Source organism: Nyctereutes procyonoides, unplaced genomic scaffold, assembly GCF_905146905.1.
Source record: "Nyctereutes procyonoides isolate TBG_1078 unplaced genomic scaffold, NYPRO_anot_genome, whole genome shotgun sequence".
NCBI lineage: Eukaryota > Metazoa > Chordata > Mammalia > Carnivora > Canidae > Nyctereutes > Nyctereutes procyonoides.
The window spans coordinates 26,656,202-26,727,565 of NW_026575140.1; the positions used below are offsets into that span (position 1 = coordinate 26,656,202).

General features: G+C 45.3%; 2 protein-coding genes and 2 pseudogenes across 2 annotated transcripts in view; 3 read left to right on the top strand and 1 right to left on the bottom strand.

The window, feature by feature from the left end:
- Nucleotides 1–3,042: 3,042 nt before the first annotated feature.
- Nucleotides 3,043–28,860, bottom strand: CA6 (carbonic anhydrase 6). The gene is made up of 9 exons (XM_055306133.1): nt 28,779–28,860; nt 24,232–24,371; nt 22,205–22,384; nt 14,295–14,443; nt 13,527–13,619; nt 9,955–10,024; nt 6,463–6,620; nt 5,421–5,544; nt 3,043–3,473 (listed from the first exon to the last, which is right to left on the bottom strand). Exons 2-9 carry the CDS (start codon nt 24,308–24,310, stop codon nt 3,364–3,366), a joined length of 963 nt encoding a protein of 320 aa, XP_055162108.1. The 5' UTR covers nt 24,311–24,371; nt 28,779–28,860; the 3' UTR covers nt 3,043–3,363.
- Nucleotides 28,861–29,170: 310 nt separating this feature from the next.
- LOC129498032 (U6 spliceosomal RNA) lies at nt 29,171–29,283 on the top strand (annotated as a pseudogene).
- Nucleotides 29,284–41,720: 12,437 nt separating this feature from the next.
- LOC129496859 (60S ribosomal protein L19-like) lies at nt 41,721–42,445 on the top strand (annotated as a pseudogene).
- Nucleotides 42,446–67,274: 24,829 nt separating this feature from the next.
- Nucleotides 67,275–71,364, top strand: part of ENO1 (enolase 1) — a 13,827-nt gene continuing 9,737 nt past the window's right edge. The window contains exons 1-2 of the mRNA XM_055306444.1: nt 67,275–67,408; nt 69,615–69,708. Coding sequence (XP_055162419.1) covers nt 69,624–69,708 — 85 coding nt within the window. The 5' untranslated portion in view covers nt 67,275–67,408; nt 69,615–69,623. The remainder of the gene's footprint in view (nt 67,409–69,614; nt 69,709–71,364) is intronic.

The window sequence follows — 71,364 nt, forward strand, 5'->3', positions numbered from 1 at the left end:
GTGCAAGGGCCCTGTGGTTGGAATATATCTGATATATCTGAAGAACACTATGGTCTGAGCTCAGTGAGCAAAAGGGAGAGATGATGTACAGAAAGCAGTCAGGGGCCAAATGGTATAGACCACAATTAGGGCCTTGGTACTTTGTTGAAGTGTAATGGGAAACTGTTGGAGGGTTTTGAGTAGGAAAGTGATACGATTAGATTCATATTTTTTAAGGAATAAATACTAATTAATAAAGAGTAATGAACACCCATGTATCCACCACGCACTTTAAGCAATATATCATCACAGACACAAGTGAAGGCTGTGTCTCCCTTCCTTTCTCCCCGTAATGAACACCACCACTGTTCTGAATTTGATGTTTTTCTTATGAACCACCTTTACTGTGTATTATGCCACCTTAAGATTACATACATGTATAATTATTTTGCTATTATTCAACTTTATTTTCTTAAGATTTTATTTTTAAGTCATCTCTCCACCCAACATGGGGCTCGAACTCACGACCCCAAGATCAAGACTGAACCAGCCAGGCACCCCTGTGATTGCTCGAGTTTTTATAAATAATATTATGCTATATAGTTTTCCTGCTACTTGCTTTTGTGGCTCATTATGCTTGTGAGTCTCTACCACGTTGATTGGTGTGATTGTGGTTCATTCATTTTTACTACTACCCAGATGATTATGGTGCATTATCCTATTAACAGACATTTAGGAAATTCCCCATATGTCTCAACCACAGGTAATTCTAATGTGAGCATTTTTATTTCTCATGTACACATGCAAGCTTCTCTAGGGTAAATAACTACAAGTGGGATTTCTGGGTCATAGAATAAGCACATGTTCCAAGTTATACGTATTTCCAAACTGCTTTCGGGTGGTTGTTTCATGGACACTCCTACCAGCACAGGATGACGATCACCCCTCATCTTCAGGGTACTTGATAATTGTCACACTTTTTTAAGTTTTTGCCAGTCAGAGGGTGTCAAATGGTACCTTGCTGTGGTTTTAATTTCCATCACCTTAAAAAAATTTTTTTTCATCACCTTAGTTATTAGTGAGAGTGAGCGTGTTCATGTCTTTATTGACGCTCCCACTTCCTCCCCTGAAAACCAACTGAATGTATAATTATTCAATCATTTTACTATGTTTTTATATATATTTTTTAAAGATTTTATTTATTTATTCATGAGAGACACACACAGAGGGAGAGGCAGAGACACAGGCAGAGGGAGAAGCGGGGAGCCTGATGTGAGACTCAATCCTGAGACTCCAGGATCACGCCCTGGGCTGAAGGCGGGCACTGAGCCGCTGAGCCATCCAGGTGTCCCATGTTTTTACATTTTAAGTTAAGTTTTAGGGATTTAAAAAGATCTTTAAATTTAAATTTTGTTTTATAATGACTTAAAATGGAAGGTTCCAAAGTTAAAACTCCCGAACAGGATGCACTCAGAAAAACCCTATGTGCAGGCCTATCTCCCACTCTTCTGCCTCCCCTTTCCAGAAACCATTATAGTTAATTTTTTGTTCCTTTCCCCCTTGTTTTCAAGCACAAACAGGCGTGTGTCATCTTGTTTGTTTACGTCTTCATTTCCTTATTTATGCAAACCCCTGGGCTGTGCTGCTCAGCCTCCTCTCCAGTTCATCGCAGACCCTCCTCTCCAGTGGAAGGATGAATCTTAGCAAAACTTCACGCCATTCCCTTGCTGAACATCCTGCAGCAGCTGCCCATCACCTGCAGCAGAAAATCCAAAACCCTTTAGTGGCACAGAGGTCCTCACGTGCCTGACCTCCCGGCTCGGGCCCCTTTCCCCGCCAGCTCCCTTGAACCTGCTCCTCCGGCCACACCACACTCTCCCTCCCGTGTGTTTTCCTTTCAGCAGGATCTACTCCCCCGGCCTGCCCTAGGGTGCCCCTCACCTTCCAGCTGGGCTGACCGGGTGAACTGCTTGAACCAGGCCAAGCACCAGCCCCTCTGCGGAGGTCACAAACGGTTGCTCTCCCAGGAGAGGGTGACTGCTTCGTTAAATGCGTCCTGCTCTCTGGACTTGAGCTCCCAGTGTAGGAACTATCCCTCCCACCCCACCTCTGTGCCCCAGTCCTCGGCCCCATGCCTGGTACGTGGCAGGTGCTTTACAAAGCTTGTACACATGGAAGGGAAGCCTTACGTAGCTAACACAACATGGATAGAAAAGACCCGGATTCAGACCCTGGCTCTACGGTCTTCTACCCGGGAGATGGTGGCCAAGTCAGCTGGCTGTCCTGCATCTTGGCTTCTGATTCACTAAACTGGGGAAATGAGGCTCCAGTGAGGACAGCCCTGAGTGGTAAATGAAGTCAGAGGTGATGAAACAAAGACAGACAAAGGAACCGGGAGGAATGTTGGGGCCCGGGTCGGAGATGGGGGGGTCAAGGGACCAGCGGTAAGAAGGGGGCCTCAGTGCAGAACATGTCTCAATTTCCTCAAGCCAGGGACGCCTGGGTGGCTCAGTGGTTGAGTGGCTGCCTTAGGCCCAGGGCATGATCCTAGAGTACCAGGATCGAGTCCCGCATCGGGCTCCCTGCATGGAGCCTGCTTCTCCCTCTGCCTGTGTCTCTGCCTCTCTGTGTGTGTGTCTTTCATGGATAAATAAATAAAATCTTTAAAAAAAAATTTCCTCAAGCCACGGCCTGAAAGGTGATTATCACAGTGTGCAATCATGACACAGTAGAGGAACTGACACTTGAATGGGGCTCCAGCGACGAGTCCCAGCCACCACCTGACTTAGCAGGACAAGATCTGCAGGGCAGTCCTCTCTCCAGATCCTCTCTCCTTCCCATCTCTCCTGGCACCCTATGTTGCTGCTCTTTCATTTCCCTTTTGCTCACACAGCATGGCCGGGGCTCCAGACCTCCCCACTGACAAGCTCCCAACACAGACTCTCTTTCCTTTTTTCTGAACTGGAGCTCCTCCCACCTTGATCTCTGTCCCATCACCTGTGTCCCTGAGGACAGGGCAAAGAAGACAAATTCAAAGTGGTACAAAGGAATAGAAAAGAGAAATTTTCCAATGAAAAATTCCCAAAGATATTTTATTACACCCAAATCCCACAGTCTGGGCTGCTTTTAATTTACATAGATGAACATGCATGATTCGATAGGAAGGTAGGCAGGGCTCCATTTCCTTTAAATTTCTATTCCAATCAATTCCCATTATTGTCGTCTCACAAACCCCTTCTCATACCCTTAAACCATCTCACTTCTGCTCACGGATGATGGTCTTAATCAGAAACTAAACAGGAGCCTAGGGGAAGGCTGAGATCCTGACGTAGGATTTCTCAGAGCTGGGGGAGGGCCACCTCTTCCTCCTACACATCTCTCCCTTCAAGCTTGGTGTCTGTGCAGTTTTTTTTCCACTTTCGTCTTTCCGAGAAGTCTTCTCAAGTATTCAAGCTCATTGTTGAGCTTATTTACGTAAAACTGGAACTCAGAACCTAGATTATATGCGATAAAAAGAAGAGTTAATACAGGAAGGTCAAGACTTTGGTGGTCCTCGTGAAAACAGAATGTGGGGCAGCCAGACACTATTCCCCACACCTGTACTGGAGGGAAGGACTTCGGGTTCCTTAGGATGCCCGCATGTTCCCATCCCATTGGCTTCAAGCACCTTCACTGTGTCTGAGTTTCAGCGTGTAAGCTGCCAGAGTCCAAGGGCTGATATGTCAAAGGTGGTTTTACTCGTGGTCCTTGGTTTCTCATGTGATGCTCAGTAGCCCTTACCTTAAGAATACATAGGTGTTTTCTAATAAATGAATTGCAAGACATCTATATTTGGCCATTTTCTTGCTTTTGTAACCGATCTTCTTTGTCAGGTCATTCCTTATTGATGGGTTGGTTGATAGTATTAAGCCATTGGGGGTGGAATTCGATGGAACTCTGAGGCATCGGGTGGGTGATACAAACCAGGCTGACTGGGAACCTGTGCTGCCATGTAGAAGTCTGTGTCTGAGGGCAGGTGGGGCAAGAAGATGCCCAGTTCTATTCTCTTAACAGCAAAGAGAGGCCGTTGTTCAGGCCCCCTGGCTGGGTTGGGGGGAAAAGCCTTCTCACTATCTACTGGGAGCTGAAGTAATAATCCTAATAATCCTAAACAGTGAGTCTCAGAAGGGTGGGCGAAATGGACATATAGGCAAACTGCAGTGTGGGGCATCTTGGTCAGAGAGGCGGATATCTAAAACACCTAAGCTTTCTCCTGAGGGTGAATTGGAGCGACACTCCTGCCTTGTGGAAAGAGCATTTGGGATGCAGCATATGAGAAACTATGCAATTTCATGTGCCTACTGAACTTATTAGGGAAGATGGGGCCATGGCAAAATTAGAATATAAGGAGGCAGATCAGTGGGTCTCTGCACCCTTTGGCTTAGCCAGGTAGCATTTGGACCTGCTTAGGAGGATGTCACCCTTTGGAAAAGGAATTTGTAGTTAATATCATATGTAGTATAATATGGGGAAATGATTATTATAACTGGTGTCCTTTTTCTTCTGTTAATATTGTTGGAGAAGCAAACAAATGCAAGGGAAAACAATCGATGCACCAGGAAGGAAAGATGGGAAGAAAATCGCAAATGGGCCTTTGTTGGTGGGGAGGGGGAAGCATGCCCGGAGATTTAAAAGTTTTGAAAGATGCATATAAAGTTGGGGTGAGGGATACCTGGGTGGCTCAGCAGTTGAACCTCTGCCTTCAGGGCATGATCCCAGGTCCAGGGATCGAGTCCCACATCAAGAGCCCTGCAAGGAACCTGCTTCTCCCTCTGCCGAAGGTGGCACTAAACCGCTGAACCACCCGGGCTGCCCCAACATTTACATTCTTGCAACCACAACTATGAAGTGAGACAAGAAGCCTGACCCAGGGTATTAGAGGGCCCCAGGGAGGCTGGACGGGTCATGCGTACTTCCAGCACCCTGGTGTCTGGGGCATGATCCCCAAGAAAATGCAGTAAACAATATCCTAGTTAACCCCACCTTGAGGGAATGTGTGGGAGTTGGGGATGGGCTTGAACAGACCAACATAAAAGTGTGAGGGAAATAATCTGAGTTGTATTTAATGAGGTTACCTTGAGCCTAAACTTTTATGGGAGCATCAGGATGTTGCTGAGCATCTCTCCCTTCTCCTATTGTGTCTGGCCAAGACCAAGTAGATAATGAATCATGTAACTGTCCATCCCTATGGTCTCTGTTCTACTCACTGGCATCACTGCCTGGACTGGGAAGATGAGCCATCTCCTCTGTCCACACACTCCCTATACAGAATGGCCCATCTGGGCTCTTGTCCTTTAGATGACTCTCCCTCCCCTACTACTGCCAGAAGATATGGGTCCACCCAGAGAAGGAAGAAAACAGGACTCAAAAAATTGCAAAGGATAAACAAGAGGTGATCTTACCCTGACTAGGGAGATTCACAAAGTTGGTTTCCACCACTCTGCCATTCAGGGGCTGGATCCTGCGGTAGTCACTGTGGAGGGTCTTATTCTGGTGATCCAATATGGAATTCTCAAGCTTCCAAGTCTACAAGCCACATGAAGTAAATTATGGAGGGGAGGAGTACTGGGTGTTTTAAAGGAGTGTAATTAGCCATTGAACTAGAACTTGGGTTTATTTGTATAACCCCGATAAAGCAGGTATGAGATCTTAGTTCTGCTATGTGGCAGGCAGAGCATCCATCTATCCATCCATCCATGCATCCATCCTTTCAACCATCTCTTCTAATGGTTTTCTGTGAGTATTTGATCACCAGTAGAAAGGAGAGAAAGAAGCAAACAGATTTGTGTGTGTGTGTGTGTGCATCCTTGAATAGGAATCTTTCCACCTTTTCCTCCATTGGGGAAATGAAAAGTTTAAGAAAGATATGTTTGTTCCTGAAGAAAATCATCACCCAGAAGGAAATGCCAGCCTTGCCTCTGCAACCTCAATAACATTTGTCCTTTAATTAACCCAACAAAATGTTTATTATGCACCCTGCTATGCTGGGGAACAAAAGGTGGCTGACCCAACTCTTCTCCTCAAAGGGCTGTAGGGGTACTAGCATGGTAAAGAGCAAGGACACTGTCCTTGCATAGAGCCATTTATGAAGTTAGAATGTAAGCTCCTTGAGGACAGGGCTTCTGTCCATCAAGGGCCTAGAACAGTACCTGGTGGAAGCAATGCTCAGTAAATATTTGCCTTCATCATGCAGTCCCTCTCCTCTGACTGGGGTCAGGTCCCAGTCTTTTTGCTACATCGGCTGTGGTTCTTTGGAATCCCTGATGCCTCAATTTTGCCATAGTACTAGTATGATCGCCCATGGTGATAGAGGTGAGGCCCAGGAGCCTGTGCATGGAAGGCACCCTGGGAGCCCAGATGTTGGCATTAGGTGAGATGGAGGGGCACACTCTTGTCACCCAGGCAATCAAAAGGGGAGACTTTGGTGAGGTGATGCTGTATTACCTGTGTGCTGGAGAGCCGGACATGATGTACCAGCACAAACCAATGGACGTTCTCAGTACAGGGAGGAGTAGTGAGTGACCCACGGTAGGTATAGTAGTGGTGGGTGTTCTCAGGCAGCATGTCTTCAATGTCAAGGCCACTCAGAACTGTGCTTTGTCCTAACAGAGGTGACAAAAGACAAAGGAATGTTAGGGACCACTGCTGCTCCTTAGGACAGCTCAGGCTTAGGACAGCCGCTTCATGTTTGAATCTCCTGATTCACCAGAACATAGAAGCTGATCATTAGAAACATTTCCCCAGTTTGTTGCTTCCTAGAAGGGGTTAAGAGCAAAGACTATGGGGAGAGACCCACTCAGATACCTCCTCTTGGCTGAGTGCTCACTCCTCAAAGGCTGCTCCCTCATCTGTGAAAGGTAATGTTCAATAGGATTGCCGTGAGAATGAAGGGGGGTGTGCTTATAAAGTCTGGCCTTTGATCTCGTGTATAGGAACATATTCATGAGCAAAACTGTCATCATCACAGCTGCTGGGCAGAGGATATGCCTTATGATAAATGAAAGAAATTAATTATGACTGCCAGGGGCTTCTTTGTAAGATCTCCCAAAGAATGAACAAAATTCCTTGGTTTGGGCTCACTTAGAAATGAATGGATAGAGATTAGAAAGGCAGAATCAGAACCAAGCAGGGGTCCAGGCACCCGGTCCTGAGCTCAACCTGCCGTGACCCTGGGAACCAAGCTTAGCCAGGTGTGGGGTGTGGGGAGAGGGGCTTCTGCAGGATGTCCAGAGACTTCTGGCAGTGCATCAAGAGAATCTCTCTTCCTTTCATGTCATGACACTGAGCCCCTGAATTCAGCATGACACTATAAAAAAATACAGAGTTGAGTTGAATTTTGTTTCACTTTCCCTAAGAACTTTGCATTTTTCTAATGGCAAAGAGGTTACAGGTTTTATGTAGACATAAATAGGCTCACTAAACCAAGGCATCAGAATCTAGTAGTACATACTCCCATGAATAGGCAAAAGAATTCTAAATGTTAGTGTTATTGGAAAGACTTCAAGATACAACCTTCTGAAGGGCTCTAGTGCATAGGTTTGGTTTCATCATTGTTATATATTTAAGTGAATCAAGAATTTCCGAACCACAGTGCAGTCACTATGGGAAACCATATGGTGCTACTTTAAAAATTAAACATAGAATTACCATATGATCCAGCAATTCTACTTCTCAGCTTACACACAAGAGGATGGAAAGCAGGGAGGTAAAAACAATAAGACCTGCTGATGGTTTGGATGTGAGGGATAATGGAAAGAGGAAAATCAAGAATGATCCTGGGAGGGGCGCCTGGCTGGCTCAACTAGTAGAGCTTGAGACTCTAGATCTCAGTGTCATGAGTTCAAGCCCCATGTTGGGGGTGGATCCTACTTAAAAACAATTTTTTAAAAAAGAGTGATTCTAGGATTTGGGGCTTAAACAATGGAATACATTATGATGCCCTTTGCTGAGATGAGAAAGTCGGTTTAAGGACAAGCCTTGGGGGGATGGTGGTAGGGAGCTCAGTTATGTTTAGGCCACATTCTTATTAAGTTTTAGATCCATAGGGTGATATCAAGTAAGCAGTTGGATAAAGGAATCCAGATCTGAGAGGGAGGCCAGTGCTGTAGGCAGTAGGGATCAGAAGTGGAATTTATCGGATTGGAAAAGGAAATGTATCTGGGTTGGTTTGTAGAAACAACATCTAAAGTCAGCGCAGTCGGGGAAACGCCTCATTTATACCCCAGGCCTGTGGTTTCTCCTCCTGACCTTGTTAACCATCTGGAAAATAGCCAGCTGGTTCTTGCGTCTGCTTTGCCTCATCTGTCCTGCCTGATACTGTCCCTGCATGGAGGACCAGATACAGATTTTTGGAGTCCATGGCCCAGAGAGGGCAATCCAGGCCATGAGACTGAATGAGGTCCCCAGGGAAGGCAGAGCTGGTGCCCCCCATCATTATACCAAGAACAGAGAGAGCAGAGCTGGGGTGAGCCAGAGTGTGACCAGAACGAGAGCCAGGTGTGGTGGATGCTTGTTTCCAGGTCAATTAAGAGAAAAAGAGAAGTGGCCAGGCGATGTAACACAGGGGATCTGAAAGGTATGGTGGTGTCCTAGGGCCAGCCGAGGGTGGATGAGGAAAGAGAACAAGGACCATCATGCAACATTTTCAAGGAAGCTTCAAATGGGGTAGAAGATGGGGTGATAGCAGAGAAGTGGCTGGGTCAAAAGATACGTGTGTTGGTTTGTGTTTTGAACCAGGAGGTACTAGAGCACAGATTTGTGTGCTGAGTGGAATGATGGATGGACAGTAAGAAATCGGTGATGTGGACAGAAGAGAGGCGGGCAGGAGGAAGGGCGCTAGGAGAGAGGGGTGGTGGGTGCTAGTGTGGAGGGGTCGTCTTGGTCAGGAGCAGGGATTTTCACCCACTGTGACACAGGAGGGGACGTGGAGCTAGTCAGGTGCACATGGGTTAGGAAGATGAGCGAGCATCTGACAGCCTTCTCGGTGAAGCGGGAGCAAGGCATCCAATCTGCTCCAGGGGGGAAGCTGGGGTCAGGGCAGAGGGGCTTCCAGGGAGAGGAGAGAATGTGAAATAAAAATTCTGGAAAGGGGAAAAGCAAATGCCTGGAGGGTATTTTAGGATTTCCAGGCAGTGCTAATATGTGTTCATATTTGGAGCCGTGAATAAAAATAACAGCAGTCAGACATCTGTGTGTCTGTCCAGCTACATACAGCCATTTGGCTTCAGGCTCTGAGTAGGTGAGAATTGTCTGGAGCTTTGTCAGGTGAGCTCGTGGAGGGATGGGGGGAAGGGGATGCAGAGCGTGTCAGTAGAAGGCCCAAGGGGGAGTCTCAGCTGGGCAAAGAGAGATGGAAGCCTGGGGGCATGACCAGGGGTGAGAGCAGGAGGCCCATGGGTCAGAGGTCAAGGCACTCCCCAGAGGGGTGGGAACTGAAGTCAGGGAGCTGGAGTCTGGAGAGGTAGCCAAAGCGGATGTGGTTGTTGCCCAGGTCCCAGGTGGTAGAGGTAGGCAGCCACTCAGACAAGAATTCGGCTTCCTGGAGGCACAGAAAAGGGACAGCAGCCCTGTCCAGGCCCAGCGAGGAGGAGCTTCAGGCGTGAGGCTTTTCTCGGCCTAAAGCTAAGGAGGACATCTCCCTCTGGAGCCCACGGTCCTCACTACTTGCTGGAGCCACTGAAGTAAAGCTATCCCCAGGCGGTAGTACCCCGGCCTTCCAGAGCTTCCAATTGTGGGCATCACAGATGGTGTTTGTGAACAGGTTTCCCAGAGGGTCACAGCCTGAGCCAACAGCAGGAATTGCTAGAACAAAAGTCCTTGCCCAGGGAGTGGGGAACTCCCCTGGCAGGGCCCGTGTGCCACCTTCTCTGCCGACATCACCCTCTCGGCCCCCTGTTCCCACCCCACGCTCCTGCGGCTGCTGTGTGCTTTCCTCACCTGGATACCTGATGTTGTTCAAGTGAGAAATGAAGTTGCTGTAGTAAGTGTTCTCACCATAATCCTCGACCTGTAGGAGAAACACAGAGCAGTTAACTGAATGGAGAGGGGACCTCCATCTGGTACTGTCTCCGCTAATCCAGCTGTTTGGTGTCCCTGCTGTGCGGGGAGAGATCGCCTGGCTGTTCTTGGTCACCAACTACCTGGCCCCTCTAGTCTGTTCCAGGGAGACAAGACTGAAGCCTTTTGGCAGCTTCCAGGGAAAGCTTTCTCAGAGGTGACAGGTGAGGTCCTCAGGACATGGCCAAAAGTCACCGTTACGATAGCCCCAGGGACTGTGGACAGGGTGGACTCACTGTGATGAGGGGGCTTGGTCTCCTGCGCTTCCTTCTTTATCCTTAGGACTCGTGACTGAGCTGAGGACAGCCATCTGTCCAAGGCAAAACTGCTCCAACTCTGTCCACTGCCAGGTCCCTATTTTTTTTTTCCATATGAGCATTGACTTTTTAGAAGTCAGAAAAATTGCTTTTGGTGAAAAAGGTGAATTTTCAATGGTTCTTTCCCAACAGTGGTGGTGTGTTGATCCAATTCTTCTTTCCCTGTGTATGAATTCCAATTTCTTGGATTTATGACCACCACTCACTATTTGTTTTCTAGGTGCCTCGTGGTTTCTTGTTCCTGTTCCACCTTTTGGGTCAAACAAATACTTTTCGTGTCCCATTTAACCATTTTTAGTTATAATGGTTGCTCCAGCGATTACAGGAGTTCCCCTTATCCAAAGGGAATACATTCCAATACCCCTAATGGATGCCTGAAACCATGGGTAGCACCAAACCATAAAAACACCACATTGTTTCCTATACACACCTGTGATAAGAGTTAGTGTATGAATTGGACGCGGTAAGAGGCTAACAACAATAACTAATAATAAAATAGAACAATTATAACAAGATACTGCAATAAAAGTTATGTGAATGTGGTCTTTCTCTCTCAAAACATCTTGTACTGCATTCACCCTTCCTGTGATGATGTGTGATGATAAAATGCCTACATGACGAGATGAAGGAGGGGAAGGACATGGGTGCTAGGACCTAGTGTTAGGCTACTGGAATACATCGCTAGGAGGAACATCTGTTTCTGGACTGCACTTGACCTCAGGTGACCAAAACTTCAGAAAGTGAAACCAAGGAGAAGGGAGGGGCTACTGCACAACATACAACTTGTCACAACCCACGTCATGTTAATACTAACTTAATTCCAATAAAATAGAGCAACTTTGCTCCAAGCTAGGCTATACTTCTTTCCTGCCTTTTTTCCTACTTTTGTCATTGATATCATATCCACGTGTATTGTAAACCCAACAATAAGTGGTTTAATGATTGCTTTAAAGAACCTTATGGTTTTTTTGAAGACAAAACAAAAATATATGTATATAGTCTTCTATATTTACGATTTCCAGCATTCTTCATTTCTTTCTGTGCATTTGAGTCACTGTCTAATGTCATTTCCTTTCAGCCAGAAGGATTTGCTGTAATATTTCTTGTAAGACCGATCTGTTAGCAATTATCTCAGTTTTTCTTTATCTGGGAATGCCTTTATTTCACCTCATCATTGAAGGGTGTTTAGTCGGATAAAGGATCCCTGATGGACAGTCATTCCACAGTCTGATGACTTGTATCTAATGAGAAGTTGGTCCCTACGTATAAAAAAATCCTTTTTCTCTTGTTGATGTCAACAGTTTTACTTTGACTCTGATCAGACATGTGCTTTGTTCAGTTTCGTGTGTTAGTAAATTATTTTTTGCATCAAATTTGGGAAATCTGGGGCCATTGATTCTTCAGTATTTTTTCTATCACTTTCTCTTTCTCCTCTCCAAGACTCCCATTACGCTTATGTTGGGCTGTGTGATCTTATTCCCATGTGTCTCTGAGTCTTTGTTCATTTTTCTTCAATCCTTTATTTCTTTGTTACTCAGATTGAATAGTTGCTTTGATCTGTCTCCAAATATACTGACTCATTTTTCTGCTGCCTTGTATCTACTTTGAGACCATGTTTGAAGTTTTCATTTTATTTGTTAAACTTTTCAACTTTAGACTTTCCATTTGGTGTATTTTTATAATTTCTGTTTCTCTATTGAGATTTCCTTTTTTTGAGTCATTGTCATTATATTTTCCTTTAATTCTTTGAACAATAGTTTCTTTTCAATTCCTTGAACATTAATTATCATATATCATAAACTCTCATGTTTATGATAGTTGTTTGAAAGCTCTGTCTGCTAAATCACAGAGTCCACTCAGAGTCATTATCTGTTGACTGTATTTTTTTTTCTCCTAAAGATGGATCACATTTTTCTATTTCTTTGCATGCCCAACTTTTTTTGAAAAGTGGACATCTTAGATAATATACGTTAGTAAATATGAGTTCTGACTTTTTGAAAATTGTCCTGAGAGTTTTGTTTGTTTGTTTGTGTATCTGTTTAGTAATTTGCCTCTCTTTCACCTGCAAGATGTGTTCCCCCAGCCATGTACACAAGCTGATGTTTCTACTCGATTCCGAGGGGATTCTAGGAACCATGTAGGGCAGCATAGCTTTGTGATCAGTCAATGATTTCAGGAGAGGTTGTGCTCAAACCCCAGGAGTCTATAAGATTTGCACCCTCCGCTGATGGGTCTGTATGAGTTGAGAAGCACATTCAGAGTCCGGCCAGTTACCAGGTCAGCCACAGCTTTTCCTTTCCATCAGGCCATCTTGGGAAGCTTACACAGCCCTTCTGCAGGTCTCTCATTTGCAGGATCTCTCATTAAATTTCTGATTGGTCTGCCACTTAACAGTCTCCTCAGCTAGGATTGCAGCCTCAGATTATCAGAGCTGTAAATTTTCCCTCTGTTTTCAGCCTTTTGTGTCAAGCTTGCCACTTGTACTGATAGTGCCTGGGGTACTGGTTTTCAACTCACACTCCAGATCAAGTGCACCCCCCACCCCCAGGCAGTGAAGCTACTGGTTTTCCTGCCCAGCCTGCCCTAGTAAAACTACCTTGCTGACCAAACTAGAGGGTGGGGATAGGAACAGCCCCATTGTTCTTACTCAAAATTCTAGCCACCTTTCACAAATAAAAGCCTCCATTTGTCTGCCTTTGTTCCATTTCCAGAGCAGGGATATGGTTGTTTTTGGCAATTTTATCCAACTTAACACTTGTTTGAAGGAAATTGAATTCGCTGACCACGTCTTGCCACCTTGCCGCAACTTCTATCCTCCAGACTCTCTGAGAAAAGCAGAGGTGTTGCCTTCATCTGGCAGGTTGCTGACTTCCCCCACCCCTCAGACTGGTTTATGTTTGGTCAACCATGCTGTGATCCTAGCTCTTTTAAGTTGATTGTCCAACATATCCAAGGTCCCCAAGATTGGTATCACAGAAGGAACACAGTGACTATGAGCAAGGGTTTCACCGAGTCAGTGTTTTCAAGAATGGTGAGCTCAGAAACAGATGAGGGAGGAGAGGAAGGAAGACCCTTTGTCTACATTTAATACCTCAGACACCAGTCTGTGACTTCACATGTATAGTTTAAGCCTACCTTAACAAGGGCTGCCAGCACAGCCAAACCATCTGGTTCATGTTGGGCTATATCATAGCTCTTGTATTTAGAATTGTAGTGAACGATGTGAATCTGTGGGAGCAAGAAAGATAAAACAATAGCAGTACATTTGGACTTCAAAAGCTTTGGATTTTCAGGGAAGAGGGAAGAGAAATATGCTCCACCCAAGGCCTCAGCCTATCCCTCCTAAACAACTCTGACTGCCTTCCATCTGGGTATGAGATCTATCAAGACCAGAAAGTTCTCCCAAGAATGGAAAGAGCATGAGTGGGATTCTGGGATGGTAATTTAAGTGCTTTTCCCTGACCCCACCTCCCTCTAGGTAGACAAGCTGGCAATGTCTGCAGGGCTCATCATATGAGGACACTGGGTTCTCCTGAGGTCTCACAGGTGTGGCATGAGTCACGTTGTCCTGGAGGACACTGTAAACTGTGGCCACCCTAAGGATAGACCTCTGCAGGAGAGAACCCTGCAAATCTAACATATAGAAATTCAGCTTAAACCAGAGAGGGCTTTCCCCATTCTATGGGCTGTAAAAGTCCTGGTTGCTGTGCGTTCTGTGAGAGGGGAGACCCTGCTTGAACCCCCATCACATAGCAGGGACCAATACATAGTTGTGAATGAATGAAAAAAAATCAACCTTGGGGTGACTTGACTGTCACCATGGCAGTCTTTTTGGCTGTTTTGATAAGGAAAGTGACTGTAGGGTTTGAAGAAAAGAGGACCTGGCCGGGGTCCTCAAAGTACCTCAGCCACAAATCTGATCCCATCGATGGTGTGCTCCGAGCCGCTGATCTCTGAGGACGCGCCACCCCAGTGGAAGTGCATCTGTTGAGCTATGTACTCGGTGCCATCAGAGGCCGTCATGCGCATGGTCGGGGGCAGGCTGATCTGCACTGGAGGAGAAGACGAGCAAGGACTGCAAGCACTGCAGATGCATATGGATGGCTTAGGTCCACTGACCAGACAGCTCCCCTGGCTGCCTGCCCACTAATGGGGCCAGCCAGGACTACACTGGCTTAGAACTCCATAAGCAGGGGTGCCCACGGGGAGGAGGTGACTGGCACACAGGGCAGGATGGGAGATCAGGCCGTGGGTGAGCTGGGCTGGGCAGGCACCCCTTGCAGGGCACACACCTTCCTACCCAGAATGGTAGGTCATGGGCAAGACCACGAGTGGCAGGGCCAGCTTGCCAGCCCTAGGGAAGGAGGATGCCCTAACAGATTTGGCCAGTGAGTGTGGACAACAGAATTCTACTCTCCACTTCTGGCCAATTTCATAATTTGCCCACAGTGTAGGGAACAGGAAGGAGGCCCTCTTGGGACTAGTTTGATGACTTTTACTCCAGGTTACTGCTTATGAGACCAAGATAAAGTGTTTAACACAGTCATCCTGGATAGCCTTTTAGAAATAGCCCAACTGATAACCTACCCACTCCATAGAAGGGAGCATCCCTGTAGGGCTTCAGCACTTCTATTTTATGGACAAGGAAGTCAGCCTGGGGAGGTGGAAAGGAAAGACTTGCTCATAGGCACACAGGTCACGGGAGGGGAGAGGGCAGGTGAGGCCAAGAATGGGGTGTGGCAGGGGTAGGATGCCACCATTACAGGCCTCCACTTGTCTTCAAAAGACAAGAGACCAAATTCTGCCACATTCAGGAAACACATGAACTCTTGGCCTGGGGTTTAACATGATCTGGTTATCAATGAATGCATTCAAGTGTTGGGTTCTTGCCAACGGGACAACAGGCCATTCTCCCCACTTCCTCCTGCCCCATGCCCTACAGACTTCCCCAGGGAGGTCACTCTGGTCACCTAGCTGCTGTTGTTCACTTCACTGGCTCAGGCCTTGGAGACACCTCTGCATTTTGCAATGAGCCAGACAAAAGAGAGACACAGGACAGTGACAGTAGAGAGTGACTAAGGAAAATATCTAGGAGGAGATACATAATTTAGGACTCAGACAGGAACAGGTAGCATTTATTCTGCTAGCCAGGTCATTCTACTCAAAGTCATCAAAGATGGTTATAAACAAGCGGGTTTTCTTTTTTTTTTTTTAAGATATTATTTATTTATTCATGAGAGACACAGAGAGAGGCAGAGACACAGGCAGAGGGAGAAGCAGGCTCCCTGCAGGGAGCCTGATATGGGACTCAATCCCAGGACCCCAGGATCATGACCTGAGCTGAAGGCAGACGCTCAACCACTGAGCCACCCAGGGGCCCAACAAGTAGATTTTCTTAAGGAGTAAGTATTAGGTATTCGATATCTATCAATAATGTCCCTTTCTTCCCTTCCATTGTGTCGAAAGCATCAGGGAGCTGTGATTAAGTTCATGCTGTAAAGCAGGAATCTGGCCCCAAAGATTTTAACATGCTTTTTAGCAGAGCAGGAGCTTTGTATTTAGTGTTTAAAATGCATCCAGCCTCCAAATCAATGCTCACATGAAAAAAAACAAACAAACAAACAAACAAAGGAAAAGCCTTTAAAAGGAGATGTGCCGAGTCATCTGTGCCAAGAGAGTGGAAAGTGGAGCACCAGGCCAGAGACTCTTGGTTGGACAGCTAGCTCCACACGAGCAATGACAAAACTCCTGACAGTATGTTTCCCCAAAACACAATTTCCTGCAGACCAAGTGTTTTGCTCAAGTTTTATCGACAGGATGGCACAGGCTGGATTGAAAAGTGGCAGCGCTTCAAGGCATGTTGTTGTGCTTTTGAAAATGTGAGGCCAAATACTTGTCCCCCAAAATGAACTTGCTTAACCTCCCAGATTCTGAAACTTGATTTAACTTTCAGCAGAAGTTGCTCCTCTTTGTTTGAAACTAATTTAGCCATGTTCTTATCAGGCCAGGAAATCCACGGGATCTGAGCATATTCTGTGCTCAAGACATGACAGCAAGGTTGTGAAGGTCAAGGAAACACTGAGGAACTGACTCCAGTTGGAGGAGACTAAGGAGAAGGAGAGCCACATGGATTGTGGGGTCCTGGATTAGGTCTCAGACCAGAGAGAGGACATCTATGGGAACATCTATGGGTCCATGAAGTAATTGATCATGTTGTATCAAGGTAGTAAGGTTAGGATGTTAATACTAGGGGAAGTAAGAGAAGGGTAGATGGGAATTCTGTACTATTTTTGTAATTTTTCTAGTCTAAAACTATTTCAGAATGAAAAGGGCTTTGGGTGTTTGTTTGCTCGTTTTATTTATTTTATTTTATTTTATTTTATTTTATTTTATTTTATTTATTCATGAGGCAGAGACATAGGCAGAAGGCTCCCACAGGGAGCGTGATGCAGGATTTGATTCCAGGATCCCGGATCGTGGCCTGAGCCAAAGGCTCAACCGCTGAAACACCAGGCACCCCTGTTTGTTTTAAAGACAAAACTAGCCTTGCTCCTGTAGCCGCCAGAGATCAAAACCTGCTGAGAACCCTACATCATTCATGGGCACCTACTTGTGGGATTTATCCTCTCCCATGTAAGTCTTTTCCCCTCAAGTGCATCTGATCTGTGTCAGGCTCTGTGCCAGGCACTGAGATAGAAGGATGAATGAGAGATCGTCTGTCCTTTCAAGGAGCCTAACAAACAGAGTGGCTGATAGTACCTATTAAGAGCAGTGCTGTTTCTCCCACTGGACACTGGAGGCCCAATGTCTCAGGTCTCTAAACTCTTTGAGAGTCTATGAATATATATTTTGGGTGGATAAAAAAATAAATATATATTTTTCAATGAGTACTGGTCCACCAACTGTTACAAGTCCACAACTAAATAGGGAAATTGAGAATAAGCTTTAGAAACTTCTGTAACAATTTAAGTTTGACTCAATATCCAAATGTGCTTTCGATTTCTTTTTACTGAAATATAATTTTATACCAGTTGACTCTAAGAATAAAAAATGGGCCACATAAAAGTGTAAATATAAAGTAGAATTCGAAATTAAAAGCACAATACCATTTATATCAGCACTCCCCCAAATTAAATGTTTATGTACAAATGTAACAAAGTGTGTACAAGATCAACATGAAGAAAGTTCAAAATTCTGATGAAAGAAATCAATGAATAAATAAGTGGAGAGATATTCTGTGCTCCTGGGTAGAAAGAGTTGATACTGTAAAGGTGTCAGATCTTCTCAACTTGATGTGTAGATTCAATGCAATCAAAATTCTGGCAAGTTATTTTGTGGATATCAACAAACTGATTCTAAAGCTTACATGGAGAAGCAAAAGACCCAGAGTAGCCAATGAAATAATGACAAAGAACAGGCTGGAGGATTCGTACTGCTTGGCTTGAAGACTTATTATTGAGTGACAATGATCAATACAATGTAGTTTCAGCAAAAGAATAGACAAATAGATCGATGGAACAGAATAGAGTGGCCAGAAATAGACCTACATGAATATACTCAACTGATTTCTGGCAGAGGAGCAAAGACAATAATACAATGGAGTCTTTCAACAAATGGTGCTAAACAACTGGACGTCCACATGCAGAGAAATGAATCTAGACACAGAACTTATACTTGTCCTGAAAATTAACTCAAAGTGGGCCTCAGACCTCAATGTAAGATACAAAGCTATAAAATTCCTAGAATATAACATAAGAGAAAACCTAGATGACCATGGGTGGGGTGATGCCTTTTTTTAGACACAACACCAAAGACGGGATTCATGAGATAAATAACTGATGAGCTAGATTCCATTACAATGAAAAGTTCTATTCTGTGAAAGACACTATTAGGAGACTTAGAAGATAAGCCTCAGACTAGGAGAAAATATTTGCAAAAGACACATCTGATAAAGGACTCCAACCCAAAATATAGAAAGAAACCTTAACACTCAACAATAAGAAAACAGTCAATTGATTAAAAAATGGACCAGAGGGCAGCCCCAGTAGCGCAGCAGTTTAGCGCCCCCTGCTGCCCGGGGTGTGATCCTGGAGACCCAGGAACGAATCCCGTGTCAGGCTCCCTGCATGGAGCCTGCTTCTCCCTCTGCCTCTGTCTCTGCCTCTCTCTCTCTTTCTGAATAAATAAATAAAATCTTTAAAAAAAATAATAAAATAAAATAAAATAAAATAAAATAAAATAAAATAAAATAAAATAAAATAAAATAAAATAAAAAATGGACCAGAGGCCTTAGCAGACACCTCACCAAAGATATACAGATGGCAAATAAGCATCTGAAAAGAGAGATCACATTGTATGTCGCCAGAGAAATACAAATTAACAACAATAAGATACTACAGCAAACCTGTCAGAACGGCCAAAATCCAGGACACTGACAACACCAAATTGGGGAACAGCAGGAACACACTCACTGCTGGTGGGAACACAACATGGTATGGCCCCTTTGGAAGACAAAACTGAACATATTCTTACCATACAACTCAGTAATCATGCTCCTTGGTCTTTACCCAGTGGAGCTGAAAACAGGTCCACACAAAAATCTGCACATAGATGTTTATGACAGCTTTATTTATACTTGCTCAGTTATGAACTGAATGACAGCCAAGATGTCGTTCAGTAGGTGAGTGTATAAACTGTGGTCTATCCAAACAACGGAATATTATTCAATGCTAAAAAGAAATGAGCTATCAAGCCGCGAAAAGACATGGAGGAAACTTAAATGTGTTACCAAATGAATGAAGCCAATCTGAAAAGGCTGCATACTCTTCGATTCCAACCCTGTGACATTCTGGAAAAGTCAAAACCACAGAGACAGCAAAAGGATCGGTGGCTGCCAGGGCGGCATCAGGGGAAGAGATGAAATGCCAGAGCACAGAGGAAAATTAGGACCGTGAAAATACTCTGAATGATGCTGTACTGATAATACGTCATTCTACATTTGCTCAAACCCGTAGAATGTCTAACACCAAGAGTGACGCCTAAGGCAAATTGTGGACTTTTAGTGATTATGTTGCGTTAAGGTAGGTTCATCCTCCGTAAAAAAAAAAAAAAAAAAAAGTACTATTCCGGGGGCGCCTGGGTGGCTCAGTCAGTTAAGCAACCAGCTCTTATTTTTGGCTCAGGTCATGATGTCAGGGTTGTTTGATAGAGCTCTGTGTTGGGCTCTGTGCTTAGCACAGAGTCCGCTTGAAATTCTTTCTCCAGGGGGGATCCCTGGGTGGCTGAGTGGTTTAGTGCCTGCCTTTGACCCAGGGCATGATCCCAGAGTCCCGGGATCAAGTCCCACGCTGGGCTCCTTGCATGCAGCCTGCTTCTCCCTCTGCCTCTGTCTCTGTCTCTCTCTGTGTGTCTCATGAATAAATAAAATCTTAAAAAAAAAAGAAAGAAATTATTTTTCCCTCGCTCTCTGCCCCTCCCCCTGCTCACTCTTTAAATAAATAAATAAAATATTTAAAAAATATATACCATTCTGTTGAGTGATATTGATAATGGGGGGACAATGTAAGTGGGAGCAGAAGGTGTATGAGAAATCTCTGCACTTTCTATTTATTTTTGCTATGAACCTAAAACCGCCCTAAAAAATGAAGTCTATTAAAAATATGTATATAAGTCTATTAAAATATGTATATGTATATAAAATATATATATATATGTAAATATATATATATCTTAGGTTCCAAGATCTAAAAAGAACCCTGCAAAATCAAGATTAATTAGTGTTTAATTACATCACATCAATTTCATTGTTGAGCTTACTCATCAAATGTTATTAATTTGAAAACTTGTTGGTTAGGATGGGTTTTTTTTTTTCCCTCAGTAGAACGCTTGAAGCTCAGAGCTTGCTAACAATGAAAAGCCAAATGTAAAGAGTTCTAAAGACCTTTCAAGGATCCCTGGGTGGCGCAGCGGTTTAGCGCCTGTCTTTGGCCCAGGGCATGATCCTGGAGACCCGGGATCGAATCCTACATCGGGCTCCCGGTGCATGGAGCCTGCTTCTCCCTCTGCCTATGTCTCTGCCTCTCTCTCTCTCTCTCTCTCTCTCTCTCTCACTGTGTGCCTATCATAAATAAATAAAATTAAAAAAAAAAAGACCTTTCAAAACACTTTACATCAAAAAACATAAGTAATGAGGGCTGTGAGTGCTTTCCAATACATTGGATATGGTGTGGGGTATATTGGGGATCCTACAGTCTTCCAGTATCCAGATAGCCCAGTATAGCCAGCCCATAGGAGGAAGGTCCAGGGTCCTCTCCAAACTGGGAAGAAGGAGCTGCTGCAAACCCGCCCCCCCGCCCCCGGGAAGTTGGGATCTTCCTAACACCACCAGGGACCTCAGCATGAAGCCCTACAAGCAGGCACAGCAACAGAAACAGCCCCTGTTACCAGTGGGGGTTTTCAATCCTTTGCTGCTTCAGGCTGACTGTCCTGGGGGGTCAACCACACTTCTTCCCTGCCTTCAACTGCCACCCTTGGCCTCTCTTCATCAAAGGCAAGCAGAACAGGGGGAGCTCCAACCTGCCAACCGGCTGGAAGCTTCAAAGAGTAACTTTGGAAATTGGAGCTTGCCATTAATGATAAAATGAGGCTTTCATGAATTATTTGTGGAGTTCAATGATCCAGACCACATGTGCCTGAGGCCTTTTACAGATCTCTTCCCTCCTGTGCCTGCCAGCCCCACCAAGGGCAACTGGTTTTATCTTCTCACTTGTACAAATAGGAGAACTAAGTTCTGTGACCCCCATGCACCCATGGGGGTAGGAGGTGAGTTGGTCCAGCCCAGGTGGAAGTGGGATGGGGAGGGGTCCCAGGAGAACACGGTCGAAGAATCAGACATCCGGGGCCTAGGTCTGGCTCAGTCACTAGAGACCTCGTGACCTTAAGTTCTTTGGCCTCCAGGGCCCCTGGCTCCCCCGCAAACAATGCTTTCTGCCAGGAGCAGGGGATATCATGGGGCTCAGAAGGAATAGGCCCACTTGGAAAATCAAAAGTATGCTCAATAACCAGAAAGCACTGATTTTACAGTTGTTCCAGTCCAGGCTTCCTGAAGCAGGAGTCCCCAAGACCCAGGCCAGCCTTTTCCTGTCCAACCTCCCAAAGAGAACTCAATTCAAGATCTCAAGAGCTTCATTTTAAAACCTTTGAGAAAAAAATAAAAAATAAAAAAAAAATAAAACCTTTGAGAAAGGGGTACTTGTATGGCTCAGTGGTTGAGCGTCTGCCTTCAGCTCAAGTTGTGATCCCAGGGTCCCGGGATGGAGTCCCACATCCGGCTCCCCGCAGGGAATCTGCTTCTCCCTCTGCCTATGTCTCTGCTTCTTTCTCTGTGTCTCTCATGAATAAATAAATAAAATCTTAAAAAACAAAAATCACCTTCGAGAAATAGGGGGACTGCTTAATAGGCGTTTGGAGCCAATCAGACTTAGTACAGAAAATAGGGAAAATCAGCCCAGGGCATTGATCCACAGAACACGCAGGCAGGTCAGTGGTTTTGGCAGCACTGCCTCTGCAGCTGGATTTCCCAGTGACTGGGTCAGAGTGAGCCTGGGGAGAGGTTAACTCGGAAGGATGGAGCCAGCTGGGAATTGAGGCCAAAGACAGAGGCCCTGCCTGCAGCTTGGGACAGGGGGTGTGACCTCCAACCTGGGCCTCTACCTCCCAGTCTACACTCTACATGTCTGGTGTGCTACCCTGGCATCTGGCACCCGTCCCTGCTGCTGAGCACCCCTGGACAGCAGCCTGCCGCCTGCCCTTACCTGTGTGGCCGTTGTTGATCATGGGGAACTCGCCCACCTGGATCCTGTAGCCAGTCAGCTTCAGAGCCTTCAGGGAGGGGTTGTACTGAACCTTTCTCCTCTGCAGGTCGATGGGTGACTGTCTTATCCCCCCGCAGGTGGGGTACTCCCTTGGCCAGTGCACTTGGTCCAGTGCCCCCTCTGCGACAGGAGAGAGCCAAGGGGTCAGAGTTCAGAGCTCAGCTCATGGCAGAAGGGGTGGGTGGGTGTCGAAGTCAGTTCCGTGGAACTTAGCATCTCAGGGACTTTGATCTGGATTCCCATCTCCCCTGTTGCTGTCACTGGCCCCTGAGAGGAGAGTCAGTGTTTGGAAACAAGATCTTTAATATATAGCTTTAGTTTTCCCCTGGAATGGAAAATATGCTGATAAATGCACAGGAAGGCACCCACAGTTTGGTATTGCTGTGTTATCCTCAGGGGTCCTGTACCCATTTCCTCCTAATGGGACCATTTACCTTACCCTCCCCCAACAACAATGCAGTCCCCTCCACCAATACAGGACTGTCCCCCTATCTCCTTGCTCCAACCCCTTTCGTTGGGTCCAAGGATGGTCAAGACCACCTAGGTGCCTACGCCTATGGATTCAGGACAAAAGGGAAAGATGACCAAAGTGATTAGTTGAAAAAAAAAAATCAAAGTGAGGAAATGTATTTCTTTAAGGTGGGTAACACTTCTAGGGAGGGAAGGAGGAAAGCTAGCCATTGTAATGGGCTGTAGGTCCTGCTCACACCCACCCATTCACAGTTGGGGATCTAAGCTCACCCCTCCTTTAGGGGGCAGCTGTGTGGCCACCCCAGGGCTTATTTTAAGGGAGGTATTTGTATTGGGGCCCCTCGCAGCTGCTCGGTTTGGCACTTAACATAGAAGTCCATTTCTTATTTCTCTGCTCTTCTTTGATGCTACACACCAATATTTAAACAATTCTTTCCTGGAGGTGGGATGCCAGGATCAAGGCCAGAGGCCGCAAGCACATGCCCCATATGGATCAAAAAGGCTTTGGCCTGTGTCCCTGGCGGTGTTGCGGGTTTCTTGAGTATTCCTGAAAGGCATTTGAAGTAGCCGCCCCGAGTGTTCCCAGGCCCTTGATGACTCTTCAGAGGGCCCACGGTCTCAGGGGCTGGGCCGAGCCTGGGCAGGGCAAGACCTGCCTGTTGGAATTCCCTCTCTTGCTCACCCTACCGAAGCACCCCTGGTACCAATGAGCCACAGGAAGCAGAAGCCGTGGGCCTCCATGCACTGGCCATGTGTGGGCCCCTCTGCTCCAGAGTGGAGAGGTTGGTCAGAGTTGGTCGTCCTGCCCTCTGCATCTGGCCTTTCTGAGCCTCCCAGCATGTCCCTAATTCTGTTGCCCTTGACTTCACAGGACAGACATCCACCCTGAATGTCCGCTTTGTCTTGTGTCCGAAGCTGGGGGGGGGGGGGGTGGCGCCATGGGGACAGTGAGTCCTCCAGCAGCCCTGAGTGTCCCGCAGAGCCCCATCCCTTGGTGCAGCGCAGCAAAAGAGGGCCAGGGGCAGGAGCTCTCTTCACTGCCCTGTGGGAGGGGTGCCCCGTGTCCAGGTGTGCAGATTTGGGTCTCCCCAGGACCGTGACTACAGGGCGGGTGCAGGGGAAGCCATGCAAAGATGCTGGGTTCTTGGCAGGTCGGGATGCTCTGGGTAAAACTCCCACTCCAAGAAGAGAGCTCTCACAAGCCCGCCCAGCCTCTGTGAGGTCGCAGGCGCCCTCTGACCACCTCCTTCTCCGCGTGCAGAGCCCGAGAAAGCAGAGGGCTTCGCGGTCAGAAGAGGCGGGTGGGCTCTGCAACCAGCACTGTGGCCAGGAAAGGTTCTAAAGCAAAACAAAACAAAACCCTGCAGGCGAAGCGGGGGGGTCTGGGAACTCCTCCTGTCCTGATCAGGGTTCGGTGCTTTCGGCAGCCGCCGCGGAGAGCAGCGCCAGCAGGGGTGAGGGCGACGAGGAAGCTCGCAGCCCTGGGCCGGGCTTACCTGAGTAGGTCCACAGGGAACCGTGCTGGGCCCGGGCCCCCAGGAGGGGCAGAGCCAGCAGCAGCGCCAGAGCCCTCATGGTGCCGCGGGTCTGCAATCAGGCTGATGCTGGGGCCGCTCTTCTTTTAAAAGCTCAGAAACTGTAAATAACAATTTACCAAGTCTCGCTGACAGACCCACCCTCAGCTGCACCCACTAAAACAATAACACCTTCCCACAATGGTCCTTGTGACTGGGGTGACAGGGCCAGGTGGCGCGCACTTGCCCGATCCCCGCTGGCGTCATCGCCGTGTCTGGTAAGCCCACGGTTTGGGCTGATCCACGTGCCAGCTTATGAAAACTCACTGCAAGGGCCACACACTGCGCCCTTTGTGCCCGAGTGGCCCCAGGAGAGGGAAAAGGCCCGAGGCAGAGAGGAGCAGGATGGGGAGGATTTCCCGGGACAATGACACTCCCTATGCCCTCGCTCCTGGCAGTGGGGCTCGGGGCATAAGTGAGGGCCATCCCGGGGCCCGGAAACCCTCGCCAGATCCTTCGTGGTATTTCCTGCCCGTGTGAGCAACCCGTGCAGGCTGCCACTGCACACCTGGGCTGCCTCGGGAATGGCCTGGCCACCCCCTCACCGTGTTTGCACATGGACCAGAGGGTCCCATCTGGAGACCCTTGTACCCTTTTTTCTTTTTAATATTTATTTATTCATGAGAGACATGGATAGAGAGAGAGAGGCAGAGACCTAGGCAGAGGGAGAAGCAGGCTCCCTATGGGGAACCCAGTGCAGGACTCGATCCCAGGACCCGGGGGTCATGCCCTGAGCCAAAGGCAGACGCTCAACCATTGAGCCACCCAGGTAGGTGCCCTGGCCCTTGTGCTCTCATCCTCACTCTTGAATCAACCGAAGGCCCTGGAGGCCCAGCTTGAGAACCACATCCCAGTGCATGGCTCGGGGCCATGGAGCTAGTGCAGGCATCCTGTGTCCCCACAGGATGCATTCGTTGTGACAGCTGCAGTGCGCTTGGTCACACCCAGACGGGTTGCAGCAGGGCAGTGCTTAATCCTCCCCTGTCTACTTGGGTAAACAGTCCTTGAAGCTAGCCGAGGGAGAAACTTTTGAGTTTATACCTGCTGACAGGCCAGCGTTTCCCATGCCCTTCAGAGAGGGCAAAGGCACCGGGCAGGCCGTGTCCCCGCAGGGCGCTTGCAGCACTGGCCAGACACAGAGGACTGTTCTGGAAAGCAGCATTAACCCCTGCTATCGAGCTCGTCGTGCCCTTCTCCCAGCATCAGTCCGGGGATACTGGAGTCCTGGTGAAGCAGGGTTCTGAAGCCAGACTGCCGGGGTTCAGGTCCCTGCCCTACACTGACGAGCTGTGTGTGATCCCGAGCAAGTTACTCACACACTCTATTCTCTGCCTCAGTGTCCCCACCTTGAGTAGGCTTTCACAACAGTACCTCTCTCCTGGGGATCCCACCATACACATGTGTGCAGTACTCAGAACTTGTGCAAATGGCAGTATTGCCCATTCAGATCCCTCCCTTTGTAAAGAAAAGCCATGTTCAGCCTGTTCCAGAAGGAGCCAGAGGTAAAAACGAAGGACTCGTTCTCTTCCTCCTGGAACGTTCCTCCACATTTTCAGAAATCAGAAGCCCACTCTCTGGTCTCTGCCAAGTGAGTCCTGCCCTGCCTGCTGGGCCCTGGCCCTGCGAGAGGGCCCCCTCCTAGATCCCCTGAGACCCCTCCTCTGCTGAGGACAGCAAGGACGGCCAGGGACCTTCCAACAGACCGGGCTGGGGACCCCCAACATCCAGCAGGCAGGGAAACACAAACCGAGGCGTCTGAGCGTTTTTTCTTGGGAATCTGAAGTGGTATTCAGGGAAGGAGGCGTGCAGAGGGAGCCTGGTGTCATGGCCTGATGGCAACTGGGGGCCCAGAGCTGAGCAGGGGAACAGGAGAAGGGGGTGCTGAGTGAGGGGTAGAGGGGGCCTGCAGGGAGAGGGAGGGAGGAGGGGGCCGGGGCAGTGTGAGGAGACAGGACCCACGCTCAGAGAAAGGAGGGCTCCAGGAGCAGGCGTCCCTGGCCGCTGCTCGGGGAATTGGAGAGCGTCTGCTACTACCCATGGCCCCATTTCCCACAGGTTCCCCTGTCCTGCGCTGAGGCTTGGGGAAGCCCAGAGGGCTGTGGCACTTTCAATGTCCCATGGAGTCCTCACAGTAAGCACATGGTCACTTCCGTGAGTCTGCAATTTTAGCCCCCTCACCATGGAGCCATTCCGCAGCACATTATCCATCAATCTGCCTTGCTCTGGTTTCTCAGAATCCTTGGCTCAGGTGAGTACCGGGCTGGGAATCTGTGCAGCTGGGTAATGTGGTCAACAGGCGGTTAAGTGAGAAACTGAGTTAACCAAGTGATTGGACCAGCCAGGACCCACCTGCTCATGAGGGCGCCTTACTAGAGAAAGAGGGTCCTTCCCTCTCCTACGTGGCAGGCTCCAGTCACATAAAGGACAGAGTCAGGCAGGGTCCCTTTCGTTGACTACTTTCTAACTCACCATCTTCTTCAACCATAAAATTTTCCATTAACTTTGAACATGAGTTTCCTCCTTCTTGTATTTGTGAAGCACGTTGCTTGTTTTGGTTCGGTTTTTGTTTCATTTTACTTTGTTAGTGTGTTACATTTGACCCTGAACTCATTTCTGCTATCATCCAACCACATCTCCGGCTCATCAAGGCTGTGTCATATTCTAAACTCCTGTTTTTCTAGGCCTATGGCTTGAGTGACTGTCTGAGATGAGCTGACAAGTATGCCATTTTAATCATAACATCATGTCAAAAATGAGAAGGGAGCTTTGTTCTTCCTCAGTGTCACCACAGCTCCGTGATGGAGACCCACCAAGGCAAAGAAAAGGAAGAGGCAAGGATGTGCGGTCAGCCCAGGTAAACAGGGAAGCACCATCAACCCAGGTGAGCAGGGAGGGGTGGGTGGTCAGCCCAGGTGAGCAGGGAGGGGTGGTCAGCCCGGTGAGCCAATGCTCAGGTTTGCATAAGACTAACATAGAAGAATGGATCTGGCTACGCAAGAATATACACATTCTGGTTGCAGTAATACAGACAGGGCCATCATTTTGTTTCATTCAGGAGCACTAGATCTGGAATCCTGAAGAATGAGTCATTCTGGACAAGTGAACTTTCTAGATGGTTAAGGGCTCAATTCTATAGAAGTACCAACACACCGTCTATTTTGGATTCATACTTCTAAAATGTATCACACTCATGCCTATTCTCTTAAATACATTAAGCTAAATGTAATTCAGCTTTTCTTAATGACTGAGGCTCACTGATAGGAAAATCAACTATCCTGCACTGTCATCTATGAATGCCCACTGCACCCACAACTACATAAGACTGTTCTCCCTACATGAAACAATCCCTAGCTATCATGTTTTTTTATTTCTTAGATATTGAGGGGGGTGGAAATTAGCTAGCTTAATTATTAAAGCAATATACACTGTTGTTCCTGAGTGATATTCTAATTATTAACATCCATAAGGCCAGGGCATGACCAATCAGGACAGAAATGAGATTGGTGCTGTAGCAAGGTCTGGAAGCCCCTTTGCTTTGCCAGGGTTTAACCCTTTAGCTGGTGGACTGTATGCTGATTGTGAGGCTGGAGCAGGGGTGGCAGCAAGAGCATCTGGAAGTAACAGTGTATATATGTTTATTTTTGACAGTTAGCATTGCTCACACAGTCTGCTCACTGTTTCCTCTTGGGGTTGTCTGTTTGCCTGCCCTCATCTCCTGGCCTCTTAATTACTTTTTTGTTTTTTTTTTTTAATCTGTTTGGCCAGAAATCAGATGACTACACATCTTAGAATTAGATGCACTAGAAGAATGGATAGAGTTGAACTTAGGGCCCTCAGGCAGTACTAAAACCAAAATAGGTGAACCCTGAAACTTCTTTTTTTTAATATTTTATTTTATTTTATTTTATTTTATTTTATTTTATTATTTTTTAAGTAAGCTCTACACCTAACATGGCACTTGAACTCACAACCCCAGGTCAAGAGTTGTACGCTCCAACTGAGCCATCCAGGCACCCTTGAAATATCTTTTTTGACTACCCTAAAATTTTTTATTTCTTTTCTGACTTTCAGCTATGTCCATATAAGGGAATCATTAACATAACTAAATTGTCATATTAAATACTCTGCTTGCAGAATATCCTGCCACGTCCACCTGCAATCAGTGCGGATGCCGATTTTTTCTCTCACCAGCCTCCCTGGGAAGATACTCAGCCTTGTGGGGTATCTCCAGTCTCACCCATTTACCTAGAATTCAGCATTTAGAGTGTCCACCAGCAGGCAAGTTCCTCCATCATATCTACCCTTCTTCTAGTAACCCACATCAAAAAAACACCCACACCAAAACTCTTGTGGAAATTCTCTTCTCTGTTATTAGTTTAGGTATTAGCAAAACCAGAACCAAATTCCTAACAACATTTATAGCCCAGTCTAGCATCAACATTCTGAGCCCCTCATCTGTGAAAACTCACCATAGGACCTGCTGTTGGAATTGGTTGTCCTATTTGCCCCTGCTGGCTGGAACTTCTACTTCTTAGAGCAGGCCACAGTCTTGCTTATATCTCTTTTATGTCCTCCACCCCAACTTACTTCTGTAGGACAGGTACGTGTCTTTCAGCTCCACCCTGAAACCAGTCAGGAAGCAATTACAAGTCTATACTGAGTCCTGACTTCCCTTACCCAAGCGGATGGTTATGTAAGTAGATTGTATCAGTTTCCTATTGCTGCTGTAACAAACTGCCATAAACTTGGTGCTGATAACAACATAAACTTATTCTCCTACAGATCTGGAGGTGAGAAATCCAAAATCTGGGCTACAGTCAGGGTGTTGCCAGGGCTGGTTCTTTCTGGAGGCTCTGAGGGAGTGCTCACTTCGGCAGCACATATACTAAAATTGGACCGATACAGAGAAGATTAGCATGGCCCCTGAGCAAGGATCACATGCAAATTCGTGAAGGCTCTGAGGAGAAAATCCATTCCCTCGCCTTTTCGAGCTTCTGTAGCCACTGGCCTCCCTCCTAAAATCCTTTCAATCTCATTTCAACCATCACACCTCTTATTTCCTCCTTGGATCTACTTGTTTCCCGCTTATGAGGATTCTTAAGATTGCATTTAGGACCCACCTCAAAAACCTAGGATAGTCTCCGCATCTCAAGATCCTTAATAATGCTTGCAAGTCTCTTGTGACATTTACAGGTTCCAGGGAATAGGACATGGACATTTGGGGCAGGGGGCAATATTCAGTCTATGACAAGGAAGGATGTAGGGACCCACCAAGCTAAATTAAACTTTGAGCCATTGAAAAGTGGATTTAGACTCTAAAGAATGGAGTAATAGGGCACCTGGGTGGCTCAGCGTCGGCCTTTGGCTCAGGTTGTGATCCTGGGGTCCTGGGATTGAGTCCTGCATCGGGCTCCCTTCGAGAAGCCTGCTTTTCCCTCTGCCTATGTCTCTGCCTCTGTGTGTGTGTCTCTGATCAATCAATAAATAAAATCTTAAAAGAAAGAAAGAAAGAAAGAAAGAAAGAAAGAAAGAAAGAAAGAAAGAAAGAAAAGAGTAATAAATCAGCAATGTCATGAAACACACCAGGAATGGAAGAGGCTGTAGAGGAATAAGATGGACGAGAGTTGATCCAGGGAGGGAATCCCTATGGCTGGGCACTTCTCTAAGCTCTTAATAGTCACAATGGAATGACCAGGGTCAGCTGGTTGGGCTGGCACAGCAACTCAGTAGTCTGAAAGAAATGTCAGTTATACTTTAGGAGAAGGCATCAAAGACCCAGTATGGTCAATATTCCAGGAGCAGGCAGGACCAGCACCCCTTGGTGCATCAGTGGGGACGGAAGAGTCACCTTTTGGCCTGAGTCACAGTCTGGCATGGAGAGGGAGCCTCTGCATTGGAAAGATACAGCCCTCTGCCCTGTGCCCATATGAACCTCAGCAATATTGATCTAAGAGTAGAAAGCAGAATGTAACAGGTACACTGAAATCTAAAATCTTTTAAGATTTCTCCACTTCAGCAAAGGGAGCCTGACTTATTTTTTTTTTACCAATACTTCAACCAAGAAAATTAGAAATGCTGAACCAATTGGTTGGTTTTTTTTTTAAGATTTTATCTTTAAGTAATTTCCCAGTGAGGGCCTGAGACTCACAACCTTGAGATCGAGAGTCTCACATTGCTCCTACTGAGAAAGCCAGGTGCCCCAGACAAATTAGTTTTTTGAAAAATCTCTTGGAAAGCAACAGAGATCACCAAGGCAGGGATATATAAATAGGATAATTTGTCACCAGAGGTTGGGACTGTCCCAGGAATGCAAGGTTAGTTTAACCTCTGAAAATCAATGAAACAAAAAATAGGAGAAAAAAGATATTAAAAGCATTTCAACATATGCAGCAAAAATATCAATCAGTAAAATTCACCATCCAAAAGAGAAAATCAAAATCCATTTATGACTTTAAAAAAAAGAAAAGTGGGCAGCCTGGGTGGCTCAGTGGTTTAGCGCTGCCTTCAGCCCAGGGCCTGTTCCTGGAGACCCGGGATCAAGTCCCACATCGGGCTCCCTGCATGGAGTCTGCTTCTCCCTCTGCCTGTGTCTCTACCTCTCTCTCTCTCTCTCTCTCTCTCTCTCTCTGTCTCTCTGTCTCTCATGAATAAATAAATAAAATCTATTTAAAAAAAATTTTTAAAGAAAAAAAGAAAAGCTTCTTAGGAAACTAGGAGAAAAAGAAGGACTTTCTCAATCTGATAGAAAATATGTATGAAAACTTCTATAGCAAGCATCATACATATTGGAAGTTCTCCTCTGAAATTAAGAAAGAAACTAGGATATTTGCTACCCCAACTTAAAATTTAAAATTTACCTGGAAGTCCAGGCCAGTGCAATAAAGAAGGGCAAAGTTTTGAGATTAAAAAGGCAGAAATACAACTGTCTTGTTCACAGATGACATAACTAGGTAGGTAGAAAATCCAAAAGTATCAGCACATATATTATTACAGTTAATAAGTTAGTATACAAAGTTGATGTATACAAGGATAGTATACAGAATGCAATTGTATTTCTATATAATAGCAACAGACAGAAAATGAAACCTAAAAATTTTTTAACTAAACTCTATACCTCACATGAGGCTCAAACTCACAACCCTGAGATCAAGATGCCACGCTCCACTGACTAAGCCAGCCAGGTGCCCCAGTGGTGGGGGTATATACAAATATTAATATACCATCAGTGGTGTATTTATACAGTGGAATGAATTAACTACTGCTACAGGCAACTACATAGAGGAATCTCACAATATGTTAAATGAAAGAAGGCAATCACAGAAGAATAAACAAAAAATGATTCTATTTATATAAAGCTCCAAAGCAAGCACAACTAATCTCTTGTGTTGGAGGTGACCAGAAAGGAACACAGGGGTCTTCTGGAGAGCCAGTAAGGATTCTGGCCTGGGTGTAGATTTGAGATGATTGTGTACATGTATGATTCATGTAATCACCAATGTGTAAAACTTCTATTAAAAAGTTAATAATGGGGGCACCTGGGTGGCTCAGTGATTGAGCATCTGTGTTTGGCTCAGGTAATGATCCCAGGGTCCTAGGATCAAGTCCTGCATTGGGCTCCCCGAGTGGGGAACCTGCTCCTCCCTCTGCCCATGTCTCTGTCTCTCTCTGTGTCTCTCATGAATAAATAAAAAAAATTTTAAGTTAATAATGATATAAATATTTTACTACAATTAAATTTTAAAAAAATTTTCATGGCTAGAATGGTAAATTTTACTCTATAGAAAGTAGCAAAATATAGTAAAATTTACATACATAGGGACACCTGGGTGGCTCAGCAGTTGAGCACCTGCCCCTGGCTCAGGGCGTGATCCACGGTCCCAGGATCAAGTCCCACCTCAGGCTCCCTCTGCCTACGTCTCTGCCTTTCTCTCTGTGTGTCTTTCATGAATAAATAAATAAAATCTTTTTTAAAAAATTACATACATAATATATATTTGTAACCACAATTTAACAAGTTAATTATGAACAATTCTTTGTCCATTGATGTGAAAACATAGATCAAATGGACAGCTTTCTACAAGAATATAATGTAATGTCTCTTAGAAAGAGACAAGCAGAATTATCCTATAATTTTTAAAGAAATTGAATCAACAGTTCCAAAACATCTTCGCAAATCAAAAGCAAGCCCATGAGGTATTACAAGAGTGTTTTCTCAAACATTTAAGTCACAAATGACTCTAAACTTACACAAAACATAGCCTAGAACAGGGATAAACCACAGTTTGTGGGCTGAATCTGGCCATGTCTGTTCTACCCATGGTCTGTGGCCACTCTCATATGCTAACTAGCATGCTGAGTAGTTGCGGCAGAGACCAAAAACCTGCAAAGCCAGTTATCTAATCCTCTACAGAAAACATTTGCCAGGGATGCCTGGGAGGCTCAGGCAGTTAAGTGTCTGCCTTTGGCTCAGGTCCTGATCCCAGGGTCCTGTGGTTGAGTCCTAATCGGGCTCCCTGCTGAGTGGGAAGCCTGCTCCCCCGCCCCCCACTCATTCTCTCTCTCTCAAATGAATAAATAAAATCTTTTTAAGGAAAAGAAAACATTTGTCAATAAAAGAGAACTCTCTCCAACTCATTTTATAAGGTTAGTATATCCTTGGCACCAAAATCTAACAAGGACTGCATAGTAAAGAAAAATTTTAATATCACTCATGAATTTAGATATAAAAATCCTAAACAGAACAGGAATGAATGAGTGAATGAATGAATGAATGAATGAACAAACGAACAGGTGAACAATCTTCCTAAGACTTCCTGAACTTTCAGTCTGTATTCCCTGGGCCTGTTTGGGTGCTTAAGTGAGTGTCATCTTGTTATTGATCAATCCCTTTCAGTTCATTTTTCCTCGACTGTGGAAGACACCATTGCTGACTAAGCATCCCTTTTCCTTCGCCTACTTCTCAGACTTTCTTATGGCTAATAGTAGCCACATCACTCACTTTTAGCCAATGAAACTTAAAGGGAAATCAGCTGGGGGCACTTCTGGGAAAACTCTTGCTTTCTTACAAAAATAGTCCAAGAGGAGAGGAGAGCTTGCCAACACTGTTTCCTCCTCCTCTTTTTTTAGCACTAAAATCAAGTCTGATGCCTGGAGCTGTGGCAGCTATCTTGTGACCATGAAGATAAAAAGCCAGTATGTTAATGATGGCGAAGCAGAAGGAGAGGAAGAATTTGAGTCCTCAATGGCTTCATAGAGCAGCTGACACACTGCCAGCAGCTGCCTCTAAACTTCCTGTTATCCAAGGAAATAATCCCTTTTGTATGAGTCTCTGATAATTGGGAGTTCTCTCACTTGCATGTGAAAGTTTCCCTAAGACATCCACAAATACACAGTATTTCTGTCACTTTTCTAAGCTATGCTTTAACAGAGCTTTTATTTTGGTCAGAGGAAATAAGTATTAAAAGTAAATGAAAGGGGCAGCCCCTGTGGCACAGCGGTTTAGCACCGCCTGCAGCCTGGGGTGTGATCCTGGACACCCAGGATCGAGTCCCATGTCAGGCTCCCTGCATGGAGCCTGCTTCTCCCTCGGCCTGTGTCTCTGCGCCTCTCTCTCTGTGTCTCTATGAATAAATAAATAAAATATTTTTTAAATGTTAAAAAAAGAAAAAAAGTAAATGAAAGAGACACCCTGGTGGCTCAGTGGTTTAGCACTTGCCTTTGGCCCAGGGTGTGATCCTGGAGTCTGGGGTTGAGTCCCACATGGCTCCTTGCATGAAGCCTGCTTCTCCCTCTGCCTGTGTCTCTGCCTCCCTCTCTGTGTGTCTCAAATAAATTAAAATATATATATTTTTAAAACAAAATAAAAGTAAATTAAATAAACATACATAGATACATACATAAAATGGAGGCACCTGGCTGCTCAGTTGGTGGAACATTTGACTCTTGATCTCAGCATTGTGGGTTCAAGCCCCACATTGGGTGTAGAGATTACTTAAAAATAAAATTTTAGGGTCACCTGGGTGGCTCAGTTGGTTGAATGTCCTGGCTCTTGATCTCAGCTCAGGTCTTGATCTCAGGGTCATGAGTTCAAGCCCCACGTTGGGTTCCATGCTGGGTATGGTAAGTTTTCTTAACTTTAAAAAATTTATTTCAAATAAGGATAAATGTATTAAGACACAGCAGCATAATGGCATACAGAATGAGGGAAAGGAAAAAGCAGGACATCAGACAGGGTGGTCAGGGAAGGCCTCTCTGAGGTGACATTTTAACTGAGGCCTGACAAGAAGAAAGAGCCAGGTAAAGATCTGAGGAGGAGTGTTCCTGGCAGAGCAATCAGCAAAAACCCAAAGGCAAGAAGAAACATAAGTGTGAGGGTCCTCCCCCACACCCAATCCATTAACAGACCCTGTCAAGTCTACTTTCAATATATTTCTGACCATCTTTTTTTCCCTGGACATTGCTACCAGTCTGGTCTAAGCCACCAGCCCCCTTGCTTGGACACCTGTAGTGGCTACTACCTGGTCTTCTGCTTCTACTCTGGTCCTTCATTATAGTCTATTCTCTAAGCAGCCATAGAGAACCTTCTAAAACATGAACCAGCTCATGGCAACCCTTGCTCAAAGCCATCCAACAGCTTGGTTTCACTCAGGGTAGTACCATCTCCTACCACTCTGCCCTCTTTTCCTGTTCTTCTCCCATCAAATGTGCTCTCACCACAAGGCCTTTGCACCCACTGTTTCTCTGCCTGGAGGCTCTTCCCCCAGATATTCCATGACTCTTCCCTCATCCCATTCAGGTTACTGGTAGAGGGACATCTCTTAAGAGAAGGTCACTCTGGCCACTCATCCTAAAACACCCACCTGTCACTCCCAGTCCTTCCTATTTCTTCTTGCACTGTCATTCTAAAGAATGATCAAATTTTCCTTTTAAGTTCTGAATCTGATCTTTATTCCATACTAGAAGTTGTTGGCATTAAGGATGCAGAAAGTTTGAGCACATTCTTAAAATATAAACATTCCCTTTCTTCACTCCTGGATTTGCTCAGGTACTGGACTGCTTCTTTACATCACCTATTGTTGAATACTCATAGAAATGAAAATGTAAGGGCACCTCGGTGGCTCAATCAGTTAAGCATCTGACTCGTGGTTTTGGCTCAGGTCATGATCTCATGGGTCATAGGATCAAGCCCGTCTTTGAGCTCCACATTCAACCAAGAATCTGCTTGGGATTCTCTTTCTCTCTATATGCCCACACACACACACTTGTGCATGCTTTCTGTCTCTCCCTCAAGTAATCTGAAAGAAGAAAGAAAGAAAGAAAGAAAGAAAGAAAGAAAGAAAGAAAGAAAGAAAGAAAGAAAGAAAGAAAGAAAGATTTTTTTAGTTATCTAAATTTGTGGATATATTCCTTTTTTTCCAACTCCCTAGTTTCAGTTCTCTAAGCCCAGATTTCAACACTTCCATCTTCATGAACCCGAAGAGGCTTTTAATAAACCATTCAAATCCTTATAACTTGCAGACAGCCCCACCTACGGGGGGTAGGGGACCTGGTGTCCTTGGAAGTATTAGACTTAAACTGTCAAGAGCCCAAATTTACTTCCTACTTAATTCATTGATCCTCCTCCCTAATTTAAAAAAAGAAAATGTTAGCAATGTCATTGACACAGATGATTTCCAAGAGGAATAATTAGAGCTGCTGGTTGGCACACTCAGGCCTCCTTAACTACCCCAGCTTAGAGAGGACCAAGAATACTTTCATAAATGAGGAAGCACTGATGCCAAAACTGAGTATATCTGAAAATTCCATGGTTGTACAATTCTGAAGGGGGATCAACTGCATTCAGAATGATTTACATAGAAGTTACTACCTAGAAGAATTAAGGACTATTCAATGAGAGGGGCACCTGGCTGGCTCAGTCAGTAGAGCATGCCACTCTTGATTTTAGAGTTGTGCGTTTGAACCCTGTGGTAGGCATTGAACCTACCCAAAAATAATAAATAAATTTAACGAAATTTTAAGGACCATTCAATGGGAAATAAGATAGTGACAACAAGCATCTACTTGTCCTTACTTTAATTTGTGAAATGAGTGAAGCTCTGTACCGCCTAAGGCCAAAAGGTACCAAGTCATTCACTTTTCTTGGTCAGAATGTTTGAGAAGTGGCCCCAAGAACACTTTATGTTAGATTCTGACTGTTCGCCCATAACTGGAAATCCATTGAAGTACTCTGGAAAGCACAAAGAAGCCAGTGCTATGTTTTTGCTCATCTTCCTTTGCCTCTCAACGTCACGCTAGCACAAACAAAACCTTTCAATGGCTCATCACTTGCCTCATGCCCTCTATGCAGACATACAGAGGACTGTCGCCATATTGAATGCAACTGAGCTCCTCCAAGTGTGTAGTTTCTCTAGCTGGAGTATATACTGTACGCTCATGACATCCAGTGGCCAGAAAAACACTGTGCAGAGTATTTATTTATTTATTTATTTATTTATTTATTTATTTATTTATTTATTTATTTTTCGTTTCATACACGATCCACAGTGCTATTGCAAACAGCTGGTCTGTAGAGGCATAAAGGATCCACAGTGAAACAGGAATGAGTTTGGTGTCTCCCTACTGTAATGTCAGCAAGAGTCCAGGCTGATCTGAGAAACCTTTTTTTTTTTTAGGATTTTATCTATTTATTTGAGAGAGAGAGGGAGAAAGCATACACAAGCAGGGGGAGCAGCAGAGGGAGAGGGAGAAGCAGGCTCCCCTGCTGAGCAGGGATTCTGATGTGGGGCTCGATCCCAGGACCTCAGGATCATGACCTGAGCCAAAGGCAGACACTGAACTGACTGAGCTACCCAAGCACCACCCCACCCCCGCCCCAGAAACCTATTTGATAGGTGCCCATAAAAGGTCATTTGGCTATTTAGAAAATCCCACTCCCCACACAATCAAATATGTGGTTACAGAAAGAATGATCAATTTTTAAAAATTGAGGTGAAATTTACATAACCTAAAATTAGCCTTTTTGAAGAATACAATCAGTGGCATTTAGTACATTCATAATGTTGTATAACTACCATCTCTGCTAGTTCCAAAACATTTTCATCACCCCCAAGAAAATCCTATGCCCATTAAGCGGTCGTTCCCCATTCCCTCCTTCCTTCAGTCCTTGACAACCACCTGTCTGCTTTCTTCTCTAGGGATTTACCCATTCTGGTTATTTCATATAAATGGAATCATCCTATATGTGACTTTTGTGTCTGGTTCCTATAACTTATAATTTGGGGAGGGGGGGTTCATTCACTTATATCATTGCATTAGCATTTCATTCCTTGTTATGCCTGAGTAATATTCTATTATTTAAATACCACATTTGAAAGCTCCTGGGTGACTCAGTCAATTAAGCATCTGCCTTCGGCTCAGGTCATGATATCAGGGTCCTGGGATCAAGCTTCACGTGGGGCTCCCTGCTCAGTGGGAAGTCTGCTTCTCTCTCTCCCACTTGTGCTCTCTCAGTCACTCACTCTCTCTCAAATAAATAAATAAAATATTTTGTAAATAAATAAATAACATTTGACATATTTATCAAATCATCTGTTGATGGACATTTCAGCTGTTCCCACCATTTGGCTACTGCTGATAGTGCTGTTATGAATATTTGTATACAAGTATTTATTTCGTGCTCGCTTCAGCAGCACATGTACAAGTATTTGTTTCAATACCTGGTTTCAGTTCTCTAGGGTATATATCTAGAAGTGGAATCCCTAGGTCCCATGGTCATCCTACTTAACTCTTTGAAGAAAAAATTGTTAGACTTCTTGAAATCAATAGAAGAAATTGAAATAGTTTTTTAGACTTCTTGAAATTGATAGAGGAAGAATTTTATTTAGACCAGGACCAACTTTTCCCAAACGACCCATTGATTTTTTTTCTCTTTCTTTCTTTCTTTCTTTCTTTCTTTCTTTCTTTCTTTCTTTCTTTCTTTCTTTTTAAGTTTCCATCATTCAGTTAGGCCCGCCTGAAAGTACTGATGGGAATGAATGCAAATGGACAAGATAAAAGAGCCCATTCAGGGGAAAGTTAATTTGCCTAAGGATACTCTGTTGACATTTGTTTAGCTTGAGATGACAGTTCAGCAAACGGAAATCCTTTGCCCCAAATCTTTGGTATGAGCTGTGTCATAACATTTTGTTTGAAAATAGCCTGCAGACCTAAAATGAATTTGGACAGCCAAAGTGAATTAATTAAGCTGAAAATAACTCTCAAAACAATGATTTCCCTGTGTGTGTTTTATTCAAATCTTCCGGGTCACTAATTTGTCATGTTTTCTTTAAGAGGAGAAAACAATGAGGAGGTGTATTTGGCGCCCTCTATGGTAAAATATTCTTGATTTGACTACAGTAAAGAAAGAGCTGCTTGTTCTAAATGAAGGTTCCCATAAACCCTCATTATAAATATGTTCACCATTTTGGATGAAATGTTTTCTGAAACAGCACTAGATTTCCCGTCTCCTAAGAAGATTCTGAACGTGATTATGAACATATTTGTCAGGCCCAGTTTGAGCTACACAACACAGTGGCCTTCTCAAGACCAAAGGGCTTGGAAAGGGTATTAGAGTGCCTGCAATTTACTCTAAAATTCTTCAGTGTGGTCTGTACGTGTGACTGAGTCTCAGTCCACTTCCCAGGAACAGCCAGGTCTGCTCAATTGGAAATACAAAACTCCAGAGGTAGTTAGAACTTACATTTAAAAGACTCATCGAAAGCCCACTTTGGCTCTCTTTGTCTTCAATCAACACCCGATAATTTGCTAATTAGCATAAAGGGTGCTAAGAATAATTTTTCATTGATGAAATGATGGAATAGCCAAGAATATTGTCTAGAATCTAGACTCAAGACACTTTTGCCCATGTATGAGCAGTGTGTATACATCTGATGAGCCCTTTGTTTAATTTTAATTTTCTAGTAGCCACGTTGAAAAAGTGAAAAGAAACAGGTGAAATTAATTTGAATAATACATTTTATTGAATCCAATATAACCAAGACATCATTTCCGCATGTAATTGATATTTAAAATATCTTTGAGATATTTTACATTATTTTTCTTGTCCTACGTCTCAGAAATCCAATGTGTATTTTACATATTACTAGCCATACCAGTACTGTGCTAGAACCTTTATGTGTATTTTATATCTCTAATCCTTAAAGCAACCCTGAAAAGCTCAGGTATTTTGGACTCATTTTACAGAGAAGCAAACTGAGGCATGGAAATATGAAGTAACTTTCTCAGGTGACATGCAGTTGTCAGGGGGCAGCCAGAGGTAGTAGGCTATAGAGTCACATTTAGGCCCCCTCTTTGTGGCAGGCACCCATCCTCCACCTGCTGATGCAGGGATACAAAGGCCCAGAACTCCAGTCTCAATTTCAGCTTTCTTACAGAACAGCCCTCAGTTACAGCCACACTGGGCTCACTTTCTCCCCATGGAGAAGGTGCTGGATCCTGCCCTCCTCACAGCCACAGGGCACCTGTCCCCAGAGACCTTCCCAGGCAACCTCTGCAGTGTTTCAAAGGGACCTAGTCTAAGACACCAGGATTTGACTCAATTTCCAAAGCCCTTGCTTAGATGTTTCCTTCTCTTGGGGCACCCAGCTGGCTCAGTAGGTAGAGCATGTAGGGGTTGATCTACGGGTTGTAAGTTTGAGCCCTACATTGGGTGTAGAGATTACTTGAAAAATAAAATCTTAAAAAAAAAGAAGAAGAAGAAGAAATGTCTTCCTCTTCATGGGCTAACTGTAAAGAGGGTGTGGTGCCCTGCATTGCTGACCCTTCGGTCTTTAAGAGCTAGGCAATTAAAAAAAAAAAAAAAGAGCTAGGCAATAGAGCTCATTAGGAAAGCAAGCTGAGAAGTAAGCTATCTGCATTTTTAGAGCACACAGACATAGAAGCAGACACAAATCAACAAGAATGACATCGGCTTGGTTTCCAAGGAGTGCCCTCAACTAATAAAACATATCTTTATATCTTATTGAAAATGGCAAGACTCTTCAAGAGACTTTAGTCTCTGTGGATCTTTGTGTTGTTTTCTTTTCTTTCTTTTTTTTTTTTTTCCAGATTTTATTTATTTATTTGACAGAGCACTAGCAGGAAGAGTGGCAAAAGGAGAGGGAGAAGCAGACTCCCCGCTGAGCAGGGAGTCTGACGTGGATTCTGGGATCATGACCTGAGCAGATGTTTAACCAACAGAGCCACCCAGGCACCCTCTTTGTGTCAACTTTCATTCAGCCCCACCTCAAAAATTCTAACAGCAAACTTCTTAAGTTCGACAGCCAGCAGGCCAGTGGGCACCGGGGAGTCAGCCCTGACCCAATCGCCTGGCCACTTGGTCCCCTGGGTTGGCACTGCCAGCCCCCTAGTGCGTAGACTCACCTAAGACCTGAGGGGCCCTCTAGGATGTGTCTTTAGAAATCCCTCACCGGGAGATCCAGGCAGTTAATAAATCAAAACAGCCCTGCTCACTACATTTGAACTTTCTGGTCAATGTATCCTGTGACAACTATGCATTTGATTCCTGGGGTCCCTCTAGTTAAATTATGTAGGACTTTTTCTAAATAATTAAAGGGACTTTTGGAAACAGACCCTGGCCTATCTTTAACACTGTACCAGGGAAGACAAAGCAAAAAGAGAATGAAGAAAATGGATAGGTTTTATTTACCTTTGGAGCCCAGGGGCAGCTCTACACAGCAAGAAAATTAATCTTCAAACAAGTCCTTCCCCACAGAAAAGGAAATGGTCTAGGGCCACAGTGGAGCTTGGGGGCCGGGGGTGCCCACCAAGGGGATCTATCCAGCTTGTCCCTTGGGATTCCAGGGACCAGGAAGTGAAGAGAAAAACCCAGCTGGATCTAGCCACTGGCTGCTTTGCCCCATCCTCCCTCTCCCTGGCCATTCCCTCCTTCAGTGGGCCCCAAAGACACACAGGATGTCACCCCATCTTTCCCCGGCCACCCCTTATTATACCTGATCTGAGTCCCAGCCAGAAGCAAACATGTGTGGGCTCCCATTACACCACAAGTAGTAATGCTTGTTGTAAACAAAACAAAATGAAAAGAAATGAAATAAATAAAATAAAGCAATAAATAAATTATCCCAGCAGTGTACAGAGGAGTAAAACTAAATCCATTTTCTTCCTCCCCAGTGCCACTCCCCAGAGGTAGCCACTGTGAGCCATATGGTGTGTGTCCTTCCAGATATTCCCAGATGCACACACACAGTTAAGTTCATGTGACATGTGTGGCCTGAAGGTCTGATTTTTTTTCCCTATCACTTCACTGTAGACACACACCTTCCCACAGCATACATACACTGTAGATCATTCTGTTCATGCTGGAGGCCCACTCCACTTCATGGATGCCCCATAACATGGTGCAGAGGAGGAAAGCACACATTTCCTTTCTTCTGCTTCCCCTTGCAGCGTCGGCAGGTCCTCTCCTCAAGCTTAGCCAGCTAGGCTACTTGAAATACCCTCTCTCCTTTCCTTTTACCACTGTGACCACAGCCACTAGGAAGCTCAGGCTTCAGAAGAGGCTTGCGTCCAGTGTCCTCCACTGTGGCAAAAGGAAGATCTGGTTGGAACCCAGTGAAACTAGTGAAATTGCCAACACTAACTCCCGTCCACAGATCTAGAAACTGATCCAAGATGGGCTGATCATCTGGAAGTCTGTGACTGTCCATTCCCAGGTTGGGGGCCTGACAAACACACTGACCCATCGGAAGGGCAGGTATGTGGACACTGGTAAGAGAAAAGGTACTGCCGACGCTTGAATGTCCAAGAAGGTGACCTGGGTGAGAGCGATGAGAATTCTGTGCTGGCTGCTCAAAAGATGCCGTGAGTCTCAGATTGACTGCCACATGTGTCACAGCTGTCCCTGAAGGTGAAGGGCAACATGTTCAAAAACAAGCAGATTTGCATGGAACACGTCCACAAGGTATAGGCAGACAAGGCTCCCCAGAAGCTTCTGGCTGACGAGGCTGAGGCCCACAGATCTAAGGCCAAGGCAGCATGCAAGCACCACAAAGATCAGCATCAGGCCAAGGAGAAGGAAATCACTGAGGCTCTGTCCAAGGAGGAAGAGACCAAGAAATAAAACTCTCCTTCTTTTGTCTGTACATACTAGCCTCAGCAATTACACAGTTATTCAATAAAACAAACTTTTATCTGCAAGAAAGAAAGGAAAGGAAAGGAAGGAAGGAAGGAAGGAAGGAAGGAAGGAAGGAAGGAAGGAAATATTGTCTCTCAGATTTCTGTCTCCCTGTTCAAGACTTGTAATTCTAACACCTTTTTGGCATCTCCACCTGGATGTCTCATGGGCGTCTCCAAACTGTGCCTCCCCAGTGCTCCAAGTTCACCCCCTCTGAGCCTCCTCCATCTCAGCAATGTTTCCACCACCCTCCTGGAGCTCACACAGGTCATCCAATCTATCAGGAAGCCCTGTTGGCTCTACCTTCAAAAACATCCTGAACCTAACCACTGTGCACTGCTTCCTCTGCTACCGTCTTAGTCCCAGCAGGATCTTTCTTGTCTTTTTTTTTTAAGATTTATATATTTGAGAGAGAGAGAGAGAGAGAACATGAGTGGAAGAAATAGAGGGAGAGGGAGAGGGAGAGGGAATCTCAAGCAGACTGCACTGAGCGTGGAGCCTGAAACGGGGCTCAATCCCATGACCCTGAGATCACTACCTGCCTAAACCCAAATGAAGATTCAGATTCCTAACAGACTGTGCCACCCAAGCAGAATCTTTCTGCTGAACAGTCACAACCAGACTTCTTGGCTCTGTCCCATTCCCCATACTCCAGGGAAATCCTTCTAAAGGCAAATCTCATTGCACTTCCCTCCCTTAAACCATGCAATGGCTTCCCATTAGACCCAGAACGAAATTCAAACTTTCCTGTTTGATGATCATTTCTATGATCCAATCCCTACCTACCACTCCTACCCAGGTGGTTGAGTCAGTTGAGTCCTCCAGGAAGTGAACGCTGGGATGGAATTAAGAATGCAAGAGATGCATTGGGTGGTGGGGGGTGGGGCAGTGAAAGAGAAAAGAGGAACGGAGCAGGCACCCTTAATGTCCTTAACTTAATCACATTGGCAAAGTCCCTTTTGGCAAATAAAATCACATATTCCAGATTCTGGATTAGGACATGGGCATATTTTTGGGGGCCACTGTTCAGCTTAGCAGAACCACCATGCCATAATCATAATTAACAAAATTCACAGCAATGCCTTAATATCATCTAATACCCAGCCCATATTTAAGTTTCTTGGATTTTTTTTCAAAAGCATTTTTTACATTTATTGTGTTTGGATCTAGATCCAAACAGGTCCACACTGTGTTAGGCTGTTAGGTCCCTTGTGTCTCCATTTTCCCATACCAGTCACTCTTTCCTTCTTATTTATCTTTTTACAACTATAATTTGGGATAAACTGGGTTTTTGTCCTCTGGAGGGTGCGGATGGCTCCCTTGTGGTGTGATTTACCTTGTTCTTCAATCTCCTGTATTTACTATGAAAGGGAGGATCTGGATCCAGTTTCAGGTTTGTTTGTTTGTTTTTCTTTAAGTAGGCTCTATCTGAGTGTGGAACCCAATGTAGGGCTTTAACTCACAACCCTGAGCTCAATATCTGAGCTGAGATCTGAGATCAAGAGTCAAATGCTTAACTGACAGAGCCACCCAGACACCCCATCAGTTTGTTTTTTGAAGCATGAATCAGAGATTGATCCCCAATACTTCCTATCACATCAGGTCATGAGGACTTACATGTCTGCTGATCTCAGTGCTGTAATGTGGAAATGGATCACAAGGTGAAGATTCTCAAGGCTGATTCCTCACCCAGAGCCAGAAAGTGGTCTGCAAAGGACGGAACTTTGACATCATGCAACCACACACATCACTCCCAAACCCCTGCCTCACTGCTTTAGTACACATTGATAATTGTTAATATATCAAGGACACAAAATGTTTCTTTTCTAATTCTATCATTCATTCTACATTCATTAGCTGGTATTCTTGTGTAACTAGAGCTTTCTGTCATCAATTGAGGCTACTTGGTTACTACAGAATATAGAGTATAATCTATAAGGATAAATACTAATTCTTTTCCTTCAAGTACCAGTTCTCAGGGAAGGGAGGGTGCATAATAGTCACTTTCAATGGTAACAAATGAAATGGTTCTGTTGTTGTTTGTTTGTTTTTAGCTTTTCCTTCTTGGGTTTAATTGACTTGTGGATTGTCATACATTTACTATGTCAGAATTAACTACAGTCATCTTCTACTATTCTTCCTGTACCTATTAGAATTCATCAGAATGACCAGGAATTCACTATGGAAGAAAGGATTCTTCGGTGGATTTGACCCTGGGTAACTGTGGGAGCTGGTTACATAGTTCTTCTGTGGCTGTGCTTCTGTGTAGGCAAGCAGTTGGACAGGAAAGATGGATGTAAAATGGGGAAAGTTAGTGTAACTGGAACCCACAAGGACAAGCCAGACCCACATTGGTCTGTCACCGCCTCAGTCTCCAATTTCAACAATGTGGGTGACCTGCAAGAGAAGTCAGCCCCTTCCCCCCCAGAGCCACACACACAAGCCTGGCTGGAGAGATCTGGCAGGAGCGGGTGTTGCCTTGGCTTGCCTGTGGCCCCACTCCAAAGAGGTTAGCCAGCAGTCAGCAAAATGTGTGAGTTGACATAACACAGACCTTACCAGCAGAAACACATCTGCCGCTTCACTTTTTTGTTTTGTTTTGGTGGGGGGGGGGGTTAGAGAGAGAGAGTGTAGGGGGTGGTGATAGGAGGGAAGGGCAAAAGGAGAGGGAGAGAATCTCGAGGCTGGTGCTGGGCTCAATCTCATGACCCTGAGATCACAATCTGATCTGAAATCAAGAGTTGATCTGAATCAACCAACTGAGCCACCCAGGTGCCCTTCTGCTTCACTTCTAAAGCACTTTCTTACTGAAGAAAGAGCTACACGTGGTTACTGAGTGCCAGAAATGTGGATAAAGTGAGATGTGCCATATGCTTAAGATATACACTGAATTTCAAAGACTTGGTCCAAGGAAAGGAATGAAAATATCTGATTAATAAGTTTTTATATTGATTACATATTGAAATGACATTTTGGATTTACTGTGTTAAATAAAAATACAGTACTAAAATTAATTTCAGGGGTGCCTGGGTGGCTCAGTGGTTGAGTGTCTGCCTTTGGCTCAGGCCATCATCTTGGGGTCCTGGGATTGAGTCCTGCATAGGGTTCCCCACAGGGAGCCTGCTTCTCTCTCTGCCTATGTCTCTGCCTCTCTCTCTGTGTCTCTCATGAATAAATAAATAAAATCTTTAAAAATAATAAGTTAAGGCAGCCTGGGTGGCTCAGCTGTTTAGTGCTGCTTTCAGTCTAGGGAGTGATCCTGGAGACCCGGGATCGAGTCCCACATCGGGCTCCCTGTATGGAGCCTGCTTCTCCCTCTGCCTCTATCTCTGCCTCTCTCTCTCTCTCTCTGTCTCTCATGAATAAATAAACAAAATATTAAATAATAATAGTAATAAATTAAATAAATTAATTTTACCTGCTTCTTTTTACTTTGCTTAATGTGCCTACTAAAAATTCTTAATGGTATATGTGGCTCATGGTATATTTCCATTGGACAGCAAGGATATAGACAGTCATACCATCTTTAAATGATGACAGTGGGTTTCTAATTTTATATTTTATTTATTTTTCTTACTGCATTAACCAAGATCTCCTATCTCATATTAAATAGAATCAGTAATGGTGAGGGTCCTTGTTATGTTTCTGAATCAAAAGGATGGTTTCTCAGATTAAGGAATTTCCTAGTTTATGTTATGGCTAAATATTCCCTCCTCCATTCATATGTTGAGGTCCTAACCCTGAGGATAGGGTCTTCAGAGAGATAATTCAATTAAAATGAGGTCATTGGTTGGGGGGTACGGTTAGCAGGCTCAGTCAGTAGAGCATGTGACTCTTGATCTCAGGGTCATGAATTCAAGACCCATAATGGAGGTAGAGATTACTTAAAAGTTTTTTAAATAAGGTCATTGGGGTGAGCCTTAATCCAATATGACTGGTGTCCTTATAAAAAGGGGAAAGGTAGCCACATAGAAGGAATATGATGAGAAAAGGCATGGGAGAAGATGGTCGTCTACAAGTCAAAGAGAGAGGCTTGGAGCAGATTCTCCCTCACAGTCTCAAAAGGATCCAACCCTGCTGACACCTTATCTCAAATTTCTAGACTCCAGAATCGGAAAGATGTCTTTTTCTGTTGTGTGAGTTACCTAGTCTGTGGTACTGTATGATCGCAGCCCTAGCAGTCCTGATACACTCAGATTAAGGAATTTCTCTTCTAAACCTACCTTGGCAAGCATTCTTACCATAAATTATTGTTGCCTTTTCTCAAACGCCTTTTCCATGTATACTGAGATCATCATATGGACTTTTTCCTTCAACCTATATATCAATGGTCCGGTCACTTTCACGACTGAGCCAGCCAGGTGCCCCTATCTGGTCATTTTTGGAATTCTCTTCTGATTGTTCAATTTTTAACTCCCTTTTCTTTTTGTCATATATTGGTATTTAATTATCTGTATCTGATCACTCCAACATCTGAAATCTTTCGCTGGCCTAAGTCTGTTGTTTGTAGTTTCTGCTGACTCTCACTCATGATGGCTTGTTTCCTTATGTGTTTGCAAATCATGTCTCCTGAGCTTGTCCTCAGTTGAACTTGGTACAATCCTGAAGGCTAAGTTAAGGGTGCTTTCCTCCAGAGAGGAGTGACATGCAGCCCAGTCAGCCACAAAGTGGAAAAGCAGTGAAAGAATATAATAAAATGCCACACGGTCTGACATTGTGGAATCAATAAGTGTCCCAGAAAATGAGAAGGGAAATAGATCTGGAATGGGTGTTAAAGGTAGTGAGAGAAACGGGTTATGTCATGAAGTCACATGATATCTACAGTCATACAGAATGCTATCAAATATAATCACTTTGGAATCCTTCCTAAGTTAACTGGACAAAATTCGCAAGGAAAAAAAAAGAAAGAAAGAAAGAAAGAAAAGAAAAAAACTTAGATATAGAGATCACTGATAGAAGGTGAGCAGTAGCCCCAGGATTTTGGTACAATACAGCAACTGGACTGGAAGAGAGAGCTAGCAGCCTTGTCTCAAAACAACACATGTGACTGATTTTACCTAAATTGTATTTGGGGAGTTGTCTTGGGGGACATGCCGATGGAGATTATAGGGAAGATAAAGGCAGTCCACTAACGCCCTCAGTGAAGTTCTGTCCATAAGGTGCAGAGAAATCAGTATCCATCTCCTCTCTCTTAGGGAGATGCTGAGCCCCACTTGAAGCTGATGTTTTCTACCCTGCTCCACCTCTCCCTCTGACACAGTGTTTGGAGCTTGAGTGCCTTATAAATTGCTGATTACAGGGGGGGATATTATCTGAACAACAGATTAGTGCCAAAACCTGCATATCACAGATGCCAGGCTCAATGGCGTCTTGAGCAGCTCGCTGAGTTTTTAACTGGGTTCATCCCACTGGTCTCGGGAAGCTGGGGAGTTTTCTAGCTGGTAATCCTTATGGCTGCCAGAGGCCAGGGAGATCCTGCGCGAGCCACCGGAAGAGGCAGGTGTCTTCTGTGATTCCCCACAGCCAGTCTCCACTGGGAAGGGGGATTTGGATGCCTGAGAACGGCTGGGTCTGTTTCTCCTTTAGAATCTCATGCATGCGGGTGGATTCCTGAAGGCTGCCACCAAATCTCAGCATGGACAGACAAGGACAATGAGAGGAATCTGATACTCAAGACGGTCAGTTTGAGGAAGCTGGGTATTGGAATCCAACATCCACTGTGGAGAAGCTCTTCATCCATCCAACTAGATGTATTAAGCTCTTGCTTTAGGTTGGACCTGTGGATACAGCAGTGACTCTGAGGAGTCTCAACCTGGACTTCCTAGACTGATGGAAGAGACAGCCTGGAGAGCAGGCAGTCAGAGGGTGTGGGAGAGACAGCCCAGAGTTCAGAGCAGGGAGCACCAGTCCACAGGCTGGGAGCCAGGAGGAGTGTGGGGATGGAATGCTAAGGAAGAGGTAGTTGGTTTCTAGCGTCCTCTGTACTGTCACCATATAAAGTGTCATAAGGGATGTTGTTATTTTGTCGTTTTGGTCACCCAGTCAAAGAGGAGGGTCAGCATCCTAGGTGAAAGGAGCCCCACATTCAGAAACATGAGTTGTTACAGACCCTCCACATGTCCCCCAACCCCACTAATCAGCAGGAGGACTCACAGGGCACAGGTGTTGGAAACAATGTGCTTCCTTATCCTTTGGCCTCAGGGTCCCTGGCCTAGGTTCTAGGGTCATCCCATTCTACACCTAGCTATCAATGCTTTCTAGAAAGCTAAGGATATGTTCATTAATATCACCAATTCCTAGACTTTGTATGGAGCTTTCTACCTTTCAGTCCATGCTTTGGTTTTGAGAACACAAACCATCTCTGCTGGAATTAGCTGGCCACTGAGAACCAGAACCATACCTGACTGAGGCTGCTGCCCTTACTCTGTCCTTCTTTGCATGTCTTTATGCTTCCATGAGTCTCTTGCCCAGGAAAATGGCTTTGACTATTACTATTACAAGAACTTCCTGAAAGACCCATCAACTCTTCAGTGGAAGCCACAGACAGCTTGTGCCCTAAGATTCTTTGAATCCCTTAAAATACTGGCTAATCTCAAAATCCCCATCTCCCTCTTCCCACCAATCCTGGACTGTTGTATAACTCTTAGCCTATCAAGTCACCAGATTGACAGATCCACTTTAAACCACACTTCCTATTCCCAAGAGGCACCAGGTGGCTTTGTTGGAGGAGCGTCCAACTCTTGATTTCACAGCTCAGGTCACGATCTCAGGGTTGTGAGAGCAATCCCCGCATAGGCTCCATGCTCAGTGGGGAGTCAGCTTAAGAATCTCTCTCTCTCCCTCTCCCTCTACCCCTCCTCACTTCTCTAAAATAAATAAATAAAACTTCTTTAAAAAATAATAAATAAGTCACACTTCCAATTCCCAATAAATGCTGTCCTAACCTTGCCCCCTTGGAGGCCCTGCTGAAACTTTGCAAAGGCGTATTCCCTCTTACTGTGGTAGCAGTAAATCCTGCTCTGTTTCACCAGCAGATTGTGTTGGTGGTAAGTGGGGAGCCAACTTCTGGCTGTTTCTTTTTGTGATAGCCTTCTGAGTTAGGCAGGACAGGTGTTTCTCCCCCATCTAACAGAGAACCTGAAGCATGGAAAGTTGTAAGTTGTGTCCTGGGTAGGACCAGGATGGAAGCCCCAGTTTCAGGGGTTTACCCTCTGATAGCAAGCATCAGCTAGTCTTCAGAAGGAAAACCAAGCCCCTAAGCCAGGGTTGTGTTTTCCCAGGTGGGGAAAGACGAGCTAGACCTCTGTAGAAACCAGACACGCAGTGAAGGCATGAGGAAAACTCCAGTGGATTTGGTCACCATCTGCTATGACACGTCGGTGCAGGTGAGCAAGACTATGTGCTGAGGGACATAATGGGAGGGTTGCCATCCAGAGAAACCCAGGGACAAGCTCGTGGACCAGACCCATTTATTACCGCTCTTGATTAACATCAAGAAGCAGGACCCAGAAGATGCCTCAGTGGCATTCTAGAATGTAAGACTGGAGGATTCCTATAACAGACACTGTTGTGTTGTCTGCAGTTAGAACCTCAAGAACAGAATGTCAGAGTGAGGGGAGCAGGGCAGGAATGGGCTGATAGAAATACAGAGTACAATTCCATGTCTGCAAAGGTCAAAGTTGTGTAAACTATACAATCTAGAATGGAAAGTACACATATTTATAAGACAACTTTCAAGGAAGGCAAAGGGAAGGTTAAAGACAGCTCAGGATCCCGGGATCCTGGAAGGAGACAAAGAGTGGGTGGAATGGTGGTGGAGGGGACTCAGGGGTCCTCACCAAGAATCACTCCATGCTTTCTCTCCTGCCAGGTGGTCCTCCCAGCATTCAATATATCACAATCATCTCTGACCTTTAAAATATCATTTTTGTTTCTAATCAAAATTTACTCAAAACAATGAAAAATAAGACACATGTGCCTGGGTCTCTGCAAACAACTTTCCCCACCTCTTTCCATCCCTTGTCTCTGCCTACCCACTTGGGACAGGATCAAACCAGCTGGTATGGAAGCAGGAGTCTCTTGCATTATCCTCCAATAGAATGTGTTTATTTTTAATTATTTTAATCACAGAACTTCATTTTAGGTAACTTTTTTTTTTAGATTTCATTAATTTATTTGAGAGAGAGAGAGAGCACAAGAGGGGGGAAGGACAGAGAGATAAGCAGACTCCCAGCTGAGCCCAACGCAAGGCTCGATCCCAGAATTCTGGGATCATGACCCGAACTAAAGGCAGACACTCAAGCACTGAGCTACCCAGGTGCCCCGTGGTACTTTTTACGTACTTGGTGTTAGACTTTTTCATACTCAAAGTGACCATGTTTACAAATGGAATTGAGAAATCCCTATAATCTTTCTCGGGAAGTCTGCGCTGTTGCCAGTTGAGGTGTTCCTGCCACAGGCAGGGGATCAGAGGTCACACAGGAGTAAGGACAGCGTGAAGCCCCACAGTGGCCCCTCACTAGCTACACACTTAACCTCTTCCTGCAGTGCCTCTGTTGGGTAGGACATCCTGGGGCTGAAGGTATTTAAGTGGAAGTAAGTAGCCTGAACTCCCAACAAAAAGGAATCCTTGTTATCCCTTATTGTTAGACTAATATTTATTTTATTTTTTTTTTAATTTTTATTTATTTATGATAGTCACACAGAGAGAGAGGGAGAGAGAGGCAGAGACACAGGCAGAGGGAGAAGCAGGCTCCATGCACCGGGAGCCCGACGTGGGATTCGATCCCGGGTCTCCAGGATCGCGCCCTGGGCCAAAGGCAGGCGCTAAACCGCTGCGCCACCCAGGGATCCCATGTTAGACTAATATTTAAATGTTGTGCACTGCTTCACGTACACAGGCTGCTGTGTGTTGACTTTATTGTTAAAATAATACTAGAACCTTACAGATAGTTTGGAGTTGGTGCACCTGCAGAACTGCCCTCAAGTCCACCCCCTAAATATCATTTTCCAGACGTAGGCTGTATTTTGTCCAAAACACTAATTCATTTTTCAGATTATAGGTTAGAAATGCTTAGTGATATGAAAAGATGTCTCAGAGTATGTTTTTAAGAGGGAGGGAAAAAAAACAAGCTATTTAACAGTATGTTCAAAATTAGTCCATTTGTTGGGGAGGAGGGCCCTCTATCAATACATAAGCAAACAAAAAAAGACAAATGTGATCCAAGAATTCCACCTCTAGCATTAAATGCAAGAGAAATGATAACATATATCCACACACAAACACGCACATAAACAGTCATAGAAGTATTATTCATAACAGCCAAAAGGTAGAAACAACCCAAATGTCCACCAACTGTTGAATGGATTAAAAATGTGGTATATCTGGGGCGCCTGGGTGTCTCAGTTGTGTCCAACTCTTGATCTCAGTCCAGATCTTGCTTGGGGTCATGAGTGCAGGCTCCGTGTTGGGCACCTACTTAAAAAAATGTGGTAGGGATCCCTGGGTGGCGCAGCGGTTTGGCGCCTGCCTTTGGCCCAGGGCGCGATCCTGGAGAACCGGGATTGAATCCCACATCGGGCTCCTGATGCATGGAGCCTGTTTCTCCCTCTGCCTGTGTCTCTGCCTCTCTCTCTCTCTCTCTGTGACTATCATAAATAAATAAATAAATAAATAAATAAATAAATAAATAAATAAATAATAAATTTTTAAAAATGTGGTATATCTAGGGTGCTTGGCTGGCTCAGTCGGTGGAGCATGACACTTGATCTGGGCATTGTGGGTTCAAGCCCCACAATGGGGGTAGATATTACTTAAAATAAATAAATAAAATGTGGTTTATCTGCACAATAAAATATTATTCAGCAAAAACAAGAAGTGAAGTATTGACACATATTACAACAATCCTTGGAAAGATTATGGTAAGTGAAAGGAGCCAAACACAAAACATCACATGTTGTTTAAGGCTATTTTTATGAAATATCCAGAACAGGCAAATTTTGTCAGAGACAGAAATAAATTAGTGGATGCTTAGGGTGGGGAGAGCAGGAGTTATCTGCTAAGGGAGGGTAAAATGCCCTATAATTAGACGGTGATGGTGGCACAATGCAGTGAACATACTAAAACATTTTTGAATTGTATAGGTTATTTTTTACAGATTTTATTTATTAAAAAAAAGATTTTAGGGATCCCTGGGTGGCACAGCAGTTTAGTGCCTGCCTTTGGCCCAGGGCGCGATCCTGGAGACCCGGGAACGAATCCCACTTCGGGCTCCCAGTGCATGGAGCCTGCTTCTCCCTCTGCCTATGTCTCTGCCTCTCTCTCTCTCTCTCTGTGTGACTATCATGAATAAATAAAAATTAAAAAAAAGATTTTATTTATTTATTCATGAGAGGCACAGAGAGAGGCAGAGACACAGGCAGAGGGAGAAGCAGGCTCCAGCAGGGAGCCTGATGTGGGACTCGATCCCGGGATTCCAGGATCACACCCTAGGCCAAAGGCAGGTGCTCAACCACTGAGCCACCCAGGGATCCCTGAATTGTATAGTTTAAATGAATGGGTTTTATATTATGTGAAATTTATCCCAATAAAGCTATGAAGGAAAGAAAAATCAAATTCCAAGTTGTTTATAGGCTCATTTATGAGTGGATATATGTATGGGTTTTATTTGCTTCTTTTCATTTTTCTGTGCTTTCTTTTTTTTTTAAAGGCATTTTATTTATTTATTTTAAAGACTTTATCCGTTCATAAGAGACACAGAGGGAGAGAGAGAGAGAGAGAGAGAGAGAGAGAGAGAGAGAGAGAGAAGCAGGCTCCACGCAGGGAGCCCAACGTGGGACTCGATCCCAGGTCTCCCGGACTGACGAGGCCCTGGGCTGAAGTTGGCACTAAACCGCTGAGCCACCCGGGCTGCCCTGTCTGTACTTTCTAAATTTAACTACTTTTATAAAACTAGAAGGACTATTTTTAAAAGATTATGTTTTCCAGGGACTGTGTATACTAATATTTCAACTTTGTTCCTGTCATTCTGACCTTGGTTTGCTAACTTCAGACTGCTTTCAGAAAACAAGGGAATTTTTTTTTCACTTAATACCAGTTAACAAACACTTATCTAGGTCCTACTGGGTCTTACTATACACTCTATTTGCCACAAAATCTCGTTTCTACTTGTCCTAAAGTTCACCGGGGACATAGGTCTCCACTTCTATCTTGGAGCTAACTTTAGAGATTTGAGCTTAAGACTTGAATAGATGTCTTGATAGTATTTTTTTTTTTAGTTTGAAATTTATGTAACATTATTCTAGCTAATTCTAAAAAAATGCATGCAGGTTTAATAGTGCCAACTAATGGTGATCTTGTGATTTGTGGCCCTTATTTTTTTTGGGGGGGGGATTTGTTTTTGTTTACACTTTTGTTTGGTTAAGATGATAAATTTTATGTCATGTGTTTTGCCCACAGTTAAGAATAAAATATAATAATTAAAGTTGATAATAGAGGTATAAGAGTTTGTAAAAATTACCTTCAATTCAAAAAAAGTGTTTCTCTCACACAGAAAATATAAATTTATCAATAAATAGATGATGAAATTAATTCTATTTTTATGACAACTCACCTAGACAGGATAACACAATCATTGATAACATTAACCAACAAAACAAACGAGCAAGGTAAGTCATGAACAAAGCATGGGTAACATTTATATAGATAAATATATATATAACTTTACTGAAAATAGACATACGGCTGATTCATACTTGAATTAAACCCCATTTTGTCTTAAAATGCATTGAGTTGAAAAATGTCATCAAAAAACAAAGTACATAGGTAAAAGACAAAACCACAATTAACCAATGTTGTGGAAGCTACTATTAAAAGACAAGTATATTGTTATGGAATTGCAAAACAAGAATAAGGGAAAATTTAACCCCCAAAATTCTAAATAAAACATAGATGTATCAAGTATCAAAGAGATCCTATAAAACTACTATTTTAAATTATGACTGTGTGCCCATGAAAAGCAAGTGTTTTGAATCATTGGCATGTGTTTATATGGCAGTAAAACTGGGCAGAAAATTCATTACACTCAATCATAAAAGCTCTAATGAAGTTTAATGAATAAGCATTTAAATTACATTAGAGAAATTTATTATGTTATTAATATAATATTGCTCCTACTCTTACACAGAATGTAAAGACTGTAATCCATCCCTTAGATGCAAAAAATAAAAAAGAGAAGAAAGAAGAAGAAAGAAAGAAAGAAAGAAAGAAAGAGAGACTAAACAAAAAACCTCTTCATTCTGAATAAAGGAATACCATGAAAGTTGTAAAATATGCTGAGAATCACTGATACATAAACATTTGAGATTAAGTTACACCACGGTTCAGATACATTTCAAAGAAAGTGGATGATAATTCCAATAATTACTTTTTGTCTGAAGTAAACCTATATTTATGAACCAAACATTTTAATAAATATGAAGTGCCTACTAAGTACCCTGGCTCACTTATAAAAATGTGTACATTCCAGCACATTCTATCAGAACTTTTGGATCTAAAATCATAGATGAATTTCACGTAAGTTCAATCAGAAAGTGAAAACATATAGGACATAATCCCAGGAAGCTTCATACTAAAGATGAAATTATAAAATGATAGTTATTAAAAAATAAGGTGATGAGGCACTTGGGTGGCTCATTTTAGGGAGATGTTCTGTACTCTGATGAAATCGTGGACTCTGAATTTTGCACAGTGATGTCTGAAGCCCCCATTAGATTGGAGATAATAAAACAGAAAACATGTGGCATCTGTCTCCAGTGTTCCTGAGATTTCTGAACCAAATCCCAGTATTGTCACACTCCTCAGAGACTTCAGACATGAAGCCAAACCAGAATTTAAATGGCTTTAACACAGAGGTCCTCAGCAATGGGCACAGATTCTTCCAGATGCCCAGAAGGAAGCGGTGGGAAAACATTCAGTTCCCGCAGGCCTGGCGGTGACCATGATGGAAAATACAAGAACCAAGGAGAATCCTCAGAGGACCGACAGGCAGGACTGTGTTGGACAAGTGTCTTTCTGGGTGGACAGCCACTGTCTCTTTCACTTCACATCCCTAGGCTCATGCTTTAGCTCCACAAAGGTGCCCAGGTCTGGCTTAGGTACAGTGAGACCACATGGATCTGAATTCATCATGCAAAGAAGCTGCCAGGAGACTTTCTTCAAAGGAAAGAAATAGGCCCTGCGTGCAGTTTGGGAATCCCGAAAGGAAGTTATCCTCATGTAAGGAGGGGAGGTTCCTGTGGTTCTCTAACACCTCATCCCTGGATAATTCCTGCTGAGTGTAGGATGCCCAGCCCTCCTGAGGGAATTCTGCGGCCACGTCCCTGAGTGGTTGGCAGGCCCCAAGAATCTGCTGTTTCTTTCTCTTCCTCCTCTTGCTCCACGTTTCTTTCTCAGAAGATCTGATGTGGAGAAATAACATCTGCATCTGGAGAATATACTGAGTTTGTTTAGATTTTGAAGCTCATCTCCATGAACACAAGCCTGTGAAAGGGGAGGCTGCCCTGGAGACTGAACTCCTGGCTTAGGTGAAGCCAACAGAAGAGCAAGTCTCAAATTTCTTTGACCATCTCCCCAGCTTTCTCTGCTCAGAGGACAGGAGGGCTGAAGGAATAGAGAGGAAAAGAAGCTCACGTTAGCCAAGACTCATAAAAATGCAAATTAAAGCAAGTTAATGCGTTTAACCTCAGACTAGCAACAATTAAAATATGGTGTTATTGAATGTTGGGAAAGGTGCAGAGACAAAAGTTCTCTTCTGCTGACAGGATAGCAATGTATAGTATTGGTATGGCCACTTTAGCAATATCTATGAAAATGGTATATATACATGCCATTTGTTCAAATTCTAGAAATTCCAATTCTTTTTCAGTTCAAATTGTAGAAATCTGGCCCCACAGGGGTGCCTGAGGAGCTCAGTCCTTTAAGCATCTAACTTGACCTCAGCTCAGGACTTGATCTCAGGGTTACAAGTTTAGCCCCATGTTGGGCTCCACGTTGGTTGTGGAGCTTACTTAAAGGAAAAAGAAAAAACCACTTACACACTCAGGATATTTGTTGCATCCCTACACATAAGAGTGAAAATGTGGAGGGGCATCTGGATGGCTCAGTCGGTTAGGCAACTGCTCTTGATTTTGGCTCAGGTCGTGATCTCAGGGTCGTGAGATCAAGTCCCAGGTTAGGCTCCATGCTGGGTGTGGAGTTTGCTTAAGATTCTCTCTCTCCCTCTCTCTCTTCCCCTCCTCTGTCTTAAAAAAAAAAAAGTGAAAATTTGGAGGCAACCTAAAACTTCCACCAGCAGGACACTATTTAAATCACAGGTCATATTTAAACTATGATGTTCAATGTTGCCTTAAGAAGAGCAAGGATAGATGAACTGAGAAATATACACACGATATAATGGGGTGGAGAGGAAAGCAAATTGTCAAGGTATATATCTAGTATTATTTTATTTTAGTCTTTTTAAAAAGTATCCATCTCTATATGAACATGAACATGTTTCTTGGAACGTGCACAGAAAACACCTGGAGGGTCACATACCAGATTGTTAAGAGTGCAAGTGAAATAAAGATGGGAAATGAATATGTTTCTGGGGTGCTTGAATTATTTAATTAATTATTATAGAGTACTTCTGGAATTTTTTTAAAAGATTTTATTCATTTATTCATGAGAGATACAGAGAGAGAGAGAGAGAGAGAGAGAGAGAGAGAGAGGCACAGACACAGGCAGAGGGAGAAGCAGGCTCCATGCAGGGAGCCTGACGTGGGACTTGATCCCGGGTCTCCAGGATCACGCCCTGGACTGAAGGCGGCACTAAACTTCTGAGCCACTGGGGCTGCCCACTTTTGGAATTTTAAAAGGAAGTAGTGAAAAGCTCAACTGCCTATTTTTCTGCCCTTGTTTTAAGAACTGGAAGTCTCTAAAGATACGAACTGCTAGAATTTTGTATTAATACATTGATTTATATGGATCACATAGCACACTGATCATACATGCCCCACCTGTGCTCCCTTCCCCCTGAGACTTGCTTGAAAGATCTTCATACCCTTTACCACCAAGTAACCATCTTCATCTTACTTGCGTATGGCTTGTTGCCTGCATCAAGGTACAAGTCCCGTGAGAACAAGAACTTTACCTTGCTCTCTATTCCATAGCTAGCTCCTAAAACAGTCCCTACCCATATAGTAGACCCTCAATAAATATTTGTTGAATGAACCTCAACCAGCAGAGGAACAGCAAGGTAACTTTAGGGTGCATAATCTGAATCATGTTTCAATACAAATCAGAAACCAGAGGAGTTGCAGCCTGAGGCATGATGTTGTTAGAAAAAACTGTTCTTCCACTCTGTTGTGTTTAGTCATTGGGGGGTCTGCAAATTAAACTGACAGAAGAGGGATCAGCAAGAGAAAAGACAAATTTTGTAACATATGTAAGTTTAATCATCATGTTATACACCTGAAACTAAAAAAAAAAAAAAGACCAATTTACCAATTTTCATTCATGTATGTAGGGGAGTTCACAGAAAAACATGACTCAGAAATCAGAAATTTGACAGGGGAAGGAAGGGGGTGAAGGGCCCTTAGGAGAATAGATGGGAATTTTGTGACAGTGTCAACCGATAAGTGCCCATCTTCCCTGGTTGCTCCTAGGAAAGAGATTTATGACAATTTGAGTTCCTTTAGGAGGTTCTGCTTTTAGACAAAGGAGAGAGAATAACAAAACATTCCATTCTTCAATGCCTTCAGCTCAAAATAATTCTCGTGCCATGGTCCACATCAAGGACCCCTTCAACGTTTAATTTTGCATCATAGCTGTGTATGCTCTCTCCACCCAGCCCCCAGCTGCCTTAGGGGCAGGAACTGCATCGGACTCACCTTGGAATCCCCAGCACCGAGGTGGTGGCTGGAAGCCATTTAATAAACATCACTACATGTAGAACTTTTCAAAATAGCTCACACAGAAGGCAAACAAAAAGTTAGTTCTCTCTCCTCATCCAAGTCAAAGAACATACAAAACTGAATCAACACATAAATGCACAGTTTTTTATTGAGAAGAACTTCAAATTCCAAAAGGGTATGTAACCCTCTCTAAAAGGTAAAAAAATGACCAATCTGGGTGGTAGAAATTGATGCCTCCCCCCGCCCCATCTTTCTGATTCTCTTCTCCTGGCAGAGTTATCATAGATTCTGGCCCCAAGCATTGTTCCCAGAGGGGGTAATGGTGCCTACTAATGTGGGTGCCTCTTCCCTGCCTCTGCCCCGCAAGGCTCCTGACTTTGTACTTCAGGTAAATTGCCAGAATCAAAAAGTATAGGAGAGGCCCATGTTCCTTCAACTTCCAGATCCCCCAGTACTCTGTACGTACCCTATGCTCAGTACATAGGGAACAAGCATTTGCCTGGCACTGCTTCAGAAAGATCTTCACAAGGAAAGGCTGGGAGCCAGGACGACCTACGTGAGGGGTCTCTTGACTGACTGTTCCCAAAGATATTTTCCTGGGAAGCTGGGAAGAAGGAGGAGATACTGATCCAGCACCTTTGGTGAGTGCTGAGAGCTTTGTAGTTCACAAAACAGAGTTCCTGAGCTTCAAGTCAATAGCTAGATGATCTAGTTGAGAAAACACAGGGACAGTTTACACAGAATTTGTAGAAGTCAACTCACTTCCTCAAGTGATTCAGATGAACAAAGACAAAATTCTTCAGGGCACTCTGGATCAATGGTTTTTAATCTTTCTGGGCCACAGACCCTTCAGGAATTTCAAGTAGAATCCTCCCCATCAGAAAATGTGCACAGACGCACCACATCTGCATGCAGTTTCAGGCACTCCTCGAGCCTCTGATGGCTTTTTCATGGGACTCCTGCCCAGATTAAGAAACTGCGCTTCGCCGTAAATGAGACATAGTATATATATTGACTCTTCGGGTGAATGAAAATAAATTAAACTCAGAGTACAAAAAGCACTGCCAAGTTGTAGGCTCCTGCCTGGGGAGCTGGTATCTGTGGATCTGGCAGTAGGAGTAAAAGCTTCTGTCCAGAGTAAGCCCAAGAACACCATTAGGATGGAACCAGAAGAGGGACCTTGGCACCACCAGCAGTGGCCCTTCTGCTGCCAGGAGTCTGTGAACAAGCACCGCATTAGCGAGGCCTGGGATGGCATCCAAATGGACACTTTAATTGCAGTTACAGAAGCATCTTTGTCTTTGCTGAAGCATCTCTGTCTTTCCTGGATCCCAAAATCCATTTGTTATGAATGGAATCTGTGGTGGGTGTTCATTCTCAGCCTTGGGGGTTTTGTTTGTTTTCTTCTTCTTTTTGTCTTAATCCCAAGTGTTCATAAATCATCTTAAACATATTCTAAATATCTCAAAAGAAGTGGCAGTAAGCTAATTTTAATTCTTCTTAAATATGTATACATACATGCCTTCCAGCACCAAGAGAGCCACTGCAGCCCCCAGACTCTCCCCACACAGTGCACTTCAGTGGCGGAACCAAGACTCATCTGGAAATGCTTCCTCCTATTTTCCTCCTACATCCAGCTGCTCCCAGCCTCCCTGAGACTCTCTTTAAGCTCTCAAGTCCCCCAAAGTCTGCTCTGCTCCTGGAGGTGGGTGAGGGTGGACCTGCCTTCCCCCCATACTGCCTCCCTAGCAGGGTCCTCTGTGGGCTGGACAAGAATCTTCAATGTACACTGCTTTAGCATTAGCTACCACATCTGCCTCCAACTTTCACAGATTCATGTTACTGAAGCCTTATTACCTGCCAGGTGTAACCCATTTTCCTGTCAACAGGACCGTGAACAGGTTCCATGTGATCATCTGAAAAGCTCTGTGCAATAAAACCAATATGCACTAAATCAAGACTAGAAAGATAAGTACCAAGCAGTCAAGAGAACTGGCAAACAGCCACAGGGGAGGGAAAAGTTTGGCAGCAAGAGCTGCCTTGGCCCAGAGGACACTTGTTCCTTGAGACATTTTGCTTCCATCTCAGGAATCAATAGAATTATAATAAATATGCAAAATTTCAAAACAAGTAAGATGGCCATGATGGAAATGGTGTCCCTTTAGAGGCAGCACCCTTGGGTGGTGCGTACTCTGACCACACATGTGCAGTGGTCCTGCTTGGGGACTTAGTGCACCGAGAGCTCTGGGGGCATCATGGGCCACCATAATACTGAATATTTCACAGAAGATTTTGAAAAGACTCACTGATGAGTTTGCCTCTGCTAAAGCTGGGGAGGTAAGATGATAATTGAGGTCCCTGGACCTCCTAACTGGAATTCCCCAGCCAGCCTCCTGGCTTCTGCTTATGGCCTGCCCTGTGTGTTTCTACCGTCAGATCATTCTCTTTGTATATCCTGAATTCAAACTTGGCTGGCCAGTCACCCCCAGGCCATCATGACATGCTCCTTCCTGGCAGAGTTCTCAGGCCAGGCCATCTCACTGGCCACTTCTGGGACTGATCCTTGATCCAGCTAGCTCCATGCAGTTGGTAACGACCTGCCCTATCTGAGAAATCCTTCCACGGGCACTGTGGGCATGGAAGGCACTCAGAAGCTCCTCAGGAGGGGGCAGTTCATTACCCCTGCTTCTTGGCTTGCCTGTCTGGGGCAAACCCTGAGTCAGCCATTCACCAGCACAGCTGTCCCACCCAGCTCTGATGACCTGTGACTTTTTAGCTGCATGTCCTCGCTAACCTCATCAAGAAGAGAGCCTTCAGTTTGGGATAAGCCTCTTAGGAGATCCAGTCAGCCAGTTACAAACCTACCCAGTCTGCTCTGCCCTACTAGCTACAAGAATATCCTTACAGGCTCTGACAAATCTGCGCTGAAATTCATTCTGTCCTCAGCACTTTCCTGACCATCATGAAGCAATCAAATAAACGAGTAAAAGAGTAGCCAGGGAATTCCAGTGTAGGAGGTCCAGGGATCTCGATTCAAGGGGACTGTAAAGGGTTTGTGGAAAATCAGAGACAGTTTCTATCTTTTTGTTTAGGAAATGCCAGCAAATGCCACCATGAGTATGGGGTTGGGGACATTCTGTAATTGGAACTCATCTGCAACATAGTGTAACAGCTGCTCTGATTCTGCGAGATGCTTTCTCCTTCCAACTCCAGACTCTTTCTGGAGAGAATTTTTTTTTTCCTTAAGATTTTATTTATCCATTCATGAGAGACACAGAGAGAGGAGAGGCAGAGACATAGGCAGAGGGAGAAGCAGGCTCCTCACAGGGAGCCTGACGTAAGACTCGATTCCTGAACTGAGATCACGCCCTGAGTCAAAGGCAAACACTCAACCGCTGAGCCACCCAGGCATCCCTCTGGAGAGAATTAAAGGATCCAACAGACAATGAAGGCTTCATGAGTCTTATGTCTCAATCTGAAGCTGTTACGGTTAAATTCTGTGAGGGAGTTGGGTAGATACACTAGTTACAAGAAGGCTCCTTGGACTAAGTTTAGTGTGTGGCCATTCACTGAAACCCAAGGACACTGTGGACTTCCTCTTGGAGGAGCTGGATGCCAAGTGGTTGGGGGAAGTGTTGGTCTCCTGGTGCCTCTACTCACTGGCTATGAGCTTGCGCAAGTCAGCCAGCCTCTCCTCACTTTGAGAATAGAGATGATCATATGGAGCCTGTTCATGCTCCTGGTGACAGGTAAATGGGTTACACCTGGCAGGTAATGAGGCCTCGTAACATGGATCTGTGAAACCTAGAGGAAGAATTTCTCATTATCCCCGTGAAGGCCCTGTAGAAACCCTACTCTCAGGGAATCACAAGCTCAATCCCTTCTGAAGGAAGAACTCAGCTCCTGCTTTCCATCAGGAACTCTCATGCTGCAACCTCTGCCCTCTCTCCTTCCTTTGCAGTGACTAGCAGTTTGGCAGTGGGGCCATCTGAGGGTCCTGAACTCCTTGCCTCTAGAAATGCCACCCACCCGGCTGACAGGCAGGAGCCTGTGCTGGCCACACAAAGAGGGTTTTTTGGCTACCAGGGCTACAGCTGCCTGGGCCTTCCAGTGACAACCCAGGGGAAAAACAAAAAGTGCCCCAGGGACCTGTCACAGTTTCTCCTAGAGATACGGGCTGCTGAAGCTTGCAGGTCTTCACCCTAGCTCTGAGAAATGATTCCTGCACTGATAAAGAGCTACCTGGGGTTGTTACAGTTCGAGGCTGCCTCCTGAGGTGGATATTATCATACCTATTTCAAAGATAAAGGAGTTGAGGCACAGAGGATCCACTCAGAGCTCTATCACACCAAGCCTGCAGTCCCTACTTGCTCTCCTTCATGAGCTCCTCCAAGGGGAACTCTGCTTACGGGTGCCTGCTCCTTGCTGCCCCGACTTCCCTGGGTTCTTTAAACTTTAGTCCCCCTTATTCTTACTCTTCTCATCTGGGAACTCCTAGATAAATACTCTCCTAGCAGTGACTTTGTTTAAAAACCATACCGTGCTCTATCTTCCTAAATCCATGTCTTGCCTAATGCCTACTTCCTCCAGCTGACTTTGTGAAGTCACCTCTGAGGAAAGCCAAGGAGGGGGGTGTTGACAGCAGAAAGCCCTAGGATGTGCCCTCACAGCCACCATAAGGGTAGAGAGAGACATGTGGGTTTCTTTAAGTGAAGGACCTGAAAAGGGTGGTAAGTTGAGAATCAAATTGCTAGCAAAAATTGCAAAGGAAGAATGGAATTTTCTTTTTTTTTTAATTTTTTTATTTTTTTAAACATTTTTTAATTTATTTATGATAGTCACAGAGAGAGAGAGAGAGAGAGAGAGAGAGAGAGAGGCAGAGACATAGGCAGAGGGAGAAGCAGGCTCCGTGCCCCGGGAGCCTGATGTGGGATTCGATCCCGGGTCTCCAGGATCGCGCCCTGGGCCAAAGGCAGGCGCCAAACCGCTGCGCCACCCAGGGATCCCCTGGAATTTTCTTTTCATACTGGGTCAGAACTCATATATGGGGATCCCTGGGTGGCGCAGCGGTTTGGCGCCTGCCTTTGGCCCAGGGCGCGATCCTGGAGACCCGGGATCGAATCCCACATCAGGCTCCCGGGGCACGGAGCCTGCTTCTCCCTCTGCCTATGTCTCTGCCTCTCTCTCTGTGTGTGTGTGACTATCATAAATAAATAAAAAACAAAAAAATTAGAACTCATATATGTTGCCAGTGGAAGTGAATTGAGGTGGGGCACATGGGTAGCTCAACTGGTTAAGTGCCTGCCTTTGGCTCATGATCCCTAGGTCCTGGGACCCGAGTCAGACTCCCTGCTCAGCAAAAAGTCTGCTTCTCCCTTTCTCTCTTAAATAAATAAAATCCTTAAAAAAAGAAAGAAAGAAAGAAAGAAAGAAAGAAAGAAAGAAAGAAAGAAAGAAAGAGCATGGATGTACAAATACTTTAGAAAACAAAGTTGAGGATGCTTACACCCAGGACCCACATCTAGGTATATGTCCAAGGTATGCATCCTAGAGAAACCCCTGCACCTGTGCTCAAGAGACATTTGCAACAGGATTCATAGCAGCACTACTGGTACTAGTAAAAAAAAATAACCGGGAAACCACCCAAAGGTACATCGATTTTAAAAAGTGTGATATTCACATAATGGAATATTACACAGCCCTGAAAATGAAGAATTTATGATGGTGCTTACAAGCATTTAGTTGAGTCAAAAAGAATTGTACCAAAAGGCTATAAGCAGTATGATGCCATGCCATGCGTATATTAAGTTTGAAAAAATATTTAATAACTATAAAGAGAACCAAGGAAATGATAAGCACAAGGATAGCCGACAATGGGTAAGATAGTGGGGCCAGAGAAGATTACATGGGGATGTTAACTGCACTGCTAATGTCCCATGTCTTAAGCTGGAGGTGGATACACAGATATTATTATTCTTTACATCAGATACACTTTATGTAGTTTTTGGTATATGCAATTTTTTAAAAGATTTTATTTATTTATTCATGAGAGACAGAGAGAGAGAGAGAGAGAGAGAGAGAGAGAGAGGCAGAGACACAGGCAGAGGGAGAAGCAGGCTCCATGCAGGGTGCCTGACATGGGACTCAATCCCGGGTCTCCAGAACCATGTTCTGGACTGAAGGCAGCACTAAACCGCTGAGCCACCGAGGCTGCCCATATATGAAATATTTTGTAATAAATACAAAAGCCTCAGAATGCCGGGGTCAGTTAAGCATCTGCCTGCGGCTCAGGTTGTGATCCCAGGTTCCTAGGATCGAGTACTGCATCGGGCTCCCTGCTCCTCAGAGAGCCTGCTTCTCCTTCTGCCTCTCTCTCTCTCTCTCTCTCTCCCTCATGAGTAAATAAAATCTTAAAAAAAAACAAACAAACAGAAAACCTTCCCAGTTTGTTACAAAGAGAGGCCATTCACTTAGAGCCCCCGCTGGCCTCTGTTCTCTGATCTCTTACCAGTCTTAGGCTGGTAGTCTCCTATCAGGCTAGAGACTCGCCTTCTGAAAGAGGTTTTTCACTTTTTCAGCCCTGAGGCAGTTTTCATCCAGGGTGCATATATGTGCCACAGACAGAATCAGTAACCCAGGATGGTCATAGGCTGCTGCAGATTCACCTTCCCTCAACCCTGGTATCAGCAAATGTCTTTCAAGAGCTATATGCAGTGCTTCACAGTGTGGTCTTCTGATAATAGCACTGGATACTCATACCCCTCACCCCTGCCCACCAGGAAGGTGACTGCTTTTGCAATGCCATGGCAAAAATTGCTCCACAAGCATCCTGTTAAAATCCATGTAACAAGATAAATGCCCCTGCACTGGACAGCAGGCAAATGTGAGCTCCAGGGCCTGCTAACAAAGACTCAGGCGCAGGGAGGTCATTTGGCAGCCTGTGGATATGAGGAAAGATTTGAGGGCATCTCTACCAATCATTAACATTTGAGCTACAATTTGAGGTCCAAATGCTGGCTCAGGATGCTATGCTGTGGCCTCCAAAAATGTTGCAACAGCAGCTGAGACCAGGTTCTGCATTTGATTTCCTGCTAAATTCACTGGGTCTGGCCAGAGAGACTCCTCTTTTATCACTTGGACCATGTTAATGTAAAATAAAAGATTGTTTTGGAGCACTTTCAGGGCCACACCTTAAAACTGCTCTGAACATGAGCTCTAAGTGTCTGATTTCCTTAGAGTTATAAGGCTTAGAAGCTGATTTAGCTGCTGAGTCATGGGGCTGGGATCTTGGCTTTAAGCAGTCTGAAACATCAGAGCATGGCTGGCAAAATCACAAACTGTGCTTGCAAAATTCACATAATTCTTTAGGAAACATTTTACAATTTCCTTGTTGCTTTAATATAATCCGAAAGTTCTTGCTTCTTGGCCAAGAGGAAACAAAATACCCCCTTTACCAAGTGCCTTGGAAACCTAAGCCAGTAGCTCAGGAGATAAAAATGTTAGCAGTGAAGGAAGAAAAGCGGTTTTTGCAGCTGACCAGGAGAAATAATAACTAAATTCAAATATACATTTGAATCTCTCTCTCTCTCTCTCTCCCTCTCTCTCTGCAAAACAATGCAGAAAATACGGAGATATAGGACATCATTTTAGCTTCCGGATTTCCAGACCAAGGAGAATGCTGACAAATACAAATCTAACGATTACAGAAAACGAAGTAATCGCCTCAGCCCTTTCTTGGAGAGCAGAATGTGCTGCAGAACTGATTTTAAATGCAGTTTAAAATGCATTTTAGCATTAAATGGCGTTTTCTCCACCAGCAAGGTGAATGAAATCACTGCACCGTTTCTCCTGTTTCTCCCTTGCCAGACTACCGTGGAATACTACCCGCTTTGAACTCTGAGAAATGCCTCGGGTCTGTGGGAAATTCCAGCCCCAAATCAGCGTAGGCATGGCTCAAGGGATGGGGGGAGGGACGGAGGCACACGAAGTCTGCCTTCCAGATGCAACGTTAACCCTGGGACGCACGTGGAGAAGTGCCTGGCACGTCGGAAGGGCTCAAAAAGCACCAGCTCTAACTGCACGGAAGTAAACTTCCTTTTTGCCACCTCGGGCCCAACCCCATACCCGTTGTCTGGCCCACGCTCAGACACAAAGACTCGCTCGCCCGGCCGGCGCGCGGAGGGCGGGGCGGGGGCGAGCAGGGGCGCGGCGAGCAGGGGCGCAGCGCGCAGGCGCAGGCCGCCGCACGTGGCCCCCGGCACGCGGCCCCGCGTTCCCGCTGCCCCGCGGCAGACCCGGCCCCCGAGCCGCACCGAGGCGCGCGGCCGCCAACGTCGCCAGGCCGACGGGGTCTCCGGCCCCACGCTGCGGGGCGGGGCCGGCCGGGGAGGGCGGGCCGCGAAGGTCGTCGCCAAGGTCGTGGGCCGGACGTGAGGCGCCGGAGCGACGCTGCGTGCGTGCGGGACTCGGAGTACGTGCCGGAGCCCCAAACCCTCATGCCGGCTGCGCCACCCCGCCCCTTCCCGGGGCCCTGGCGCACAGGCCGGCTCGGCCAGGGGTCCCAGCCGGGGGCGAGAATGGAGGGCGTCGGGGCAGGGACTCGCCCGCACCCCCACACAGCCGCGGGGGGAGTCGCGACCCCCCCAGTCCCGCCCCGCTCCACGTCCCCGGGTCTTCGCTGCCCCCTCCCGGCCGCGGGGGCCGCTACACTCCCGCCCCTTCCCGGGAAGCGCAGGCCTGAGTGACGGCGCGCTGGGCCAATGACGAGGCGGCGCCGCGGGGGCGGGCTTGGGGGCGGGGAAGTGGGCGGGGCTTCGGGGAGCTGGGCAGGAAGTCGCGGCAGGCGGCGCTGAGACGAGCTTCGGGTCCTCGGAGCGTCCGGACCGCGCAGCTTAACGCTCGTCCTTGGTGCCTGCGGCATCCTCTGCTTTTTTCCCGGGCAGCGCTATCGGCGGCCAGGTAGGGAATCCAGGAAGGGCTGCCGAGCCGGCACCCAAGCCTGGGGGCCCTGCGCGTGGGTCCGGGGTGGGGACGTGGGAGGGGCGGGTCGGCACGTGCGGGCCGGGCTCCGCCGGAGGGGCAGGAGCTGATTCGGCGAGATTAGGGGTTCACAGGGCTAACGGGAGCTCGCGAGTGGAACGCGGGCCTTGTGGGACAGCGGGCCGGACGCTGCAGGGGCTTGGGGAGGTGCGGGCCTAAGCCCGGGGGCTCGTTAGAGCCAGGCCTTTCCCAAAGTGGAGGGAGCGGCAGGGACGGGATGCCCGGAAGCCGCGATCCCCTCCCCCACCAGCAGCCCCTGCGCCCCGCTGGGGGCCCCGGCCTGCGGGCGGGAGGCGGGAGGCTGGTGACGGCGTGGGCCGCCTCTAATGAATGGAACTTCAGAGGGCGCTTGTCCTTCAGCGGTCTGCGGCCGAACCGTTGCGTAATTGGGAAAGCGGTCCAGGCGACCTCGCCCAGGTAATGCAGGAGCTGCTCCGGCTCCCCGGCCGGGCTCTCGGCAGTCGGCCACCGATCTGACGTTAAAAGGACATATTTTAAGAAAGTTCCCTGTCTGGTGTGTGAATTGGGGCCGGGGACACCCCTAGGCCCTGACTGCCCAGTCCACACGTGCTGCCCCTGGTCCGAGGTTCAGCCCAGGCTGATGAGCTGTGAACACTCCTGGTCAGGCCATCCCTTCTTGGTGGCCTTGCTTACTGAACCTTAATGACATCGGGAGTAGTTTTCTAACCAATTTAAGGATAAGTTGAACTTTTAATTTCACAGCTTGAAATAAGTCGCTGTGTATTAATATTACTAAATTAAACGAAAGGACATCTTACAACAGCAAGAGGATGTATTGTGATAAAGATGTGCTTAAAGCGCATCTAAATGCACAATGTAAGTCTATGGTGGCCTGGGGATGGGAGGGGGGTGACTGCAAAGGGCCTAAGGGGACTTTTTTAGGTGGTGGCCGTCAGACACAGGTACATGATTTGCCAAAACTCAAAGTTACTAAAATCTTGTAATTAAAAAATACATTTAAGCAAATTTGCCTTTTTGTAGGATAGTGAATAAAAACTAGATACCTTTCTTTTACCTTTTTATTGGCTAACGAATGAAACTTCATTGTTAAATAGTCCCCATGCACCCGAAGTGATTTCACTGTCTAATTTTGAAACTTATTAAAAAAAAAAAAAAGATGCCATTTGCTGCCTCAGAACATTCCAGACAAGATACTGGAGAGGAGCCCAGCTAGATAATGGCTCTGAACACTAACCCAATTCCACTGGGCTGCCTTCAGTCCTACAAGGTCCTTTCTTTCTTGGAAGCCCCTGGGGCCGGGAGGTGAAAAGACTTTCTTTGAGAACTAAGGTGATTCCTCTTTGTAACTGCAAATCTGTTTGTTTGTTTTTTTTTTTTAAAGATGCTTTTAAGGAAAGCCTCCTCCCTTGGAGTATCCTAACATTTGAGGATAGAATCTTTATCCTAGTTTGATTTCAATTATGACATTCTATAATTAATTTTTTTGAATGGGTAAAATGCCTGTTGAAAGTAATACTAATTAGATGTTATTTTTGGTGTGTCCTGTCTTGCTAAAGATCCAAGTACTGTGAAATGTGAAAGGCCCAGAAGTTGGCAGTAGTAGCAAAGACCACATTGTACAGACCAAGGACACTCCTGGCCTCAAAATTTCTTAAGTATCCCAGTATCCACCGACTGAACATCTTACGGCTACCTCAAGTTTAACTTGGTGAATTATGTCCCCAACTATGAATTCATTATTTCACTACAAGCCAGATTTCTCTCCTTGTATCACCTTGCATTTTTTTTGTCCTGGATGGGTTAGCTTCTGACCTTCGAGTCTCCTTGGTCCATTCCCATGCTACCCTCGGTGGGAGCTATTGACAGTAACCCGCTTCAGACTGTCTCAGCTTCAACCATCCTGCGTGCAGACAACACATTTCCAGGCTTGCTTTGCTTAAAGGACCAGCACCAGACTACTGGGGTTTGAGGCCCTGCAGAGCTGGGCACAGCAGGCTTTCCCCACTCTTGGCAGCCTTCTTGCATCCCGTATCTGTCCAGTGCAAATTCTTTCTAGTCCTGGAATCCTCAGAAGCGATTCTTTGAATGAATGACCCAAGGCTGCATTATGGTTTATGGGAAGTATGAACTGTTTCCCCCACAGAAAGTCACCATGTCTATTCTCAAGATCCACGCCAGGGAGATCTTTGACTCTCGCGGGAACCCCACTGTTGAGGTTGACCTCTACACCTCCAAAGGTAGGTGCACCTTTGTTTCAGGACTTCCTCTCCCACACTCCCATCTTTTTAAAATTTAAACAACAGAGTCTTGGGCAAGAAAAGGTCTGTTGTAAAAGCCTTTCCTTCTGATGTGCACGTGTGCTAGGCTGTGGTTCCTGAATGGGAGGAGGTGGGGGAGGGTTACAAGGCATGGGGTCCTTGTCTTGCTGCTTCTTGTATCTAAAACAACTTGCTCCCAGGTCAGTGAGAGTTGGGTAAAGTAAGATCGTACCTCATCCCTAAAAGGGCCCGTCACTGGTTTGCTTCACAGCTTGCTCTGCCTGAGCAAGCATATCTGGTGTGGTTGAATGGAGCTTTCTTCCTTGGAAAGGAAAGATGAGAGTGCCAGTATATGCAAAGCATTCTCATTCCTGCTTCTAGAAATCATTCTTAGACCAAGGACTGGGGATGCTGTTCCTACATTTGAGTATTGGCACATTCCAGAGGCTCTTGTTTCTTACCTGGCTCTAAGTCCCCCTTGGAGGAGTTTGCTCACATGAAACAAAAACACAGTAAGTCAGCTGGGGCAGAACACAGGCAAGTTTTGCTCAGTGATGTCTAGACTCCAGGTTTTCTTCCTGGACAGGGCAAGGCAGGGTGGGGAGGGGCGGGCGGAAGGGAAGGGCTGCAGTTTCCACAGCCTGTGACTCAGCTCTGACCAGCAGGCCTATGTGCTCAGCACCGCTGGGTGAGTGTCTCATAGCAGGGTTTCTTTGAGCATGTGCTTCATGCCTTGTACCTTGGGCTCTCAGAGGATGCTGGGAATTCCCTTTAGTCTTATGAGACTGGCATGCTTAGACTGGAACTTTCCATTTGGAAATTAGCGGACTTTAACCAACAGTGAAAAAAAACTCAAGATATTAGAAGATTTTTGGGAAGGAAGCGTTTCCTTTTAAACACTTTAAAAGGGTTAAAATTAATATCTTTTGAAATTTAAATGAATGGAACTCTTTCTCTTGTGTGTCTCTTAGTGCCTTTCAAAAGCAGGAAGTCATGGGTTTGTTAACCTTCCATCACTTATTTTTTTCATTATACTTCTTTTTTTTCTTTTTTTCTTTCTTTTTTTTTTTCATTATACTTCTTAGAGCAGTTTTAGGTTCACAGCAAAATTGAGCAGAAGGGACAGAGTGAGCGCATGGGTACATACACGTTCCCACACATGCACAGCCTTCCCCACCAGACTGGGACATTTGTTACAGCTGAACCTGCATTAACACATCATCACACAAAGTCCATAGTTACGTTAGGGTCACTTTCTTTTCATGGCTTCCTCACCTCGTCCAATGCCTGATGGGGATACAGAAAGCCAGGGCCTGTGTCAGGAAACCACGTGTCCTGCTGTGTGCACACGGTCCCTGCGATGCCACAGGCACGGTGACCCATCATTTGAGTATAATACCTGGTGGATTTTTCCCTCTTTGTTCATTTGCCTTCGCCTAAGTCAGATGGGGAAATCCCTTACAGTTTCAAGTAGCTTCTAGAGGCTGCCTTCACTTCCTGCTGCCCTGAACCTACCTGCCTTTGTAACCAGATCACTCGGTACCCTTCTTGAATCTGTCCTCCAAGAATCGCCGTGTTTGTGCTCCACAGTGGCTGGTTTCTATGTGTGCAGGACTGCATAATGCACTACTTCAT

Bases quoted from the DNA above. Each gene is read 5' to 3' on its own strand.
- CA6 (XM_055306133.1), bottom strand. From the start codon at position 24,310: ATGAGGGCTCTGGCGCTGCTGCTGGCTCTGCCCCTCCTGGGGGCCCGG. The intron at 14,444-22,204 runs GTAAGGGCAGGC...CTTCTCCTCCAG, and splicing joins GATCAACAACGGCCACACAG to TGCAGATCAGCCTGCCCCCG. The intron at 13,620-14,294 runs GTACTTTGAGGA...TTGCTCCCACAG, and splicing joins GGATCAGATTTGTGGCTGAG to ATTCACATCGTTCACTACAA.